This window comes from Staurois parvus, unplaced genomic scaffold (genome assembly GCF_062004578.1).
Source record: "Staurois parvus isolate SC_StPar_1 unplaced genomic scaffold, SC_StPar_1.0 ptg000087l, whole genome shotgun sequence".
NCBI classification, from domain to species: domain Eukaryota; kingdom Metazoa; phylum Chordata; class Amphibia; order Anura; family Ranidae; genus Staurois; species Staurois parvus.
The window spans coordinates 10,672,500-10,738,813 of NW_028317883.1; the positions used below are offsets into that span (position 1 = coordinate 10,672,500).

Below are 66,314 nucleotides of genomic sequence, written 5' to 3' on the forward strand. Positions count from 1 at the left end.
CCTGTTATTGCATTTGGATCGGGGAGCGATTCGCGAACCCGATGGTGTATCTTCTGCAGCTCCCGTTGCAGAGATTGCACATAACCTGTAAACTGTGAATGCAAAGACGACAACTGTTGAGGAAAGTACAACCCTGTTTTGGGAAGTCCCCCAAACAACACCTCGTAGGGTGACAGCCCATGTGGTTGCCGAGGGGCATTCCGGATGGAATAGGGGGCAATGGGGAGACACTCAGGCCAAGGTTTTTGGGTATCGGAAGACGTTCAACCTTACCGCTACTCTCGGGGTGATATGGGGTGTGTCGCCGCTGACTCCAGTTCCACCAAAGAAATGCAGTCGTGTCCTTTGGAAGAGAGATTAGTAGTGGACAAAGAAGACATGTTAGCAGAAGAGGTGTTAGTATTGTTAGTCGTGTTGCAAAATTCAGCACTGTCATTGCTGTCCTCCCCCCCCTTCTCATCTTCCGACACAGGAAGAAGAGAAGCTGGGTTAAGAATAGTGCATCGTTTGATAGTGAGGTTAGTAGGGGTTAGGAGGGCTTTCCCCTGAGAGGGGTACCTTGCCTTGGATGTCCTGTTTTCGCAGGACCGTTCTTGCTGCACCGGTGTCAGTGAGGCAAGGGAGGGGATATTTTAATTCCTCTAGAAAAAGATGGATCTGGGCCGACACCGATTTGTCAACTTCCTATGAGAATTCATAGGAGTTACTTACCATGGTGGTCATAGGGGCGGAGGACTCATCAGGAATGAACTGCCACTGACCTTTAGGTAATTGGGGACAGCTCCTCCTCATGTGCCCCGTTTGGTGGCACTGGAAGCACCTGGGTGGGGGCCTATCCTTCCTGTGACCCAGATCCCTTGGTTTTTCGTGTGGGGTCTGGGACATAAGAACTTTGGCCTTGTCTTGTTTTCTTCTATCCATTTCCCTCTCTATTGCCGCAAGAGTGGAAAGGATAGCAGGGATAGACATCTCATTATATTCGGGTCGGGCCAGAACCAGCCTTTCCCGAATTTTAGTATCGATGCCTTCCAAAAATTTGGCCCGCAACAGAATGTGCGTCGCGGTCACCTTTACCCCTTCAGTTGGAGCATCAGGTCCAACTTCCAGATCCGCATCCAGTGCCGTCTGCTTGAGACGGCGCCAGAAGCAGGCGCTTTCCTCATTAGGACCCTGGGTGAGCTTCATCATGTCCGTAGTAGAGGTAGCACCATACATTTCTGGAAGCTTTGCCTTTAGCTGTGTACAGAACTCTTTGCCCCCTGAAGTCATCTCCTCATGCGTGGTTATAGAGCACCCTGCAATCACTGTACTGGCCACTTCCATGCCCACCTTTGCCCGTAGGATCTGTGCACAATCTGACCCGCTCATACCATAGCTGAACTGGTTTTGTCCAAACATTCGAGCAAATCCTCTCGGATTGACTCGATAGTCCGGGAGCTCAGCCAGAATAGTGCGGATCTCTGCCGGGGTGAAGGGGACATGCCAAACTACCCGTTCCCCTAAAGTCCGTTCCCCCCGTGCATTGGGAGGACCTTCAAATTGCTGCACTCTGACTGGATAGGCCTCGGTCCGGGAAGAGTGCAAGGGCTGGCCCAGCTTCATCGGTGGGCTTAGATTAACCACCTCGCTTACTGCACCTTCAGGTTTGAGGTCCCTCAGATCAGGGTATAGCTGGGGGGCAGGGGTCTGATCAGTGGTTCGTAGCGCTTTGATGCAATCCGCCCTGTTTTTTAACCGGGTGTCTATTCCCCTTGATTCACAGATAGTCTGCAAATCGGTTGTTGAGTAGGCTTCATAGTTGGAAACAGAAGGAGCTGGGGTGAAGCAGGGAGAAAGGAGAGGTAGAGGCAGAGGCTGAGGCATAGAGACAGAAGACACAGAAGGTATGTCAAGAGTGACGTCACTAACAGAAGAGACAGGTGCAGTTATACTTATCTCAGCCACTGTTGGTTGTTGGGGGACCCCAGCAGACCCTGATCCTGCCTGCCTTAGTAGAGTCAGCCCTGAAAGAGCTTCCTCCACCTCTGACACCGGATCCTCCTGTTTTATTCCCTCTGGAGGCCAGGTATACATCACCTGGTTCTTCCGGACAGACACCAGTTTATGTATGCCCTGCTTCCCTAATCGGATTGACCTGTGAAGCCATAGCTGTGCGATCTCTAGTTCTGACGCCTGCATCCGTGGTTCAAATTCAGAGATGAATTTTTCCCACCTCCATGCGTCAAATGTACCTTCCCGGGGAATTTCCCATCTGGTACCCTTCGACCATTTATTCCACCTTTTGAGGGGTTCTGTAGACTTCCCCCCCAAACTCACCTTCATCAGTTGTGCAGCTGTCCTTACCCTGAAGAGGGCTGCTTCCCCCTCTCTCTTCATGGACTGACTACTGCCCATCGTGACTAGTCACTGGTATATATCCCACGTCCGGGTACCTGTTTACCCCCTGGAGCACTCGGTGGGATCCTACCGAGAGGCCTGATTCCACCACTTTCCCAGCACAGCGTAATTTATGTGATACTTATCGATCACCCGAAGCGCATCAAGTGGCGGTCAGACTGAGAGCACACCTCCCACTCCCACAGCGCAATTTGTGTGATCCTGACCACCCGAAGTGTTTGTGGTAACCAGGCTAAGTGTTACTTCCCTGGACCGCCCACTCCCACAGCGTAATTTATGTGGTTCTCATCACCCACTGTGTTTGGCAGGCCACACCGCACAATGATGAAAGTGGCTTTTCTCTCCCTGCACACAGTAGCTAACACAAGTCAAAACAAAAAGAGGGGTTCTTGGATGTTACTTAGGGGTCACTGGTTGGGCAGAAACCTGCTAACTGACCTTTAGGAAATTTGTGTAAAGAAAAAAACTTTCCTAATACACACAGAAAAATCCTTTTTCAACCTGAAAAACTGTTAAAAAGGACAAAGTGGATCCTTATGAAAAACACGGGACGTTTCACAGTAAAACAATTACACCGAGGTTATCCGAAAAACTGCGCCAAAAGTAACCTTGTTGCTGACGCAAAAATCACTCCTATCAGCACCGCTAAACGATCCGCGCTACACACGCAATCTTTACTGCAACCACCTAGAACCGTTTACACAAAAAGTCTGCTGGACGTGAAACACGCGACACAGCAGCTTAAAACAAACCCGCTTTACAATAAGGAACTACTTTTAACAGGAAAAACACAAGAAAAACATAATCACTATACAAGAAATCTATGTGCAAAAACCCAGACTACACCGCGCTCATTAAATGTGGAACACGTGAAGGGAAAACTCGCTTAACACACTTTAAATTGGCTGGCAATACGCAAATTTAAAGCTAAAAGCAAACAAATGAAACTGTAAAAAATTTGGATTAAAAACACAATATGGGTCAAATGCATATAGGAAACTTCATGCACATTGCATAGAGATTACTGCACATTTGGTAGCCAACAAAATGGCCACCAAACAAAAGGAGTCCATGTGGTTTAGTCAAGAAAATGACCCCCCACAGGGAAGCACATGGTAACACTAGAATGACCCCCCACAGGGAAGCACATGGTAACACTAGAATGACTCCCCACAGGGAAACACACCGCAGACTCTAGCCTCAAAATTGCCTCTTACATAAAACAGACTTTTAGACAGAACATACACTGGACAATTACACAACAATATGAAGTACACATACAACACAATTTGGGCACAATCACAGAACGGACATAAAACACCAACATATCACACTAACATGCACATGTAACAGAAAGGACCCCCTGCTGCATGCTTGCTGGGAGCAGTAGTACCACAAAACATTGTACAGACCACATAACACAGATCTTACAACAGTTAACAATTAACCTAAGCCTTTTAGCACTGTAATAATTACCTCACGTGGAGGGGGTAAAGCAATCACCACAGTACCTACAACCCACAAATACTTACCTAACACTATGCAACAACTTTTACCCACTAAAACATATACCCGTTTAATTTTTGGTTGGAAGATTTTTAAACTTGACCAAATCCAGCCAACCAAACCCACCCCCCCTGCTGCTCTCAGCAGAGACAAACCCTCGTCTTTTCACCCACAAATCAAGAGTTTAGGACAAAAAATGAGGTCCTTGCCAAGCGGTATTTCTTGTTAGCTAACAAAGAGCGAAATCAGCCACACGAACACGCAAAAAGCGATCCTCTTAATGGCAGCGAGACCTGAAATGTGCCGGCATACTTTTTGCTAGTTCATGATGGCCATTCCCCCCTCGTTCTAGGTTAGCTACGCAAGAATACGCGTTAGTATCCACCAGGCTCGCCAAACTGTCTTGGAAATTCGCTTTAACGAATTTCTCCTTACCGTGAGTACTCGCAGTTGGATGTGCAGAAATCCCCCATAAAGCTGTGCGAATCCCGCTTACCACGACTGCAGCTAAACTACACGATTCCTGCCCATCCAAATACTTTGGTTCTGTTGAATTGTGGGAGAATTGGAGCTCCGTTACCCTAGAATGATCACACGACACTCTAAGGCTGGTGTTGCAATCCACATAAGGGCTGATTTTAGACCCAGCTCTCTGTTTTATTAAAAATACACACATGCCCCCCACATGAATAAAGTCAATCCCTCCCACCGAACAATGCAATGGGGATTGCCTATACAGAGGATGTACATTCCAATTGGAGCATAGCCTTTGCTATTATCTATCACTGGTCCTCCCCCATGAGTCTTCTGAGGTCAGCAGACTTCCTCCCCTTCCCCCCTATGAGCCATCTGAGGTCATATTTCCTGTCCTACTAGCTTCTATTGGTATGCAAAATTCTCTGCACAAGCACTCCCTAAAAATATCAGTCTGTACCTGGATGGGCCCGATACGATCTTTATTAAAACACATCCATCCGAGATACAGTTCAGATTAGTAATGGGTTGTAAGATATGCATAAGCCTACACACGGAGTTCACACCGCTTGCGCATTGCGTTATGAAGCCCATGTGGTACCATGCTGCTGATATGTGGATACAGGCCCACGGTCTACTGACAGCAGCATTCGCATGGAATGCCGTGGTGGTATACACGCCGGTCTATAAGCGCAGATCTGCCATCTCATCCATTACCAAGCTGAGTACTGTAATACATACATTGTACATGTGCATGGCCCAATTGCAGCCTTCAGAGCTTTAATTAAGCCACACGAGAGACATATGAATAACACGAATATATGACACATTTAAAGTTCGACCAATAATACAAAATTTCCATGACATATTCCCCCGGAAAGCCATCTGGGCCTAGAGTCTTGTTACTCGGAAAGGAATGAATAGCAGCCTCAATTTCTTTTTTTAATCCAAACAACTATTATTGTCAAGATAATAGAGAAAATGGAACAGTGCTTACAGAATCTACAATTACATTTCTGCAACAGCAGGATTACACATAAATAGAACAACGTGGATACGCAGATCCCATAATAAACAGAATAACAGAAATGGTAATAAAACAAAACAGAGACCACAAGGATCCAAAACTTTCTTGACAATATCTTGCTTTTTCCTTTTTTACGTCTTATTCCTTCCCGATCAGATGTTAACAGAAATGGGGGAAATGAACAAAGCCCAAAATGTCTTCAAACAATAAAAAAAAAACACACATTAACAACCACCTCTGGTTCACCTGAGACATCTCATCAAAAAGAATGGGAGATGCACATGAACTCCCCTAGGGGGAGGAGTGGAGCCACACACCTGATATAAAATATTACACCTGCAAACCTCTGTCCACTATCAATTGAGGGGCGAGCCCAGGTGTATCCAGCCAACTCTGCCATACCTGCTGGAACTTACGATAAGAATTGTGATGTTGGTACGTGAGTTTCTCCCGTGGGAGTAAAGAATTAACATAATCTAGTCGGAGGAGCCGATGATAACCTGTACCTTGCTATCAACTTCCTAGCCAGATATAAAAGTCTAGATACCATAAAATACCCTCCTGGTTGGAACAGTTCTTGGTCCAGTGCCTCCAACAGACAATGCAAGGGATCCTGGAGAACAGTATATTGCGATACTAGGGAAATAAGTTGGAGAACCTCACTCCAATATCAATGTAACTTGGCGCAACGCCAGAACATATGAATTAAATCACCCTGTTGGACCCTACACCTTAAACAATCAGGTGAATCCTCATAAATAAAAAGTGCGGTGCTAGTAAATTAGAGATCTAAGAACACATATATATCTCAGATGATCTGAGAAACACACTGTGATATGTAGCACAAACAGAGGTGATGGCTGATACATCAGGTGATATTAATATTAATGTCCAGACAAGTTGTCGCAGGATCCTGCGTAAAAGCTTGATATACCAGGATCAAATAGTAAGAATGCGCACTCACCGGACGCGCTATAGATATGCGCATTTGATATATATCCACTGGAAATCCCTCATCTAGTGGGGAAGGTAGCTATCCGTCTGGGAGCAGATGATCCTGATGTTCCCTCTTATTGGTATGTGGTAGGCAGCTTGCAGGTCCAGAAATCACCTTAAGACTGGGTAGACTTTTCTTATGGATATAGAACTCCCTCCGGTGGCAATGGTGGGTAATAGGATATCCTGGAAGTTATTAGCTCCAATAGGAACCAAAAAAGTGTCTCATAGTGTAGTAGGTAAAATCAAGGAATTTATTTCAAAAATATTGCAGATAAAACAGGGTAGAAACACTCAAACAATAAAATGATATGCAAAGTGTAACTGACCCAAAAGTAAGATGGCCACCGGGCCTCCTCGTGGCTCCGGGCGGCTAAGACGTCACGCTCTGTTGGCTCCTCCTAGGCTGCGGGGGATGATCTGGTGGAGGTGATTGAAGTACAGTTCTTAGGTGGAGGTGGGGTAGGCTTCCCTGAAGAAGTGAGTTTTCAAAGATTGCCTAAAGGCAGACAGGGTGGGGGCTGACCGGACATGCTGTGGTAGGGAGTTCCAGAGGATGGGAGAGGCTCTGGAGAAGTTCTGGAGGTGAGCGTAGGAGGAGGTGATGAGGGAGCTAGAGAGGAAGATATCTTAGGAGGAGCGGAGTGGGCGATTTGGGCAGTATCTGTGGATGAGGTTGGCGATGTAACTAGGGGCAGTGTTGTGGATGGCTTTGTAAGCTGTAGTTAGTATTTTGAATGTTATACATTGGGTTAGTGGAAGCCAGTGAAGGGATTGGCAGAGAGGGGCAGCAGTCGCTGATCGGTTGGTAAGGTGTATGAGTCTAGCAGCAGCATTCATAATAGACTGAAGGGGGGATAACCTGTGTAACGGTAGACCAGTGAGGAGGGAGTTGCAGTAATCAAGGCGGGATATAACCAAGGCGTGGATAAGTTGTTTTGTGGTGTGCCAAGGTCCTACCTTTCCTCAGGGCTTGTGCTGCTCCATGTGCTGGCATGCAACTTAGGTGTCTGCAAAGCATTGTGGAATCCTTTATGCTTTCAGACCCATGCGGCTCCTCCCCCAGGAGGTGGTGGCTTATCACATATAAGTCTGCTGTTTGTAGCTGTCCATTGCATTTGTGTCCTGTCTGTTGCACAGCAGCAAGATCCTGTTTAGTTTCTCATTGCTCTCCTGGATACTGACTCGGCTTTGGCAAGACTCCTTCCTGGCTTCTGAACCCGGCTCTGGCGACCATCCTTCCTGGCTTCTGACCCCGGCTCTGGTGACCATCCTTCCTGGCTTCTGACCCCGGCTCTGGCAACCACCCTTCCTGGCTTCTGACCGCGGCTCTGGCGATCATCCTTCCTGGCTACTGTTCTACCAAGTCGTCCGCTGTTGCTGTTGGACTTGCATAGACTCTGTCTTGTTTTTGCATAATAAACCTACCTTTAATTGCACCTCCTTGTGTGTCTGGCTCCTCGCTCCCTGACATGGTGTGATTGGTTAGAAAGGAGCGGATTTTAGAAATGTTTCTGCGGTTGAGGTGGCAGGATTTAGCCAGTGAGTGGATGCTGGGCTCAAAGGAGAGGTCAGAGTCTAGGATTACGCCTAGCACCCTGGCATGAAGGGAAGGACCAATGGTTGTGCTGTTGATCTTAATGGTAAAGTCGTGAGTGGGGGATCGGCGAGGAGGAAATATTACAAGCTTGGTTTTTGAAAGATTGAGTTTAAAGTAGTGATGTGACATCCATGCTGATATGTCACTTAGTAGATTTGTGATACATGAGGAGATTGAGGGGGTGAGCTGGGGAGTGGAGAGATAGGTGGTATTGGAAGCCATGGGAGGTTATCAGTTGGCCCAGGGAGGTGGTATAGAGAGAGAAAAGGAGGGGCCCAAGGGCAGAACCTTGGGGTACCCCAACAGAAAGAGGAAGAGGAGTGGAGGAGGAGGAGTTGTATGTGACACTGAAAGTGCGCTGAGAAAGGTAAGAGGAGAACCAGGAGAGAGCAGAGTCACAGAGGCCCATGGAGTGGAGTTTACTGCAGAGGAATGGGTGGTTGACTGTGTCAAAGTTAGTGGAAAGGTCAAGGAGTATGAGTATGAAGTAGTGACCTTTTTAGCAGTTAGTAGGTCATTAGTGATTTTAGTAGGCCAGTTTCTACTTCTAAATGTAGACACTACTTGGATGTGTTGTGCACAGGCCAGTAGGGGGAGTTCTACAGGATCCACGGGCATCAACACCGATTTATGCCAATTAATTTTAAAGCCGGAAAATCCACCAAAGCATTCAATAAGGGACATAGCATCTAAGGATGCGAAAGTATCGCCCATATATAACGGTGTGTTATCCGCATAAAGGAATATCTTTTCCGAAAGATCACCCCTTGTAAAACTCACGATGTCCAGAGATTGTCGCAAAAAAATTGCTAAAGGTTCTAACACCAAAGTGAACAAAAGGGGTGAGAGAGGACAATCCTACCTCATTCCCCTCTGCAGCCTGAAAATCTGACAAATCCCCGTTAACCCGGATTCAGACACTAGGGGCCGCATAGCATACGTATATTCTGAGAGCAAGACCCTATTGCTGTCAGAATAAACAAGTTGGTGCTGCAGCTGAATGGCATTCCTGCAAAGAAAACAGCAATGGTTAGCAATAAAATAGTAACTCAATAAAAAACTTTTTTATTGATATATGTGCCAAAAAATATTATAAAATATATTTGCCGAAGCATAGGGGCTATCCACCCACAGGCCACCCAAAGTCCCCAAGCTTCCGCATATATGCTCTTTTTTTAATTGCGAATGAAAAATCTGATCCAACAGCGCTGCACACACTGATTTATTTTTATTCTGAGAGCAAGTACCTGTTGCTGTCAGAATAAACAGGTCGGTGCTGCAGCTGAATGGCATTACTGCAAAGAAAACAACAATGGTTAAAAATAAAACAGTAACAATAAAACAGTAAAATCATAACAATAGAACAGTAAGTTGACAACAACAAAAAAACTACAACTATTTTTGGTTTTTAACTGGTTGCTGACCAGCCACAGTGTTTTTACTGAGGCAGGGTGACACCGCTGCGCAGTGACATTTTTAAATGTCACTCGCGCTCCCGGTGCTTTCGTGGGCAGGGGGGGGCACGCGCGCACACCCGACGACTCGCGGGTGTCACCATTAGATCCCCGAGGGATCAATCATTCAATTTCAGCCAGTGATGTCCGGCTGAAATCGGGTGATCGGTCCCTGACCGATCCTGTCCTGTGTTGACAGTTACACAGGACAGGATTTGATGCAACTCTTCTCTGCCTGGGCACATTCCGTTCCAGACAGAGAAGAAGACATACAAATTGTGAGTACAAAGCACTACACTTTCAGTTAGAACACACCTAAGACACATTTAACCCCCTGATCACCCCCCCAGTTAACCCCTTCACTGCCCTGTCACCAGTGTCATTGATTACAGTGAACAGATTTTTACTCATCACTGTATTAGTGTCGCTGGCGACTTCCGATAGTGTTAGCGCCCCTCCCAGATAGCGCCAGTTTGCCCGCTAGTACACCAGTAATCCCATTTAACCCCTTGATCCCCCCCCCAGTTAACCCCTTCAATGCCCTGTCACCAGTTTCATTCATTACGGTGAATAGATTTTTACTGATCACTGTATTAGTGTCGCTGGTGACTTCCGATAGTGTTAGCGCCCCTCCCAGATAGCGCCAGTTTGCCCGCTAGTACACCAGTAATCTCATTTACCCCTTGATTGTCTCCCCCCCCCCCAGTTAATCCCTTCACTGCCCTGTCACCAGTGTCATTGATTACAGTGAACAGATTTTTACTCATCACTGTATTAGTGTCGCTGGCGACTTCCAATAGTGTTAGTGTCAGTTAGCGCCCCTCCCAGATAGCGTCAGATTGCCTGCTAGTACACCAGTAATCACATTTAACCCCTCGATTGCCAGAAACACGCTCACTTGCACACTAAGCCTCCATTGCTAGTATAGTGTCTGATTGGATCAATATCTTTGATCAGATCAGCGCTATACCAGCGTTCACATTAGTATAGTGTCCCCAAAAATGCAGCATTAGCGGGATCCCCCAGCAAGTGCAGTGTCAGTAGATAACTGTCACTTGATACATTATACACAAAACCACAGTGTTCATAGAATCAGGCCTGATCTCTGTTAGCACTTGTCGGTAAATTTTTTTGTAGCAGTTCAAGCAGTCTGTCAGAGCCTGGGATTGCACCTGGGCCTTCTGCGGTGAGAGGCAATGTTTCTTCTCACTGAGCCACCTGGAAAGCTGGACAGCTCCCTTGACAATTCTTTGGATGATCCTGCCTTGGCCCTGTTTGTCTTGAACCTTGAACTCCTTGCTCCTCCCATAAACTTCCTATAAAAGCCATATCCATGCACTTCCTCCTTGCCAGATTATTGTGCCTTCCCAGCCATTATCCTGCTTATCGTTCCTGCTGCTGTCTACATCTTCATTACCGACCTTTGGCTTGCTACTGACTATGATTTTGCCTCATGCTAATCTACTACCATTTGTGACCGACCCTTGGCTTGTGACTGACTCTGCTTCCATTTGATCTGGTGTACCTATCCTGCTGTTTTCAGGTAAGCCTTACACTGCTGTAGCAATTGGTCTCTGAAACTGACCCAGACCGTGACACAGTCCCTGACAGCCAGGCGCTCTTTTTCCCGTGAGTCGCACTAGGTACTGTGGCAGTGCGGTATCCTGCCACATTGAAAATCAGGGTGATAACCCAGGATTCTCAACCATACAGGTTGAGGGGCTCCAGGCAGTTCTCTTAATGCAGAGCAAACCATCTTAATGCCAGACCATTCGTATGGAAACCCATTACAGTTTCCGAATTTAAAGTTTTTTTGGGCCTAACCCTCAACATGGGCATTAATAAAAAAAATGAATTGCAGTTGTATTGGTCCACAGACCCAATTTATCATATGTCCGTGTTCTCTGCTGCCATGGCCAGGCAAAGATGTGAGATGATATTGCGTTTTATGCACTTCAACGACAACACACTCAGTTGTCCTCGGGGTGACCCTGAATTTGACCAGCTCCACAAAATTCGGCCCCTCGAAAATCACTTTAACCAAAAATTTGCAGATGTATATACTCCCCATAAAAACATCTGCGTTGATGAGTCCCTCATTCATTTTTCTGGCCACCTTGCATTCAAACAGTATATCCCCAGCAAGCGTGCCAGATATGGGGTCAAAATGTATAAGACCTGTGAGAGGGCAACAGGCTATACATGTAAGTTTCAGATTTACAAGGGAAAAGATAGTCATGTGGAGCCCCCCGGATGCCCAGAATGGGGAGCATTGGCAAGATAGTTTGGGACTTGGTGTCATCCTTTTTCCATATGGGGTACCATTTATACGTAGCCAATTTTTATTCAAGCGTGCCATTATTTAGACATTTGTACAATCTTGGCATTTGCACTTGTGGTACTGTGTGACCTAATCGCCGGGGCTTCCCCCAACGGCTTGTACATACCCGTCTATAGGGTACAGCACGGCACAGTTCAGAGCACATTTACACAGGGTCTCCAAAGATGTTAGGTAGTCAGGAAACTGGATATCGCATTTGGAGAGACCCTACCATCTGTTTTTAAAATGTTTAAAGTTTGAAAAAAAGAAGTTAAAAAAAAAAAATACAAATACAAATCCCAAAAAAATAACAAAATGTAAAAACCAAAAATAGTTATAGTTTTTTTTGTTGTCATTTTTGTTATTCTACTTTTACTGTTTTATTGTTACTGTTTTATTGTTAACCATTTCTGTTTGCAGGAATGCTTTCAGCTGCAGCACTGACCTGTTTATTCTGACAGCAACAGGAACTTGCTCTCAGAATATACATAAATCAGTGTGGGCAGCGCTGTCAGGGGCCTGGGGTAGCCAGTGGGTGGATGGCCCCTATGCTTCAGCATATATATTTTATATTTGTTGGCACATTTCATGTGTGCCCACCATTAGAAGTGGGTGGATGAAGGGAGGTTTTCTAAAGGTGGGCATACCACCACACACTTTTCCTTGCAGAGAAATTTTAATTATAAAGTTGTTTTATTGAGTTACTGTTTTATTGTTAACCATTGTTGATTTCTTTGCAGAAATGTCAAACTGTAGCACGCACTTGTTTATTCTGATAGCAACAGGGTCTTGCTCTCAAAATAGACATAAGTTGGTGTGTGCAGTGCTATCGGATGATATTTTTCATCCGCAGTTAAAAAAAAGAGCATATATGCCGAAGCATGGGGGCCTGGGATGGCCAGTGGGTGGATGGCCCCTATGCTTCGGCATATATATTTTATATTTATTGGCACATTTCATGTGTGCCCACCATTAGAAGTGGGTGGATGCAGGGATGTATTCTAATGGTGGGCATACCACACACTTTTTCTGGCAGAGATTTCTTCTCTTTTATTTCATTCAGCCCACAGGCTGCATAAAGAAAAAAAGAACATAGCATATACACCCAACAAGGACCAGCGACGTACTGGTACATTCCTGGACTCTGAATGGTTATACCAGGGTGATGCCTGCAGCTGCAGGCATCATCCTGGTATCGTTTTTTTTCAGCCAGCTATGGGCTTTCATGTAAAGGCAATCCTAGTGGCTAATTAGCTGCAGGATTGCTTTTACAAGCAGCAGGAGAAAATGCCCCCCCCCTCCTCCGCTGCATTCCACGGCCTTCTCGTGCAGTCCCGTGCCATCGGGGAAAACTGAGAATGCAGCCGGTGTTTCCGCCAACTGACCAGAGAGCTGATTGGAGACCAGACCAGACCAATCATCTCTATAGTCTAAGAAATCAGAAGCTATGAGCATTTCATCACTTCAAAAAATAATTAAATAAATAAAAAAAAAAAAGTACCCTCGCCCACCCGCGCACGCGCGCACCTGCAGTCGTGAGCGTTGACCCTGTGCCAGTATGGAAACAGCAATTGCACCATGCATGTGAGGTATCGCCACGAACGTCATATCAAGGGCAGTAATTATAGCTCTAGAACTCCTCTGTAAATCTAAAATGGTAGCTTGTAAAGGCTTTTAAAGCGTTGCTTGTAGATATTAAAATGTATGCAGTTTGTCGCCATTGCACAGGGCATGTGCAATTTTAAAGCATGTCATATTTGATATCTATTTACTCAGCATAGCATCATCTTTTATATTTTACCAAATAATTGGCCAATATATTGTGTTGTTGTGCATTAAAATTTAAAAAAGTGTATATTTTTTTTAAAAATTGTGTTTGAAAAATCGCTGTGTGAGTACTATGTGCGATAAAAAATTGCAGCACCCACCATTTTATTTACTAGGGTGTGTGATCTAAAAATATATAATGTTTGGGGGCTCATTTTAATTTCCTAGCAAAAATACTGATTTTTTTTTTATGTTAACAAAAAGTGTCAGAAAAGGCTTGGTCTTCAGGTGGTTAGAAGAGTGAGTGATGTGTGGCATTGTTACGGATCCACCAGGTGGTGCCTCTGGCAGCCCACTTGACAGAATTACCCGAAGCGTGGAGTCTAAGTCCCGGTCTGCGTTTTCACCAGGGCCCCTGATGGTGGGGATGGACTTGGAGCAGAACCAGGACGAGGTCACGACCTCCGAGCAATCCCACCAGTGGCAGAGGGAACCTCCGGGGATGTGTGTACACCAGAAGAGAGCCAGATGTGAGGAGGGCGGCAGGACCAGGCAGGATAAACAGGCGGTTGTCACCATGGGGGACGGCAAGATACAGAGTCGGCAGGCAGAGAGTTGTCAGGTCACACGCAGGGTCAGCAATGTAGTCAGTCCGCAGAATGGTCAAACAAGCCGGGGGTCAGGATAGGAGAAGGCAGCGTAGTCAGGGGCAATCCGGGTCAAACTCAGGAGAACGCAGCGTAGTCAAAACAATCCGGGTCAGAGCTGGAGCAGGCAGAGAGGTCAAACAATCCAGGTCAACAATACAGGGCACAGGAACTCAGGTTACAGATCAGATCTTGCGGCAACCTGTGACAGTTCAGGGCATCATTAAATATCGCTCCCTGCACTGTCATTGGCCGCCCAGGACGCGCCCCTGGCTGTCATTGGCCGCCCAGGGCACGCCTGCGGCTCCTACTGTGCATGCGCGGATTCCTGTCAGCCGCGGCCCGCCGGGACCTGGTGCTTGTATCCCGGCGCGAACCTTAAAGCTCAGCTTCCCCTTTTGGGTGGAGCTCCGCTTTAAGACATTATGATCTCTTTTTTGTATGTTTAGGGTTGACTTAAGATTTGTCCTATCTGAAGAGAGCAGCAAAGCTGTGTATAATTCCATTAAATCATCTGAACTGGATTTGTGAATAAGAAGATTATTTTTAGCTGAGTACTTGACTTACGGTGTGTCCTTTACACTCGAGTACTGACATGGTATTTGTTTTTCACCAATATGTGAGGTTTAATGAGGTTTACTTTATAAATCACTTTTGCATAGATTCGGGGGAAGGTGAAGGAAACCCCAAAGATGTTTCTGACCAGTTATGTCTTAAATCGGAAAAAATCATATAAGGATGGGCACGAGGTGATAATGCATCCAAATCAATTAATAGCATTGTTCTTTGCATCAGTTGTTACCAGTTAGAAAAATGAAAGATGGCTGTTGATTAGTTGCCCTTTTCTCTTCGAAGTGACAGAGGTTTGTGGAAACTATTCTCTGTTCTCAAATGATTTAAGACCCCAGAAACGCTATGCACCACGTGCATCAAGGAACCATAAATTAAAAAAAAAAAATTCTACCTTATTACTGTATCCTTGTACATTACATACATACAGTAGAGTGATATCACTTAAACCGTCCTCTCCGTTCCTCGCAAGACCTCCTGCTCTCTAGCTCCCTTGTCTCCTCCTCCCATGCTCGTCTCCAGGACTTTTCCAGAGCTTCCCCCATCCTCTGGAACTCTGTACCCCAATTTATCAGACTATCGCCTACTCTGCTCACCTTTAGGCGATCTCTGAAAACCTATCTCTTCAAGGAAGCCTATCCTGCCCTCAGCTAATAATGGAATCTTCTACTCTTCCAACCAATCCATCCCCCACAGTTACTACCTTTTGTACCACTAGCCCCTCCCTCCTAGATTGTAAGCTCCAAGGAGCAGGGCCCTCCTTTCCCTCTTGTATTGAACTGTATTGTTGCTGTATTGTCTCCCGTTATATTGTAAAGCGCTGAGCAAACTGTTGGCGCTATATAAATCCTGTGTAATAAGAGTGCACATTACATACAGTCATGGCCGAAATTGTTGGCACCCTTGATATTTTTCCTGAAAATCAAGTATTTCACACAAAAAAGGTATTGCATTAACACATGTTTTGCTATACACATGTTTATTCCCTTTGTATGTATTGGAACAAATATAAAACAGAGGCAGAAAAGCAAATATGACATAATGTCACACAAAACCCCAAAAATGGGCTGGACAAAAGTATTGGCACCCTTAACTTAATATTTGGTTGCACACCCTTTGGAAAACATAACTGAAATCAGTCGCTTCCTATAACCATCAATAAGCTTCTGACACCTCTCACCCGGAATTTTGGACCACTCTTCCTTTGCAAACAGCTCCAGGTCTCTCTTATTGGAAGGACACCTTTTCCCAACAGCAATTTTAAGATCTCTCCACAGGTGTTCAATGGGATTTAGATCTGGGCTCATTGCTGGCCACTTCAGAACTCTCCAGCGCTTCTTTGCCATCCATTTCTGAGTGCTTTTTGACGTATGTTTGGGGTCATTGTCCTGCTGGAAGACCCAGGATCTTGGACGCAAACCCAGCTTTCTGACACTGGGCCCTACAGTGCGACCCAAAATCCTTTGGTAATCCTCAGATTTCATGATGCCTTGCACACAGTCAAGGCACCCAGTGCCAGAGGCAGCAAAACAACCCCAAAACATCATTGAACCTCCACCATATTTTACCGTAGGTACTGTGTTTTGTTCTTTGTAGGCCTCATTCCGTTTTCGGTAAACAGTAGAATGATGTGCTTTACCGAAAAGCTCTATCTTGGTCTCATCTGTCCACAAGACGTTTTCCCAGAAGGCTTTTGGCTTACTCAAGTACATTTTGGCAAACTGTAGTCTTGCTTTTTTATGTCTCTGTGTCAGCAGTGGGGTCCTCCTGGGTCTCCTGCCATAGCGTTTCATTTCATTTAAATGTCGACGGATAGTTCGCGCTGACACTGATGCTCCCTGAGCCTGCAGGACAGCTTGAATGTCTTTGGAACATGTTTGGGGCTGCTTATCCACCATCCGGACTATTCTGCGTTGCAATCTTTCATCAATTTTCCTCATCCGTCCACGACCAGGGAGATTAGCTACAGTGCCATGGGTTGCAAACTTCTTGATAATGTTGCGCACTGTGGACAAAGGCAAATCTAGTTCTCTGGAGATGGACTTGTAACCTTGAGATTGTTGATATTTTGCCACAATTTTGGTTCTCAGGTCCTCAGACAGTTCTCGTCTCCTCTTTCTGTTGTCCATGCTTAGTGTGGCACAGACAGACACACAATGCAAAGGTTAAGTGAACGTCTCTCCTTTTTATCTGCTTTCAGGTGTGATTTCTATATTGCCCACACCTGTTACTTGCCCCAGGTGAGTTTACAGGAGCATCACATGCTTGTAACATTCTTATTTATCCGCAGTTGTGAAAGGGTGCCAATACTTTTGTCCAGCCCATTTTTGGAGGTTTGTGTGACATTATGTCGAATTTGCTTTCTTTCCTCCCTTTTTTTGTTTTGTCCCAATACACACAAAGGGAATAAACATGTGTATAGCAAAACATGTGTTAATGCAATACGTTTCGTGAGAAATACATGATTTCCTGGAGAAATATCAAGGGTGCCAACAATTTCGGCCATGACTGTAAATGTAGGGATGGGGATTAATTCAAGGGAAGTAATTCAAGGCAGGATAATATACGTTATTCTGAGTGGGACTTAGATATTTTTAACCCAAACTGAACTCATTTTTATATTATTGTTGTGTCCTACTGCTGCAGCCTTTGTTGAACATCCCTTAGTCGACAGCATGCTGGAGATCCAAAATTGCTACTGTCACACAAACTGCGGTGCTTCAGTGGTTTGCTATGCTCCCTGGACAGTTTTCCAATCAACAAAACTCACACTTCCTAAGCAGTGTTGTTGACTGGAACACTATGCAGATGATGCATCAGACTACTGCAAATCCAGGGCACTGCACTCAGTGTGAGAGCAAAGACTGCAGCTTTTAAACATAAAAAAGGCTAACATAGCCTTTACTTTTTATCCTGACTGTATAATAATAAAAATATGGCTTCAGCTGGGCTTTAACGTATCTAAATCACACTCAAATTAACTCAGATTAACTTGTTATGGATCCGTCTGGAAAAACAGAACACTATTTAAAACATATGGGTTCATTTGGATTTTAATAAGTATTGAAATAAGACGTTTAAGAAAACCAAATAAAGTTGATTATATATTTTATTAGGCAAGTAATCATTAACAAATCTAAACCAACAGGTAATCACTGCAATATGGAAATATAAATCAGACTTCATTTAATGAACAATAATAACTAAATTTTATTATAAAGATTTAAAATTTCTTTTGGATCACCCTGAGAGATAAATTTAACACTTCAATTTAAAGTGATTTAAATAGATCATTTTTGCAGAATATATTACTATGTTTCTTTAAAGTGATTATTTTCCATTAAAGGTGAAATTATCCACTCCCATCTTCTCAGTCTGCGATGCCCGGTTTCTTGACATTTTATACAACATGAAACCAGCCATCACTAAAGTAGCCACCAATATTACAGCAATAACTAGTCCAACGATGAGTCCAATCAAAGTTCCTTCAAGTTTCTGCACGTCTGACCCACCTAAAAAATACAGAATACCATAACAGTTTATCTTTTTACCTAAAACCAAAATAATAACTATGAATATGTAGTTACGTTGTATTGTACAGATGCAAAAAGCTTTGTGATCTGAAATGAATAACATTTTAGGTAATCATACATAAATAAGATCCTTTTTTTTCATGTAAACATCCACTTAATAATTTTAGGTTCTTTACAGAAAATTACATGTAGTGCTGAATTTTTTATGTTTATTTAGTGGCCATCATCAGGAATCATCTAAATGCTTGCTTCTATTATAGTTGGTGCCCTTCTGCTGCGGTTTTGTATTCCATTCCTAAAAGTGTGTAGCTTAGTGCTAAGCTTGTTGTATAGCAAATTTATCACTAAGTCCCCTGTCTTGTTTTTTTTGTTTTTTTTTTTTTAAGGCTGCCCACCTCTGAAATTTGTGACATTAAGGAATAACTATAATTAAATTATACTAAGTGTTTCATAATAGTGTATTTAAAGTGTATGTCTGGACAAAAAATATCTACATTCTCTAACCCAAGAAAACATCCCTACATATTTGACTGCTTTAAATATGTTTCAAGTACAGAAAAAAAGTCTGTTGATCTTGCCAGAAATCCAGCAAGATCCTAACTTCCTATGCACTCTGCACTAAAATCTCAAGTAGTTTTATCAGCCTTGCCAAATTCACCTCTGTGGACAACAGAACACCTCCCTCTGTGTTCTGTAGTCCAAATCAGAAGTGAATAGGCTAGAGTGACAATGTTACCCCACAACAAGAAGTATGTTACCAGCAGGATTGCCCCATGAAAACAAAGGGAAAAAATCCTTAAAAAAAGAGAAAAACTAATATTGTAACTACCCAGGTAAAATACTATATTTTGTTCTCAGTTGTAGATGCACTTTAGGTTTCCTCAGCTACAAGATTTCCATCTATTGCTGCCTCCATTATGCCATTCTTTGGCTGGACAATACTCACCTTCTTGAGCAAGTCTTTTCTGCCAAGGCAGGAAGGGTCAAAATGTTTCAGTTTCAGCAAAAATTTGTTGAATTGTATGGGTACCCTAAATGTATCGATCAAGTTTTATTTATTATGATAGCACCCTTTGACAAGTTCTGTGGCATCAAGGTTAGAGAGTTCCATGGGTGCCACCAAGCATCATATTTACAATCTGTGATATCTTTTTTTTTTTTTCATTTTTTAGCTACCCTTGGATATCTGTGGTTTTAAGTGCAGCAAAAAACTGTAGGTATAAGGGAGTATATGGAATGCTGAGAGGAGTCTTAATAATCTAAAGCAACTCCCAAATGATTACCAAAAAGTGTGAAGTATTTGTTAGTTTATGAATTTTAGACATTCTATATTTAATGATCTCCTGATATATTAAAAGTTATTATTCTTAAGTTCTAATTGACATATTAAAAATAAATTGGAATTCACTCTGCAAATAGTACTTATTTAAAATGTAAACAATGTACTGAATAAGGCCATGCAAGCATGTCTACAATAGGAGTTGGTATACAGTTAACCTCAATAAAAAAGCAAAAAAACAAATAAATGTACTCACTACTTGACTGACTTGAGATTAGGTCTGTTAATTCTAAAAGCAAACAAGAAAAAAATTGAATAAAAGTTTCTAAGCAATAAAATACTAATTATTATCTAACTATTAGAGCAATATAATAGCCAAACTTCAGATGAAATACAAATATATACATACAAACAGCTAAATACAAAGTTGAAATACATGCATTATATAAGGACTGTGTCACTATTAAAAGGGTTTGTTATCCAAGTATCCCTACCAGACAGCTTAGCCAAGTCAGTGACCCTACTTGCCTTTACTGCAATTGGACAATATACCTTAGTCACCTTCCTTCCCCAAGTCTGTGACTGGACAGTGAAAAAGGAACAGCACACTGTTAGGTTGTCACTCTGATTACTTCTCCTGCACACATTTGCAAGTTGTTGACTAACAGCAACAGAGCTTTCAATGGTTCCTTCCTTTCCCAGTTTGCAATAGTGATTACAAGAGGCTAATATCAAGACAGATTTAGGTACCTATGCTAATTAGAATTAATTATGCTAATTAATTTTTTTTTGTATAAACAGGTGACTGAATTAAATAGTTTTTTTTTTACATTTCTAAATATTCCTTGAGTTACAAACACTAAGGTCTACATTTGTTTGCATAGGCAGGGCACGGAAGAGATTATAACTCTAAAAGATTATTACTGTCTTTTTCCCATTAAGGAAGATTTCTTACATTCTGTCCCAATGATGCATGTTCACTTATAATTGGTGCAATGAATAAATTAAGAGTACCCAGAGCATAATGTACTAATTATGTAATTCATATATTCTAAAAATGAAAGACTTACCAGTCCTTTTTTACAATATAAAAGTTATGGATTTAATTACCCTTTGAAATTGTAGCAGTGAATGCATTGGGGGGGGATTTACTAAAACTGGAGCACTCAGAATCTGGTGCATAGTAACTTCAGCTGCTTCTATTAAGTATTGACAAATAAAGCCTGGAAGATGATTGGTATCTATGCAGACCTGCACCAGATTTTGCACTCTCCAGTTTCAGTAAATAACTCCACTTGTCTGGAACTGATACGACTTCTAGAAATATATAGAAATATATAGAGAATATTTTTAAACATTGATAAATATTTATTTGTCTTATCCAACCTGCATCACTTGTGGTGATAGGTCCAGATGACACAGTGACCTGTTCTGTGGTTCCTGCAGTTGTTGCCCTGGCTGCAGCTCTTCTCCTTCTTGCTACAGGGGTGGTTCCAGGGCTTACATTGCAAGACTGCATGTTTGGATTGAAATAATATAGTTATTTACTTCCAACTATATGAGTGTGCATTACGTTACCATATTGCACAGCGTTTACAGCAATTAGAAATAAAAACATTTCTTTTTACATAATAAGCATAATCCCAGAATATAGTGGTAGGTTTTTAAGTACAAAGGTGTCCGTTTATGAACCAGCAGTAATAGATCACTGCTCAGTTCTCCGGCATTCTCGGAGAACACAGTTCTCCTGTGAATGCCGTTTATGAAGCATATGTAGATCAGTTCTCCAAACGAAGGGAGAATGGTCTACAAATGCTGGAAAACTGCTGATTTTACTATAATCTCGCGAGATTACAGTAAAAGATCAGTTTACTAAACAGAGGTAAATTATCTCTGCTTAGTTTGCGGTTCCTCCGATTCTCCAGCTCTGGGTTCGAGAATCTGGAGGGAGAACACAGATCTCCAGTGAAGGGCTGAACATGTTCTCCTGGGTGTCATAAACTATGAATGACCAGAGAATAGCTGTGATCCTCTGAATCGCAGCTATTCTCTGTGTCATAAACGGACACCAAAGAGTACAAAGTTCAAGTATATATTGTAATGGAGAGGTAAAGCTCAAATTTAAAGTTTACATTTCAAAGTAAACAGCCTTGTTTTTTTTTAATGTTACCTGATGATGCACACAGGTAAAAATTATCTATTTATGTAAACTGATTATTGGTGCATCAGTAAGATACATAGAAAAGTTGGTATCTGACACTTTTTCTGCCATTTTCATTGAATGCGCTTATTTTACTTTTATGAATATACTGTATGTTATGGTAATCCATCCCTATGTATTATTCAGTTTCATTAAACTTTGCACATCTTAACTATGAAAATTTTTACAGCAAAACATCTGCTATAGGTCTTTGGTAGGTTTCAATGCCAAGTAGAGAGTGTATAGCATTTCTAAATATCTTAGTTGAAATATTTGGAGACTGGTAACAATTGTAGCTCAGCTGAAAACCTGTGCTTAGCCTATGAAAGCCATGCTGATGGTAAACAGAAATATAAACAGCACAGAGCACAGAAGACCCAGCTGTTATAGATTCTTACTGCACCCACACAAAATGTAGAAATCCATTTTGGATGTTTTTCACTTTTAAAAGGCCATGGCTGATTTTTATCAAATCTACCAGATAATGGGGGGAAATTCATTAAAACTGCTGTTTCTAGCTGTAATCCCTCTTTTTAATCTATTACACCAAATTTACGGTGTACACCAAATTCACGCATTTACAAAACTTTGCAGTGACTTGTGCACCAAATGCAGATAGTTCTAAAATGTGCCACTTTTACATTGCTCGCATTGAATGTGCCCAATGTATAAGTGGAGCTAATTAAAGAGTATGTAAACCCAACATTTCATATTCCTGATATGTGCCTGCTTTACCATTTATTTGATGAAAAAAAAATCCAGTTTTCTTTGTATTGCTTCCTTTGTGTGAAATACCTGGTGTTCCTGCCAGTCCCTCTGCTTCCGTATCAAAAACTGACTACACTAGACATGAAAGCAAAGCATGGTCAGGTCTCTAGCTGTGCTGGGAAATCAGTGTGCTATCTTCCAAAAATCAGACTTGTCTTGACACTCCCTCGCCTCCCCCCCAAATAGCCAATCACTGGAAAGATCAGTGTGTTGCTGTTTCTTCTCCCACAGCTCTAGGTTCTGAGCTGCATAAGGAGCTTACAGGGTATGTTTTTCACTTATAAATCAGGGGAAAAAAAGGTACTTATAATGTTTTTTAAACAAATGTTTTCTCTACAAAAATGTTTTGCCTTTCATTTCTATTCTACACTGAATAGGTTGTTATACAAGGTGAGGGTTTTCATATATGTTTAGGCCAACTCTCTTTTGGTGTACAGAGACAAAAACTAGCTCAGACAGATTTTGCAAAAGTGTCAAATTTTAGTAAATGTTCTAGCCAGTTACCTGAATTTGGCGTATTTCTGCACCACTAGAACTTATAAGTGATACTTTCACAAAATCTGCCTACACCAGGCTTTAAGAAATAAAAGGGAATGTGTTCAAACATTATTTCATTCAATACGTTAAATTCTCAGTTTGGGGTTAGTTGGGACTATTTTCTGGCTGTTGTAAATGAATAGACATACTTGCAAATAGCTTTGACAGGTCTGAGGTTGGCACAGTCTTGTTATGCAGTGAATGTAGATGGTTGATGTTGACAGACTGCTGTGCTCCAAGAATCGGAATGTCTGAAAACTGAATGTGGCTGATTTTTCGACACCATTTTTAATTACAATGGTCTTGTCCGCTGAAGTACATCTTAACAGAATACAGCCAATAAAAAAGGTTAAGAAGCTTATTATGCAAAAAAAATCTGATTTTAAACAAAAACAGGACATTCAAACTTCTGAACCTGGTGCATTTACAAAGGCAAAGTGTAGTAATCAATCAGAATCCATCTTTAAACCAGATGACTATTTAAATGAAGTCCTGTTGGTTTCTTATCCACTTTACATTTTAGCTTTGCACTTTGCATTATTAAATATGCCACTGTAAGTTATCAAAAAAACCTTTACTACTTAAGTTTGTGAATTTTTCTAATTCTTATAAGTATCAGTATAGCTAGTAGTACTTAGTCATATTTAATAGGACTTAAAATGTAGCTTTGAAGACATTTTGCATCCTATCCATGCAGCTTCTTCAGTTCTAATGCGTGCATTGGACTCAGAACATAGCATTTATAGCCATGTGGGTAACTCATTCATCTTTATTCAATCATGATGGGATATGTCAAAGCAGATGTTGATTGTTCAGAAACATTATGGAAGATGTACAGATTTGTGTGACCACCTTGGTATAATTATCCCTGGTGTCAGAAAGTGTGGATATGTGTTAATCCTTTAATTTACATGGCTGACACACATTCAAACTGAAAAAGAGGTTTGGTTAAGCTGTGAAATGTATTAAACATTACAGCCCAAGTCCATTTGAATGTGACTAACTACTGCTAGCTTTACTACTTAAGTAAAAACAAAACAGACGTATCAATCCAGAAAGCATGAAATCTTGAAGTGCTTATTACTGCACTACCATATATATCAGTGCACCAATTGATTCCCACATTTAGTAAGTGCCACAGCAAACCCCAAATCATCTGGTGGTGGGGGTATAAACCCATAAAGAAACAGTTATGATGGAAGCAATTATACTGTATGTCTATGTGCTGCCCTACTGCTGGAAATGACACCCATCATAGCAGTGAAAAGAACAATCAATGGCTAGAGACTCATGCCAGTCATTCAGTAAACTTAGCACACAGCATGGTGGAAAAAAAAAAACCAAACGTGCAAATGTTTTCAAATGAAGAACATTCATTAAGGGCCAGAAAGAGTGGGCAGACAAGGTATGTAGTACACAAATTACAGCTCAGGCTATTGCCAGCTCTTTTCTTCCTTTAAAGCTCCCAATTTGGTATAAATGGCGGAGTATATTCTCAAAATGTCTGGACTGAAATGATGGATAGGCAATGGACCATTTAAATGAGTCTTCAAACTCTCTTGCCTTATCAATGTATTTTCATACCTAGCCTGTGTATTGGGTTAACTTCAACTAAAAGGCAAAATTACAAATCACACGCCATGCCTGTTATAAAGTAATGGGTGATTTAGCGGCTGGATAATGGATGGCACCATCATGTACAATATGTTACTATCACAAGCCCCCTAAGATAATTCAAACAGGTATATTTTACAATCAGCATGTGCAATGACTCAGGGATTTGAAAGGACCCCTCTATGAAAGCCAACAAACAATAGAAAACTCATGTACATCACTTTACTGAATTAACCATTGCTTCTATACAGTTGAAGCTATAAGAAAGGCACCTGCTTATTTTGAACATAAATCTCTATAGCAGGCATTTTGGCTCAAGCCACTGAAGCACAACATACCCAGTCAATAGGTTATGTTTGGTAGCAGTTGTTGACAGTGGTGATGGAGTTGCAAAACACTCATCCAGGAGAACATTGAAGCTAGAAAAAAAAAAAGGAGGAAAAACGTAATTAGAACTTGATTTCAGTTATATGGTTAGTATGGAAGATATAAGTATGTAATTAACTTTATATAAAACGGTGCAGCGCTAAAGATAAATATATACCACAAATAAATACAACCCCCCCAATATATGTAAACCATATACTGCATGGGTATTCAATACAGGAGTTTCAAATATGGCTCCCATGCCGGAAGTGACGTGTTTCGTGACGCAACGTGTCGGTACGCGAGGAGGCATTTCCGGGTGCGCGGTGACATCACTTCCGGCGTGGGAGCCATATTTGAAACTCCTGTATTGAATACCCATGCAGTACATCTCTAGCATGAGGTAGAATAGCAGTGCCAAAGGCGAAGGAACATGTGAGTGGGCAATTTTGTTTACATACCCCATTAAGAAACGGTTTTACACTATGGAGGCTTTGTGTTTACATATGGTCCGGAGAGGAGATTGCTGACAGGGCTGTGTATGGAAGGATTGGAGTACGCGGCAGTGGACTTGACATCTATCCTGGTACCATTCAGAGGGGTTTACACTCAGAGCGAGCTGACCCTGTAGGGTCGATATAAGGAGGTGAGGGGGAACTTTGGACACTAAGGATTTGCACGGAGTGAACACATATCAGCACTTGCATGAGCATTTTAGATTGAGCACCAAGATTGGACATTTTATATTGCGCACTAAGATTGGACATTTTATATATATTTTTTTTTTCTCCTTTTTTTTGTGTGGATTTATTATATTGATATTATTAATGGTTTATATGAGTGGTTTTCATGAGTGTCGGATAGGACACTGGTCACATGTACACTAATTATTCCCGCAGGGAAGTCACGTGTTGCACTGTTTATATTGTACCCCCTGTGTGCACTGGGGTTTTTTGTATATATTTGTGGTATATATTTATCTTTAGCGCTGCACTGTTTTATATTTAGTCACTTCACTCATTTGGGTAAAGAGGTTAGTGCCAGCAGCTTGAGAGTTAGGACCACATTTTGAGCGCAGAAGGATTTTCTGTCATTTATGTATTTAACTTTGTTACTATAATTTTATAATTACTTTATACTATAATTATGATTTAGGCATTTTTAGCAGCTCCTGATCCTGGGTTTGGATCCTACTATGTCCTGCATGGAGTTTGCATGGGTGTGATTCAGTAACCTAATACAATACTAAAATATATAGGTAACTGAAGCTGAGTCTGTCACTATGAGGTCCAAATCAATAAACCCTTATAGCCCAGCACCCAAAAGGAGATACTTTGTACAGTGGGGAACAGAAGTATTTGAGCACCCTGCGATTTTGCAAGTTCTCCCACTTAGAAATCATGGAGGGGTCTGAAATTCACATTGTAGGTGCATTCCCACTCCGAGAGACAGAATTTAGAAAACAAAATTCAGGAAATCACATTGTATGATTTTTAAAGAATTTATTTGTCTTGCACTGCTGAACATAAGTATTTGAACACCTAAGAAACAGCAAGAATTCTGTCTCTCAAAGACCTGTTACTGTGCCTATAAAAAGTCCACCTCTACTCCACTCATTAATCTAACTTAGTAGCACCTGTCTGAGCTCTTTAAAGACACCTGTCCACCCCACAGTCAGTCAGACGCCAACTACTAGCCATCATGGTTTCAAATCATGCATTGCACGGAAGGTTCCCCTGCTCAAGTCATCACAGGCCCATCTGAAGTTTGCCAATGACCATCTGGATGATCCAGAGAAGGCATGGGAGAAAGTCACATGGTCAGATGAGTCCAAAGTAGAACTTTTTGGTCTAAACTTCACTCAACGTGTTTGGAGGAAAAAGAAGGAATAGTTGCATCCCAAGAACACCATCCCTACTATGAAAGCATGGGGGTGGTAAAATCATGCTTTGGGGGTGCTTTTCTGCGAAGGGGACAGGACGACTGCACTGTATTAAAGAGAGGATGAATGGGGCCATTTATTGTGAGATTTGGAGCAACAACCTCCTTCCCTCAGTCAGAGCATTGAAGATGGGTCGTGGCTGGGTCTTCCAACATGACAACGACCCGAAGCACACAGCCAGGATAACCAAGGAGTGGCTCCGTAAGAAGCATATCAAGGTTCTGGAGTGGCCTAGCCAGTCTCCAGACCTAAATCCAATAGAACATCTTTGGAGGGAGCTGAAACTCTGTGTTGCTCAGCGACAGCCCTGACAGATCTAGAGGAGATCTGCGTGGAGGAGTGGGCCAAAATCCCTGTTGCAGTGTGTGCAAACCTGGTCAAGAACTACAGGAAACGTTTGACCTCTGTAATTGCAAACAAAGGCTTCTGTACCAAATATTAACACTGATTTTCTCAGGTGTTCAAATACTTATGTTCAGCAGTGCAAGACAAATAAATTCTTTAAAAATCATACAATGTGATTTCCTAAATTTTTTTTTAAATTCTGTCTCTCAGAGTGCGAATGCACCTACAATGTGAATTTCAGACCCCTCCATGATTTCTAAGTGGGAGAACTTGAAAAATTGCAGGGCGTTCAAATACTTCTGTTCCTCACTGTACTTACTCTTCTGGTAGATTTTGTCTTAAAAACCCACCAGATAGCAGTTCCTTGGCCACTGTAAGTGGGTGTGTTGAATACCTGCTCCTCTGTGGTTACTCCTGCTGGCTCATATGTCCTGTAGCGATGTAGATAGTGGAAAGTGTATGGCGGGGGAGCAGATTGGACACATCCAGAAGTTTCAGATACCTGTACTGGCCAAGGATCTGCTACACAGTGGGTTTTAAAGGCATGGTCAATCAAGTACGTGTACAGCATGTTCTTATTCAGGGGGTTTAGTTAATTCAGTACTGTGGGGGTATTATATCCTAAGCACAATCAGGGTAAGCAGTGAAACAAAACCTTACTTTGCAGTTAAATTTGTGGCTGTTACTTTAACATATACATTCTTCTTCAGTGGAAGTGCTGTTCCATTAACTTGCAGTGGTATGGTCGAATTTTCATCCTGTAAAAAACATAATAATTTAAGCAACATGGAAATATATATTTGTATACAAATATATATATACAAACACAGCCAGGCAACCTGCATTTAAAATAAGTAGTCCAGAAATGGCAGCCTCCAAGTTTCTCTCATGAAGAATAGAAGTAGCTGCTTCAATTAAAAGCAACTATAGGGTTGATTTACTAAAGGAAAATAGGTTGTTCATGTTGCAAGGGAAGTTGCACTTTGCAAGGGAATTTGCCCCAGAGCTTAGTGAATGAGGTGAGGCTCTGTTTACTTCAAATCATGCACAAGCATGAATATTCTTTGCAAAGTGAAACCTCTTTTACTGAGCTCTGGGGCAAATTCCCCAGAAATGTCTGTTTGAAAAGTAAACAGCTTATTTGCCCCTATATTACTCTGATAAAGAGATAGGATTAGGAAAATTCCACTCTTGTGTGCCATGCGAAGCAGCAGTGGAAGAATGAGAATGAGAATTCCACAACCCAGCTCCTTATCTTCAGTGCACATGGTAACAGGAGGCACCCAAGAAGCCAACAGATGAGGAGCTGCTCACACCATTATCAGCTTTTAATATTAAACCAAAAAAAGGTAGAATAATAAATTATCCCAAAATTGCACACTGTTCTACAAACATAAAATACAGGTACAAAATATAGTGAAGGGTTTAAGTTGCACTGTTCTTAAGAATACTTACAGAGTATAGTTGAATACTTAAGGTGCTGATGAAGCTTCCATTATTTGTGTTGACAGCAACATTTGCTGAAGATCTGAAAGCAAATTCATGTTGGTATAAATAGTTAATAAAATTAACTTATATTTGAAATAACAACATAGTTTAATGTTAACATATTTTGTATACTAAGGGCAACCAAACTGATAAGAGGCACGGAGGAGATCAGCTATAAGGAAAGATTAGAGGAAGTGAATTTATTCTCTCCTGAGAAGAGGAGATTAAGGGGGATATGATCAACACATATCAACATATAGTGAACTCGGTGTAGAGCTATTCACCCTGAGGTCATCACAGAGGACAAGGGGGCACTCTTTACGTCTGTAGGAAAAGAAATTTAATCTCCAAACATGGAAAGGTTTCTTCACAGTGAGAGCTGTGAGAATGTGAAATAGACTCCCTCAAGGGTTGGTTCTGGCCAGATCAGTGGATTGCTTCAAAAAAGGCCTAGATTCTTTCTTAGATACACAGAATATAACTGGATACTAACATTTATAGGTAAACTTGATCCATCGAATATCCAATTGCCTCTCAGGGGATCAGGAAGGACATTTTTCCCTGCAGGAGTAAATTGCTTTGCTGTGTTTTTTTGCCTTCCTCTGGATCAACTGTGGGTATAGGATTATAACTTTTTTTTTCTTTCTATGGTTGAACTGGATGGGCTTTTGTCTTTTTTCAGCCAGACTAACTATGTAACTATATAAGAACAGATTCTGTCTGCTTTTCATTTATTTTCTAGGATCCTGTAAAATTTCTATATATCGGGAGTCTAAAACTATTTTTTGACAGATCTGCAAAGAATATTGTGAAATTTGATTTGCAGTCCAAGCACATATGATGTACAACCACAGCCTGGACAATGTGTGCTTCCAGGGCTGTATTTAAAAAGATAACTTTACTTTTAAAACATGTTACCTTTTAATGTATCCATTGAAACAATGCCATTTTGCAAATACAACTTTTTACGTCTTTTTTCACAGTTACAAAAAAGGCATTCACTGCATATGTTTATTTTGGTAATAGTATCCTTGTTCTTTTTTGATGTCTAAACTCATGCAGAGGCTGCCAGCTTCTACCAGTTTATGATCTCCTGTGATTACAGAAGTCCTTTGCAAAACAAAAATAATCATATATGGTTCCTGGCAGTAAAGGCTTTGAATCAAACAGGAATGTGGAGCAGACACCTCCCTTGTTCTTATTGCTTGTCTACAGGTACAGTGCATCCTGCAGGCAAGCTGAATGTAAACAAAAGAATGTTTACACTGGCCTGGGCATGTGATGAGCTGTCAAAGCATAAAATATCCACTTTAAGTCCACCCTATAGCAGATTTACTGCTACAGGTCAGGCATTCTGTGCAAAATCACATATATAAACGTGATTTTGCACTTCTGCCACAGGGAGGCGCATATGCGCCACCAGAGCTCTGCTTCTACTGTGATTGAACACAGCAGAAGCCAATAAATAGGTGCCGGCCAATGGATGAGCACCAGCACCTGTTGATTGCCAAGGAGACTAACAGAACACAGCTGCTATGTAAAGAAGGCAGAGCTGTGTTCTATCCCTGAAGAAATCTAGCAGATTGCCAAGTAAAAACAACACATAGTAAACACAAAAACACTGGCTAGGCACACAATTAACCCTTTGATCGCCCTAGATGGTTAATCCCTTCCCTGCTAGTGTCATTAATACACTGACAGTGTATATTTTTAGCACTAATCACTGTATTAGTGTTACTGGTTCCCACAAAGTGTCAGTTAGTGTCAGGCTGTCTGTGACAATGTCACAGTGCCACTATAAGTCGCTGATCATTACTAGCATTAAAAAAAATTTCCAGTACATATACCGCCATTTATAGATGCTATAAGTTTTGCGCACACCAATCAATATATGCTTATTGTGATTTTTTTCCCAAAAATATGTAGCACAATACATTATGGCCTGAATTTATGAACACATTTGATTTTTAAATGTTTTGATTGGATATGTTGTATAGCAAAATATATATATTTTTTTAATGTCAGTGCTTTTTTATTTATAGCACAAAGAACCCAGAGGTCACCAAATACCACCAAAAGAAAACTTTTCTATGGGGAAAAAATGACATAAATGTAATTTACATACAGCGTTGCATGACTGCGCAATTGCCAGTTAAAGTAACACAACACCGTATAGTAAAAAATGGCCTGGTCATGAAGGGGGGGGGGGTAAATATTCCGGAGGTCAAGTGGATAAGCAGGGACCAGAGGTATATAGAAACAGTATATATATATATATATATATATATATATATATATATATATAAATTTTTTTTATTATTTATTTTTTTAAATTATTATTTATTTAATCTATAATTTATATACTTACGTTAGCAGCTCAACATTGCTCAGTATGTACTGCAGGGGGTAGTAGCAGGAGAAATTATAGTTCAGGTTGGTACTGTAGGAAATGATATTTGTATTTGATATTGCTGGAGTGTTCACATATCCTGAGATGATCACTGTCTGTACATTTGAGAATTGTTGGAAGACGCCAGTTCCAACATTGCTGTCAACCTGTGAAAAAAAGTTTTTCTTTAGATGTTAAATGTTTTAGGCAGTTCTGGTAAACAGAAAAAAATGAATTTAATAACAGGAATTATGGAAATGTTAAAATATTTTAAAATAGTCTATTGTTTTCAGATATAAAAGCATGACTCAATGGTCCAAAAATCAAATCTTCAAATGATCTCTGTATTATTATGCATTCTTGTATAACCTGAAAATGCTTGATGATGTATTGAAGAAAAATGAGCTCAGTAGTATCCTTGTTACACATGAAAAAATAGTAAAATGCCAAAAACAAAACCTGGCTAATTTAATACCTCCTTGCAAAAATCAATCACATCAAAAATAAGTTTGATCACACATCAGTGGCATATCATCATGTGTGCAAATAATGCAATACCCAATAATCAAAAAATTTAGCAATCCAACCGATCCCCTGCAGCATTGATACCCTGTGGCCCTCCTACCGCTGCCAGCTTCTCATCCTCTTCCTTCCCAGCAGCTTTGGGTTATGCAGGGTAGCCACAGGGGGATTTAACTCTGCAAATAGACCCCCATGCTGCTCCACCCCCCCACCAGTACTGGCCCCTTCCCTCACCAATACCCTGGCATCCCCTTTCAAGCAGCTCTGCTGGTCGGTTTCCCCACTTCCCCCTTCTACCAGCTGCAACTGCTGCTGGGGAGGAAGATCAGTGTCAGAATGAAGAGCCAGGGGGAGAAGGGCTAATAAACATGTTGTGTTTATCAGTCCTTTGCTAAATGAACATAGTGAGTGATAAGCGCAGCTCGCTTCTGTGTTCATTTATCACTGAAGCACAGAGACTTCTATTCATTCATCTGCAGTGCAGATCAGGCTACAGGGAAAGGGAATGAGGACTATATGTCCTCAGTCCTTTTCTCTGTCTCAAAAAAGAGACATTAGGGGTCTGTTTTAGCCCCTGATGTTCACCAAAGCCCCCTCTCCCCTCAAAAAAAGTAATAACAAAATTAAGAGTAACATTTAAAAAAATACTAAAAATAAACATAGTAAGGCCTTGTTTACACATGGCATACTACAACGTACACCCGTGCAAAGCCATGTTTACCCACACAGTGATGCATGGGAATGCATGGAACACCTGTGCATCCCCATACGGGCAAACATAACCTTGCATGGGCATATGCTTTAGTATCCCACATATGAACGAGGCCTTAGTAGGAATTTAGCAGGAATTTTGTAAGTTAAGTTGTGTTTACATGTGCTAATAATGATTTTAGTGTATTTTTAGTGAAAATAGTGATTTGTTTTCAAACGTTTTTATTAGGAGATAGACAAAAAAAACAGCGCCACTTCTTGAAGTATAGCATACATCAAGAAAAAGGCCCATAAGTAAAAAAAACTGTTTTATAAAACAGAATCATAGAAAAAGAAAGTTTGAGTATATGAATGACGTAGGCAGTAAGATATACTGAACAACTTCACAACCAACAAAAATACAATGCCAATAAATCTATGATGAAAATAGTGATTTGATAAGCATTTGGTCAACTATTTTGATGACTAAGTCAGTAGCACAGGTCATGTGAAAAATTATCAACTTCAGATTTTTAGACAAAATTGCTTAGTTACAGTTTTGCGTACCTTTCACTTTCACCATTTTAACCATTTCACAAAAAGGGGCTATTAAAATTATACAAATATTTTATATGTATTAACTCAATATAGTTTTAGCTTTTATATTTAGTAGGAATTTAGGCAGAATTTTGTACGTTTTGCTGTCTTTGTATCTGCTAATAATGCTTTTAGTGTATTTTTGGTGAAAACATTGTTTTGATAACATCACGGGTCCTAAAAAGTCCAGACTCCTTCACTTTGTATATGTTGTGTGTTACATAATACTGACCAAAGTGTTCATTATCTCAACAGTTGCTGGTTTTAATGATCACTTCTTTAAGGTAGGCACGGTCAGGCAAAATTATATCATTTTGTGTGCAGAAAGGTATATCTAAATTAAAGTTTTAATTTTTTTTAAATGTTCCTTTGTCCTGAAGTTTATGTGTGTCTGGGGGACTTTCAGTTGTGGTCCAGTAAGTAAGAGTATTTTGTGGGTACAAGAACTGTGGCATATGTGTAGTGTATACAAGAACTAGGCTCAGGTTATTTTAAATTATTTCCCTTTAAGCCACTTACATGATACATGATCTTCATGATTAAGCCCCACAGGAGGGGTGAAATGTGTTGGGGGCATGGCTATGGATGAAGTTGAGGCTGCTTTAACCTGCTCACTCATAGCTTTGCTAGGTGTGCAGTGTTTGGGACCTTTATATGTAGGCACCATGTAAAGCCATTGAAGGCTACAGAAAACCACACCCAATTTCTATAATGAAAAGTATACCTTATGGCACCCCTTCAAGCAATGGATGGAAGGAAAAGGTTCACCTCACCGGCAAGTAAGAAGAGGGGAGCATGAGTAAGAGTGGCAGCCAATATAAGTGAAGGGATGGACGCTGCTCAACCAACCCCAGGAGTCCAATGTTAAGGAATGTTAAACAATGGCCTCAGCCGCTTTACTGACCTCTGTGACCAAGCCCCAGTGGGTGGGGCAAAATGCATCAGAGGGCGTGGCCAGCATGGCTGCTGAGGCCATTCCTTAACATTGGACTCCTGGGGTCATTTGAGCAGTGTACATCCCGTCACACACTCATGTAAAGCCACTGAAAGCTACAGAAAACCACACCCAATTTCTATAGTGAAAAGTATACCTTATGGCGCCACTCCAAGCTATGGATGGAAGGAAAAGGATCACCCCACCGGCAAGTGAGAAGAGGGGAGCATGAATCCTAGTGTCAGCCAATGTAATTGAAGGGATGGACGCTGCTCAACCAACCCCAGGAGTCCAGTGTTCAAGAAAGTTAAGGAATGGCCTCAGCCAATGTACTGACCTCTGTTACCCACCCAACGGGTGGGGCAAAATGCAACAGAGGGCGTTGCCAGCATGGTAGCTGAGGCCATTCCTTAACATTGGACTCCTGGGGTTGGTTGAGCAAAGTCCATCCCTTCACACACCCAATTTCTGCCACTGTGCACTGGGCGTGCCTCACTTTGTTTTTTCTCTGGCAGAAGGGCCCAAGGTATGATCTTGCACACAGGCCCACTGCTTTCATAAAATGTTCCTGTCAAGCATCAGTCATATTTGCCTTTGGGTACCTTTATCTCTTAGAGATTTCCATTAAACAGATTATGAAGAACTACACTTATGCACTTAAGGGCTAAGAGTAGTATGAAGAGTATACAACAGATCATAAAGATGATAGCAAAGACTAAGTTAAACAAATGGAGAATATAAACAGGTATATTATAGGGATTCCATAAAACATTATGAAAACCAGGAATTAGAGATTCTGTGAAGCAGATTATGGAGAAAATAAAGTCTGGCTTAATTTGGCCATACACTAGAATTTTGTTCAAAAACTTTCAATCAGGCTTGTGCATTCAATTTTCAAATCAGTCATGGGATCAAATCGATATTCCATTTTGATTGTAATTACAGACAACTCAAAGGAGCAGGGTGGGAAATTTTTCTGAAACAAAGGGAATGTGATTTTCCTTTAGGAAATTACATTTATTCCAAAATCAAATGTTAAAAGCAAACACATTTTTTAATACCTTCCCACCCGGCCTATAGCAGATTGATGGCAGGGTGAGACACTCATATGACGTCCTGTCAAAATGAGCCGCTCATGCAGCCGTGGGGCCGCGCAGCGGCACAATCTGTCACTCGCTGTGTCTACTACACCAGCCCATTGCCAGTGTCATGTGACTGCTATGACCAATCACAGCAGATCACATGTCAATTGTATACAATGGATGGCTTCCTGTCATGCCATCCATTGTATACAATTATGTTGTCAGCTGTGATTGGTCAAGGCAGTCACATGATACAGACAGGGCAAATCACAGCCCATCTGTATCATGTGAGGAGCTTTGCCCAATCACAGCTAATCTCAACAAAAGACTAAATTAATCAGTTGTATTCAGTAACAATGATTGCAAATATCAATGAAATACATTGGTATTAGCAATCATAATGTGTTAAAAAAAAAAATCCTGATCACTTGCCCAGAGTAGTTCAATGTTACTATGGTAACATTGTATCGCTTTGGTCACAGTGTGCTGAAAAATAGTAAAAAAAAGAGAAAATGTAACACAAAATAAAAAAAATAGAAACATTTGAAATCAAAATACAAATTAAATTATTAGTATTATTTTCACCAAGGAAATGTAGCAGAATACATTTTGACCTAAATTTATGAAGAAATGTTAATTATTTGCGAAATTTTATAACAAAAAAGTTAACAGAAAAGTTTTTTCAAAAGTGTCAGATGTATTTTTGGTGATTAAATACCACCAAAAGAAATCTCTATTTGTGTGAAAAAAAGATAAAAATTTCATATGGGTACAGTGTTGCATGACTGCACAATTGTCATTCAAAGTGCGATAGCTCTGAAAGCTGAAAATTGGCCTGGGCAGGAAGGGGGTAAAAGTGTCCATTATTGAAGTGGTTAACTACTACCGAAACAACATTGGTCAAGCCATGAAATGTACTGATTTGAGAATCTCAGAATTGTTTGTAAAAACGTTTGTTCATAAATCTACTGGTGTATGGCCAGCTTAAGATTGGGAAACATATAAAGCTTTAGGCCTCATGCACAATAACAATCATTTTAACTCCCCTAAAAGCCAGCAGAGTTTTGGTAAAATAAAAAACACTCTTGACTTGTAAAAGTGTATACTGCATTTACACACGTTTACCCATGTCAAGGGTTTGGGCATAAAATAATTTACTTGGCCAGAAAAAATAATTTATTCTGGGCATTGAAATGAATTACCACTCAAGTGTTAAATGCACCTAGCGTTTAGGTGGATTGAGGTGGCATTTCAGCCAAAATTCTGCTGCTCCAGGACGCCCTGGCAGTGTTTTTTTTTTTCTGCAACTAAACTCATCTGCCACAAAAAGCTGCTAAAATCCTATGTGTGCATGAAGACATAGGAGAACATGCGGGGGAGTTTAGGGGCAGTATAAAGTAAAAATGCCTGACGCCCCTAGAAGCAGTCGTGAAAAAAGTCCAGTGTGTAAGTGAACATAGGTAACAGTAAAGAAACTGCTAATGATTTTTTACATGGATAATGGTTATGCCAAAAAAGCTAATTTTGACTCTAGTTTAAATAAACAACAACACTGAACCAGCATAATTAATTTAAATCTTTCCATAGAAAGGTGTTTCATAAAGAATGTGTTATCATTGGGTATGTGCTCATACAGTATATTGTATGTTAAACGGGTATGAATATGCTGAATGGTAGCCAGTGCCAGTAAAGGCTTTTGATTGTGTATTTTTTGTGAAAATATTATCTAAGCCAGAACATTCGATACCCCAGTATATTAACTTCATGCAATAATATCAATTGTATTGAATGTGCTACCACTCTTGCATGCATATATCGGCATTTTAAAGTATAACTAAAGACAAAACATTCTTTTAGTTTTGGATAGAGGGAAGAGGAAAAAGAAACAACAAAAATCTGACAGGGGTTATAACCTTCCCTTACACTATTCAAAATGAAAAAAAAATTGCCTTTAAGATTTTAAAATCAGACATCCTGTCAAATAGCAGACACCATACAATACCTGAAATTACAATTGTTGGCCAGAAAAGCCATCCAATAGGAGTGTCTTTATTGGCCCCTGAGGTACTATTACTGGACAAGAGGATGGCAGTTGGTAGGACTTAGAATAACGTATAAGTAATAAAGAATTCTTCAGAGAAAAGGTAATCCTTGTGATGTCTACAATTGAGCAATATGTTACTTTTAAATGTTTAAAAACACTGATAGGTTGGTTTTAAACTAAGAAAAAATTAAAGATCATATTCAGTTTGCTTTTATTTCTTCGATGACAAATACCAACTTAATGTGTTCATATCAAACCTGTTATTAACTCTTACCGTAATAACATTTCCACATGAATTTAGTGTAGTATCATTGATTGGGAAGTTAAAAGTTACTACTGGAGGTTGAACAGAAGTGTCAAGAGTTCCATTACAATAGCCCAGACCATGGTTCCCATTGAGCGCAAGCGTCTCAGGGTCAAACACGGAGTACTGAATGGGGCAGGCATTAATAGACAGTACAATACTGGATGGACCACAACTGACCGTCATATCACTGTTTACTGATGAAGAAAGAACAAAAACATAAAATGCATTTGTATTGAAAATACAACATTCAAAATGTAGCTTGTAAATGTTACTGATCATCTCCCCTTTCCCAGGAAAGCTCATATTACAAAGATCATTAGGTTAGGTTAACACTATGTGTATTCCCCAATGCCTCATTTTGAATAGGCTGCTGTACCTGTAGAAACAGAAAAATGCACTCAAACCATGCAAATCACATCAGCGCTCAAATCAGGATGCTGGATACAAGTTCATGGCAAAAGTCTCTCTGGTCAGTGCAACCCTCCTCAGAAAATCTTCAAGCACTGAATAAACACACAAGAGGGCGAACACTCCTTGTGCATTTCCGTGATAGACAAATTTTAATATATACAAAAGGCAAATGGGTACTCACAAACCAACTGTGCAATCAGGCATGTAACAGTGTCAGATGATAGGGTCCCATCCTGGAACCTGCTATTGTAGACGCTGACATGTTTCAAGAGCTATGCCTGATTGCGCAGTTGGTTTGAGAGTACCCGTTTCTCTTTTGTATATAATAAAACTTGTCTATCACAGTAATGCACAAGGAGTGTGCTCCCTCTTGTGTGTTTTTACAGAAAAATGCACAGCCGCAAGGAAACCGCATGGTGCTCTGCATTTTCCAGCACAGTAAAATGCATTGTGGTTTGTAGTGCGTGGGGCTGCCATTAAGAATTAAAGTGATTGTAAACCTATTTTTTTTAAATAACAAACATGTCATACTTACCTGCTCTGTCTTATTGTAGACAGAATAAAGGTGAATAAAGCACCTGGACCGGATGGCATACACCACGGGTCCTTAAAGAATTGAGCTCTGTCATTTCAAAGCCATTGTTTCTAATTTTTAGGGACTCTTTAATGACTGGCATAGTACCATTGGATTGGATGTGGTGCCAATATTTAAAAAGGGATTAAAGTCTTTACCAAGTAATTATAGATCTGTTTAACTTCTATAGTTGGGAAGATACTGGAGAGTTTAATAAAAGACCACATAGATGAGTTCTTGCTGGAAGAAAATATTTTAAGTAACAGACAGCATGGATTTATGAAAGAAAGAAGTTGTAAAACAAATCTGATTTCTATTTATGTGGAGGTGAGCAAAACCTTGGACAGAGGGGTGGCGGTAGACGTGGTATACTTGGATTTTGCAAAAGCGTTTGACACAGTTCCCCACACACAGCTAATGTGTAAGGTAAAGTCTACAGGCTTGGAAAAATCTGTATGGAAATGGATAGAAAACTGGCTAAAATATCTTATTCAAAGAGTAGTGGTTAATGATTCATACTCTGAATGGTCTAGGGTTGTCAATGGTGTACCCCAAGGTTCAGTGTTGGGACCCTTACTTTTTAACATATTTATAATTGATATAGGGTCTGGAATTAAAAATCCCATTTCAGTCTTTGCAGATGACACCAAGCTGTGCAGTGGAATAACTTCCTTACAGGATGTCTTCAATTTACAAGCCGACCTCAATGCACTGTTTAATTGGGCAACTATGTGGCAAATGAGGTTTAATGTTGATAAATGTAAGGTTATGCACTTGGGGGCTAAGAATATGCATGCATCATACATACTAGGGGGAGTACAACTGGGGGAATCAATGGTGGAGAAGGATCTGGGGGTTCTGGTAGATCACAAGCTTAATAATGGCATGCAATGCCAAGCTGCGATTTCTAAAGAGAGCAAAATCCTCTCTTGTATTAAAAGAGGTATAGACTCCAGAGAGAGAGATATCATATTACCCCTGTACAAATCATTAGTAACATCTCATCTGGAATATGCAGTTCAGTTTTGGGCACCAACTCACAAAAAGAACATTGGGGAACTGGAGAAAGTACAGAGAAGGGCAACCAAACTGCTAAGAGGCATTGAGGAGCTCAGCTATGAGGAAAGATTAGAGGAACTGAATTTATTCTCTCTTGAGAAAAGGAGATTAAGGGGGGATATGATGAACATGTATAAATACATCAGTGGTTCATGTAGCGAACTCGGTGTAGAGTTATTCACCCTGAGGTCATCACAGTGGACAAGGGGGCAATCTTAAGTGTAGAGGAAAAGAGATTAAATCTCCAAATACAGAAAGGTTTCTTCACAGTAAGAGCTGTGAAAATGTGGAATAGACTCCCTCAAGAGTTGGTTCTGGCCAGCTTAGTGGATTGCTTTAAAAAAGGCCTGGATTATTTCCTAAATACCCATAATATAACTAGATACTAACATTTATAGGAGCAAATTGGATCATGATTTGCTGGGTTTTTTGCCTTCCTCTGGATCAACTGTGGGTATAGGATTATAACTTTTTTTATATATGCTTGAACTGGATGGACTTTTGTCTTTTTTCAGCCAGACTAACTATTTAACTATGTATAATGGTTTTTCACAAAACAGCCCCAATCCTCCTCTTATCGAGTCCCCCACCCATGCTTTTAGGCCCCCAAAGTGTCCACCATAGCAAACTGCTTGGTATGGTGGGCACGCGTGCGGGCTTGCATTCAAGCTGACTCTTTGGGGTTTATTTACTAAAGCTGGAGAGTCCAAAATCAGACTCCCTTCTGCATAGAAACCAATCAGCTTCTAACCTCAGCTTGTTCAATGAAGCTTTGGCAATGAAACCTGGAAGCTGATTGGTTTCTATGCAGAAGTGAGTCTGATTTTGGACTCTCCAGCTTTAGTAAATAAACCCCTTTGTGTCCATTGACACACAGATCACAGCTGGGCTCTCCCCCCCGATCCCTCTTCACTGGCCGTTGAGCATATGAGAAGAGAGAAAGCAGAAAGAGATGCTGCTCTCATGCATGGTGCTGGATCGAGATCAGGCTCAGGTTAACTATAAGGGGGGCTGCATTCAGAAGGTTTTTTACCTTAATGCAGAGAATGCCATCAGAAATCGGACAGTGTGAAACAGGGCCTAAGGTGTTTTCACATTTGGTTTATTAGTAGAGAGGACTTTAAATAGAGCTTTTAACTGTAGAATGTTTGTATCTTGGAACTTTGAAGGCACTTAGGGGACTATTACAGTGACACACATAACTACGTAGATAATTTAAAATGGGAGCAGTTTATATCTTTGGTTTAAGTCATTATGGTAAAAATGAAATTCAGAAGAAATAAAATAATAGTGAACTAGCCATAATAGCTTGCATGGGATATTATTAAATATATATTTGTGCAAATGTGGGCATACTAAAAGATATGTTTTAATTCAGTATGTACTTTTACACTACGCTGTATGTTGAATATGGAATATGACACGATTATGGTACACAACAAGATAAATGGAAGCAGGAATTATTCACAACTGGTGGGGTCAACAGAAGAGTTGGTAATTCCCACACAATAACTCAGACTGTTTCCTATGTAAACCCTAGAAATTAAAGTGGAATTAAAGCCTAAGACTAAATCTTCTTTTAAAAAACATTAATTTCCCCCTCCTACTACTTATCCCACCTACCCTTCATAAAAAAGATCTGTATACATATCTTTCTTTAGTCCGGTCTGGTCACATGGTCCTGCAGCTTCAACTCCCCGGTGTCAGTAAGTGGCTGCTGCTACAGGGGAAAGGAGGAAGTCTTGACAATGGCTGGGTTATGGGACTCTATGGATGACAACATAGCTCCCAGAATTCCTAGCTATTGTTAAGTGTTCAATGACACAGAAGAGCCAGAGTTGCAGGATCACGTGATCGGACTTAAAACAGACTTAAAAAGGTATCTGGATCTTGGATCTTTTTCCACATAGGGTAGGTAGGATAGGTAGAAGGAGCGGGGAGGGAATATTTTTAATAATAGTTAATGTTAGGCTGTTTTTGCACTGATCAGTTTTTCTTCCATTTTTGCCTTACCAAAAGTGGAGAATTATGTGTGACCACTAAATCCTATGGAGCTCTTCACACCAGTCAGTTATGGGTTAGTTGTGTTTTTAAAAGTCCTGCATGCTGTATTTTTGGCACATATTTGGTGCGGTTAAAAAAAGCACCATAAAAGCATCTCCCCATTGAAATGAATAGAAAATGAATCAAAAATGCGGCAGAAATGCACCCGCAATTGCATTTTTCATGTTTTTAGAGTCACGTATTCCTTTTTTTTCACAGGTGCAAAACATACTGGAAACACACCAAAAAGCATATACGTTTTTACTGTGTTTTCACAAAGAAACAGTGGGAAAGCAGCCTTGAGCTTTAATTGCACTTTAAGTTCTTTTATGGGTCGAATTTATAATTGAAAGTACATAATATCTGAAAATATACTTATCCTACATGCAAAACAAAACAAATACTTGTTGATTTCGTAAGAAATTCAGAGCTGTCCTGTGCAGACTTTTGAGTTAGGGGGTCTAATTGACCTTCCTAGTTCTTTTCTTGGACTACAGAAAAATTACTCTTTGTTTTGGAGATGAGTAGTGATGGAGGAATTTAGGGTCTGGCTTAAAAAACGCTGCTATTGCAGGAGTTTCATGTTTTGCCTGTAGAAACAGTTCAAAGTATTCGGGTGTGTCCATGCAAATTAGAACATTTAAAGGCATATTTTAAGCACAGCATTTAGAAACAGAAAAAGAAACACTTCTGGTTTGTGTTTTTGATTGGCATTTTCTGTCAGAAAAAACGCTAAACACACTTAAATGTGCCTAAATGTTGTACAAAAACACTCTATATGAGGGGGGGTTTTTCTTCTGCCAAGGAAAATGTTTTTTTTTATAAACCCAGTGTGCAAGGTGCCTTAGTAGTTTAGCAAAAAACAATGGAGTAGGGCTTGCTATGCCAAGCATTTTCAAACAAAACCAATAAAATATATAACATTTCAAAACTTACAAAAGTTACCTAAGCAAAATGTATCATCATTCAGAAATGCCAATGTCTGAGTCCACAGAAATGTACTCGGTTGCCCTTAGGCTACCAGGTGACAGCCACACTTCTAGCACAGTACAGTAAACCATGTAATTGCTGATGGCAGTCATGAACTTATACAAAGCCTAAAAGCCAGCACCACTAATTTAATGCAAGCATCTGTTGTTTTCAGCCGATAATGTTAATGATGTTGGCATGAATAGGGTTAATAGCTTTCCTCATCAATCATTTTCTTATCATTCTTACATAATTATATAGAAAGACAGACAAGATAGATAGCACATACCTGGATACCTGTCATAGAGGGATGAGCAATTTAATGTATTTACCAGACATTTTTGTGTCATTAAACCAAATAGAATTATAGCAGCTGTGTTAATTACACCTAAAAGAAAAAAAAAATTTTATTATTATTATTATATTATTATAATACAGGATTTATATAGCACCAACAGCAGATTGTGCAGCTCTTTACAACATGAGGGCAGACAGTACAGTTACAATACAATTCAATACAGAAGGACTCAGAGAGCCCTGCTCATTAGAGCCTGCAATCTAAAAAGAAGGGTCAAGTGATGCAAAAGGTAATAACTATGGGGAATGAGCTGATGGAGAAAATAAAAGTACAGTTGTTAGATGGAGGTGGAATAGGCTTCTCTGAAGAAAAGGGTTTTCAGAGATCACCTAAAAGTAGACAGAGTGAGAGATAGCAGGACAGATTGTGGTAGGGAGTTCCACAGAATGGGAGAGGCTTGGGAAACGTCCTGGAGGCAAACATGGGAGGAGGTGACTAGAGAGAGGTCTTGGGAGGAATGAAGAGAACTATCTGATCAATATTCTGAGACTAGGATAGTGATGTAGCTGAGGGCAGAGTTGTGGATGGCTTTGTAAGTTATTGCTAGTATTGTGAATTGAATTAATTGTGTGAGTGGCAGCCAATGGAGGGGCTGGCAGGAAGGGGTAGCAGACAATGAACTGGTAAGGTGGCCGAGTCTGGCAGCAGCATTCATGATGGAGGGGGGATAGCCTATGTAAAGGTAATCCAATGAGGAGGGAGTTGCAGTAGTCGAGACCAGCGATGACCAGAGAAGCATATTTTGGAAATGTTGTGGAGGTTGAGGTGGCAAGCTTTGGATAGTTATTGGATGTGGGGCCAAAAGGAGATTTCAGACACCAGGATTACACCTAGAACCTTGGCATTGGGGGACTAAATCATAATAAGTTTAAATTGTATAATTTATGTAAAACATAAAAATTCTATCAGAAGATTGTTGAGGGCTATCGTTAAAATAAGAGATGGGCACTTCACTCATTAGTGTCTTTCTTTCTACAAATGCCAATCGTGTTCAGTGCCTTGCCACATGGCAGAGTAGTAGGGGAATACAGATGAACAGGAGAGAACATTGCAGTTAGTGCAGAGAGGTAACACTTACAGAGCATAGCAGTGAATTCTATTTGAGTATATGAGGCTGCTCATTGTGCTGGGATTCTGTCTGTCTTCTGTCGTATGTCTATAGTTTCCAAGCAAACCTATAGAATTTTCCCAGCTTCTTAATATCATTTCCTCTAGTATGTCTGCAGTCTCTGACTGTCAGGCTCCGCCCAACGGGATCTCTAGTGGTCCACGGCACGGGGTTTCCCAGGACGCGGAGTCTAAGTCCCAGTCTGCCTTTTCACCAGGGCCCCTGATGGTGGGGATGGACTTGGTGCAAGACTGAAACCAGGTCGCGTCCCTGGGCACCCCCGGCGGTGGCAGAGGGGTCCCGCTGAGGGTATATGCCCGGGTTGAGCCTGCTGTGAAGGGGATGACAGATCCCGATCCGAGCTGGATGGATGGGATGACAGATCCCGATCCGAGCTGGATGGATGGGATGACAGATCCTGATCCGAGCGGGATGGATGGGCAACTATCAGGAGTAGGCGAGGTCAGACTAGCCGGGTCGGTATTGTGCGGGCAGCGTGGTACAGGGGGAGTAAGCGGAGAATGGTCGGGGTCACAAGCCAGGTTCAGCAGGTAGCGGGCAACGCGGTACAGAGGGTCAGGCAGAAGGATGGTCAGGGACGAGCCGGGGTCAGAGCAGGAGAGGGTCAGCATAAACAGAACAGGCAGAGTTTGGCAACAAGGAAGCGTACTTACAGGACAGGAACAAGACCTTGCGGCAACCTGGAGATGCACAGGGCAGCTTTAAATAGAGCGCCCTGTTCTCCCATTGGTGCGGCCGCGATCGCTACTGCGCATGTGCGGCCGCCGCCGCGATCGCCGGCTGGGTCGGATCGGCCGTCTGCGCATGCGCGCGCCGCCGAGGACCCGGGATCCCTGACATTGCCCCCCCCCTACGGGCAACCTCCGGATGCCCAACCGACCCCTACTGAACGGCTGGTTCTGAAAAAATTCCCGCACAAGTCTCGGGGCGTGCACATTTTGGGCTGGCTCCCATGAATTTTCCTCCACCCCATATCCTTTCCATTTAACCAGAAACTGAGTTCGGCCTCCCCTCTTCCTACAGTCTAAGATAGCTTCAACTTCAAACTCCTCCTCCCCATCCACGTCTACTGCCTCCGGTGGTTTAGACCTTCGATCTGGGAAGGGATCTGGAGTTGCTGGTTTCAACAGGGACACGTGGAAGACCGGATGAACCTTCATAGACTCGGGCAGTGCAAGCTCGTATGCCACCTCGTTGATCCTACGTTTTACATGAAAGGGCCCCAAGAATTTGGGAGCCAGTTTCTTTGAAGGGCAGGGCATTTTCAAATTTGCGGTGGACAACCAAACCTGGTCCTCTGGCTGCAAACTCAATTCCCCCCTTCTCTTCTTATCAAATGCCCTCTTATTGTCACCCTGGGCCTTTGCCATTGCTTCCTGCAATACCTTGCTATTGGTTGACAAAAAGTTCAACATATCCTGCGTGGCCGGGACTGCGACCTCCGGGATCAGATCGGGCAGGAATACAGGGTGGAACCCATAGTTTGCGAAAAACGGGGACTGTCTAGTAGCAGAGTGACTTGCATTATTATATGCGAATTCCGCAAGCGGCAGGAGAGTAACCCAGTCATTTTGGAGGAAGGTGGTATAGCACCTGAGGTACTGCTCTAGGGTCTGGTTTGTACGCTCCGTCTGGCCATTGGTCTGTGGGTGATAAGCTGAAGAGAACGATAACTTAATCCCCAGGGTTTCACATAGAGCTTTCCAGAACCTGGACGTAAACTGAACCCCTCTGTCAGATACAATGTCCCTGGGAATTCCGTGGAGTCTTACCACTTCCTTAATAAACACACGTGCTGTCTCAAGGGCCGTAGGTGTGTCCTTTAGAGGTACAAAATGGGCCATCTTGGACAGGCGGTCTACAATCACGAAGATTGCTGTGTGGTCCTGAGAGGGTGGAAGTTCCACGATAAAGTCAATGGAAATCATGGTCCATGACCTGTCGGGTATGGGTAATGGGCGCAAGAGACCCCAAGCTTTGTTCCTAGTGGGTTTGTTTCTCTGACAAACGGGACAGGTCTTTATGTAGGTTTCGCACTCCCTGGCCATATTAGGCCACCAGAAAGTACGCTGCAGCAGCTCCAAGGTCTTACGTACCCCAAAGTGCCCAGCCAGTGGGTGATCGTGGCAGTATCCTAATACCAATGTACGGGCCTCCTCAGGGACCACAATCCGATCCTCCTTCCAAAAAAGTCCTTCCCTATTTAGTAAGGGGACACCGGGTGGACCTTGCATTCCTACGGACGCGGTCTGCCGTTGAGAATGGAGCTCCGATTGGAGAACTAAGAAATTTCCTGGGGACAGGATAGTGTCTGGCTTGGGATTCTCTTCGGGATCCCCAAACATGCGGGAGAGCGCATCTGGTTTTGTGTTCTTAGACCCTGGCCTATAGGTTATATGGAAAAAGAACCGTGAAAAGAACAGCGCCCACCTGGCTTGACGTGGCCTCAGATGTTTAGCTGTCCTCAGATATTCTAGGTTCTTATGATCCGTAAAAATCAATATTGGGTGTACCGCCCCTTCTAACAAGTATCTCCATTCCTCTAGTGCCACCTTAATCGCCAAGAACTCCCGATCCCCGATATCATAATTCCTTTCCGCAGGAGTTAGTTTCCTGGAGAAGAAAGCCACTGGGTGCATGAGTTCTTTGATGCCCTTCCTCTGGGACAGGATCGCCCCGACCGCATTCTCGGATGCGTCCACCTCCAAGATATATGGCAAGGACGAATCAGGGTGGCTCAGAATAGAAGCTGCCGTAAACAATTCCTTTAAGGCTTCAAAAGCCCTCTGTGCCTCAGGTGTCCATTGGAAGCGAACCCCCTGCCTGGTCAGCTGGGTGATAGGGGACACTAGGCCCGAAAAGTTCTTAATGAACTTTCTGTAGAAGTTCGCAAAGCCGATGAAGCGTTGGACCGCTTTCTTATCGGTGGGGGCCGGCCAATCTAAAATGGCCGAAACCTTTTGGGGATCCATGGCTATTCCCGTGGGAGAGATGGTTAGACCCAAAAACGAAATGCTACCCTGTTCAAAGCAGCACTTGTCTGCCTTGGCATATAAGCTGTGTTGGCGGAGCCGTTCTAACACGCGCCTCACGTGACCTCTATGGTCCTCCAAGGTTGGGGAAAAGACAAGGATATCGTCCAGGTATACAATGACGAAGATATCTAGGTAGTCCCTGAACACATCGTTTATGAAATGTTGGAAGGTGGCAGGGGCGTTGCATAGGCCGAAGGGCATAACCAAATATTCAAAGTGTCCGAATCTGGTACGGAATGCTGTCTTCCACTCGTCCCCCTCTCTGATACGAACTAAATTATAGGCACCTCTCAAGTCTAGTTTAGTGAAGACAGATGCTGACTTCAGCCTCTGAAACAGCTCGGGGACTAGTGGTAGCGGGTAACGGTTCTTTACTGTGACCTTATTCAAGTCCCGGTAATCTACGCAGGGCCGGAGGGACTTGTCCTTTTTCTCCACAAAGAAAATGCCCGCCCCAGCTGGTGACGTGGAGGGTCTAATAAACCCCTTATGGAGGTTTTCATCTATATATTCTTTTAGTACCCCTAACTCCCGCTCGGATAAGGGGAATATCCGCCCAAATGGGATTTCCGACCCTGGGAGGAGATCAATTGGGCAGTCATAAGCTCGGTGCGGGGGGAGAGTGTCCGCCCCCCGCTTGCTAAATACATCTAGAAAACTATGGTAGACTGACGGAATGACTTGCGCCAGCTCCGCATCTGTCTCTAGACACAACAAAGTCGGTGGATTCGGGGAGAACTTAGGGAGGCAATGCTGCTGGCAGTATGGGGAGAGAAACTGCATAGAACCCGCCTTCCAGTCTACCTGGGGATTATTGGCTCGCAACCACGGGAGCCCCAAAATAACTGGAAATAGTGGGGATGCTATGCCGTCCAACCGAAGGAGTTCTTCATGATGGGTCGATACGGTAGTACGGATAGGTGGGGTCTCGTGGTCCACCACCCCTGACTTAATACGTGATCCATCTGCTAGAAAAATATTCAATCCCACCTCCTTGGTTTGTAGGGGAATTTGTTGCTGAACTGCAAAGTCTAAATCTATGAAGCAACTACACGCCCCAGAATCCACAATAGCCGTGGTCACCACTGTTCTCCCCGGCAGCTGAAGTGACACAGGTACCGCTAGATAACTAGTGTTGCCCACGCTGTTAGAAGTGACTGTAGAGAAAACAGTGGAACACTTACCCCCCTTGGCTGGACAGGTACGTACCACATGGCCTGCTCCCCCACAGTAGAGGCAGAGATGGTTGGTAAGACGCCTCTGGCGTTCCTCAGGCGTAAGTGTCGGCCGGGTCCTTCCCGATGGCCCGGTCTCGGGTGTATCCATGGCATCCTGGTTCTGGCTTGCTGGCTGTAACTGGGTTGAGGCCTGAGGGGGTGTTCCAGTTGATCCTTGTCCTTGGTTGCATCTTTCCTGCCTGCGCTCCCGCAACCGGCGGTCAATTCGAATAGTCAAAGCCATCAAGGCCTCCAAAGTGCTAGGTATGTCTATTCGGGCCAATTCGTCCTTCAGGGATTCAGCTAACCCGACGCGGAACTGGTGGTGCAGAGCCGCCTCGTTCCATTGGCAGTCACTATGCCAACGCCTGAATTCGGCGGCATAGTCCTCCACTGTCCGGTGACCCTGCCTGAGTGTATATAGGGCCCTCTCGGCCGTTGCGGTGCGCAGAGGGTCGTCATACAAGAGGGCCATAGCCTCAAAAAATACCGTCACTGACTGCAACAGTGGGTCTCGCTTCTCTCGGAGCCGGTGGGCCCAGTCTTGGGGTCCCCCCTGTAGTAGGGAAATAATGAACCCTACCCTCACCGATTCGGAGGAAAAGGTCTGAGGCTGGAGGTCAAAGTATAGCTGACAGGAGTTACGAAAGGCCCTGAATCTACTTCGGTCTCCGGAAAAACGTTCCGGTGTGGGGACACGGGGTTCTGGTGCGGGTAACAACCCCAGACCCCCTGGTAGAGGTAGCTAAGGTCTGCATGCATCTGTCCAATACCGTATAACCTTCCTGTAGGCCCCTAATTCCCAGTGTAAGGGTCTCCATCTGTTGGCAGATGTCGTCCAGAGGGGAAGCTCCCCTTCCAGGCTCAGTCATGGCCGCAAGGTACTGTCAGGCTCTGCCCAACGGGATCGCTAGTGGTCCACGGCACGGGGTTTCCCAGGACGCGGAGTCTAAGTCCCAGTCTGCCTTTTCACCAGGGCCCCTGATGGTGGGGATGGACTTGGTGCAAGACTGAAACCAGGTCGCGTCCCTGGGCACCCCCGGCGGTGGCAGAGGGGTCCCGCTGAGGGTATATGCCCGGGTTGAGCCTGCTGTGAAGGGGATGACAGATCCCGATCTGAGCTGGATGGATGGGATGACAGATCCCGATCCGAGCTGGATGGATGGGATGACAGATCCCGATCCGAGCGGGATGGATGGGCAACTATCAGGAGTAGGCGAGGTCAGACTAGCCGGGTCGGTATTGTGCGGGCAGCGTGGTACAGGGGGAGTAAGCGGAGAATGGTCGGGGTCACAAGCCAGGTTCAGCAGGTAGCGGGCAACGCGGTACAGAGGGTCAGGCAGAAGGATGGTCAGGGACGAGCCGGGGTCAGAGCAGGAGAGGGTCAGCATAAACAGAACAGGCAGAGTTTGGCAACAAGGAAGCGTACTTACAGGACAGGAACAAGACCTTGCGGCAACCTGGAGATGCACAGGGCAGCTTTAAATAGAGCGCCCTGTTCTCCCATTGGTGCGGCCGCGATCGCTACTGTGCATGCGCGGCCGCCACCGCGATCGCCGGCTGGGTCGGATCGGCCGTCTGCGCATGCGCGCGCCGCCGAGGACCTGGGATCCCTGACACTGACATTCCTCTCTAGCATTTACTATACTAAATATTATGTGCAGCCCTAATGATGTGTGTCCCAGTGGCTTCAGCTGAGGTCCCTTATGCCTCATAAGATGATCAACACTGCCATAGACAATAGAGATCACCTATATGTTCAGGCATAATCAAACTGCCCGTGGACACCAGAATCATCAAATCATGAATGCTTGACCACATTTATACCCCATAGGATGATCAACACTGCCATAGACAATTCAGATCACCTAGATGTTCAGGCATAATCAAACCACATTTGGACACCAGAATCACCAAACCATGAATGCTTGGCTTGACCATACTTACACCTCTGCAGATGAGTAAGACGGAAATACTCAGGCATTCTATAGTCAACCCTTTTAGAATGGAACAACTGTAATGATTATATCCTATATACTGTATATTGTTAACATTTTTCAAAAACTACGTCACAAGTTGCACATTTAAGAGTTGATTTGAAGGTAGATGTGGAGAATAATATACACTATATGGCCACCTTAATATTACATCTATATGAACTTGTTGGACATCCCATTCCAAAACCAAATGACAGTTGGGGAATTTCCATTGAAGGGGCCTGTTAAAGAGGGAGCAAACTCATGTAATTAAAAAAAAAATGTGGGCCCCCAGGTGGTTAAACCCATAATGCGCTAGTATGCACTGCACACTAGCACATTATGACAGACTTACCTTAAGCGAGCCCTCCAGCGCTGTTGGCGCTTCCATCTTCACCCGGTCTCTGGTCTTCCTTACAGGTTTGTGGTCTCTGGCCGTTTGAATGGCGGGGCCACGATGACATCACTCCCGCACAATGCTTATGGCTGCAGCACAGCACTCAAATTGAGAGCACAGTGTGCATGTGCTGGTGATGCAGGGCATCTTTAAGGTGGAGCAAAAGGGGCAGCTGCCCCAGGCCCTGTCATTGCTGTGGGGCCCAACATCCTAACAATCGCTCCCTGTCATGTAGTGCAGCTGCAGGAAAAGGGAAGTAGTAAGCCGCAGTGTCCACTCCTGACAGCAGCCCAAGCCACGTGGAGAAACACACTGACAAGTAGTGGCAGGGGCCAGTTGAGTGAGGGATGATCGCAGAGAGGAGTCAATGACATTCCTACAGTGGCATGGATGAGCGGAAAGCCAGTGGTGCAAGAGTTATGTACAATCTGAAGGAGCACATGTGCTGGGTTGAGCTGAACTTTTCTATTGTTTCAGCCCTTCTCTACCTCTCTGCATGCTATTAACATTACCAGCACTGTCTGTACATAACACTGGTTGGCATGATGAACAGACAGCTGCAATGTTTTGTGACTAACAATCTGAGCTAATTTGCCCTACTGAGTTGAACTTTCACTGTTTTAGCCACTAAACTATCACTCACCTCTGCCTCTCTGCTTTCTATTATCATTGACAGTACTGCTTTGAATGTAATCCTGGTCGGCTTCATTAACCCCATTTTTCTGCTACATGTTAAATTGTGCTGCAATGCAAGACAGCACTTCTACTTTGGCAAGGGGACTGTTGTGTGAGTTTGTAATCTATGCAGTAACCTCTAGCAACCAATGGGTGAGCAAAAAGGATATGCAGTAACCTTTAGCAACCAGTATGTGATAAGGATGTGCATAACCTCTATCAACCAATGGGTGAGTGTTAATGATATGCAGCAACCTCTAGCAACCAATCAGTGAGCGGTAATGATGTATAGCAACCTCCTAGCAACCAGTGAGTGGTAAAGATGTGCACTAACCTCTAGCAACCAATGGGTGAGCAGTAAATATGTACATTAACCTCTAGCAACCAATAGGTGAGCAGTAATGATGTGCAGTAACCTCTAGCAACCAATTAGTGAGCATGTGTATAATCTCTAGCAACCAATGGGTGAGTGTTAATGATGTGCAGTAACCTCTAGCAACCAGTGAGCAAGCAGAAATGTCGTGCTGTAACCTCTAGCAACTAATCAGTGAACCATAATGTGTAACCTCTGGCAATCAGTCAGTGAGTGGTAATTATATGTTGTAAATAATAATAATACTGTCTGCTGCAGTAAAATGATTTGAGTCTAGTTGCTATTTATAGTATGCCTCTGAGCAGATGGAGAGATAAATTGCATGGCAGGGGGCCAGGGGGGATGGTGTTGGGCCAGGGGGGCCCAAGAAAATGTTTGACTGGGATCCAATCAATATTAAAGACGGCCCTGTGGTGATGTGACCAGCTGCTTCAAGTGTGAATATCTCCTAAACACGGCAGGTTTATGAGACACTCACTGTACTTACAGGTAAGCCTTGGGCAAGGAAGGGGGGGGGCTCGTTCTTCTCTCCCCCTTCCTGCCCTGCCAGGCCTGTGCTCAGATCAAGGATTTGGTAGAAATTTAGGCCTAAAGAGCCTTGTATGGCTTTTATGGGGAACCCCACACACCTTTTTTTAACATTTTTTTCCTAAACGGTCTGGTATGGATTAGGGGGGACCCCACACTGTTTTGGTTTTATATATATACAAATGTAATTTTAAAAAAATGTCAGTCCTTTGCAGGTAGTTTAAGGGGACCCCCAGGCATGATATTTAAAGGATTTTTTTCTTTTTCTTTTTTTTTTTACTTTAAGCAATGAAAAATGACTGCCCCTTTAAAAACTGTACTTTTTGAGATTTTGTTTCCACTGATTCCTGATGGACTCAGGGCATTATAAATATAACCCGTTTATGGACAATAACTCGCATATAAGGCTTCAAAATGGGCACTTTTGAATTTACAAGTTCGATTCTTATAGACTTGCATTGAGTACGAAGTTTGCGGTTGAACATTCATTAGGTTCAAATTGTCGACCACAAACTGAACACGGGGCTGTTGGCCCATCACTACAGGTCATACACATGGCAGTGTCAAATAGTTCAAACAATTTCAATCACCTTTTAACTGCAAAGAAATTTAACATGTTAAAAGTGACCCGTAACCAATAGTTTTGACAGTTTTACGGTGTTCATAGAAATTGTTTGAAAATTGCTATGTGTATGACCAGCATAAGAATCTATTGTCAGACATCCAAATTCCACATCATTGCATCTTTTACCAAATCAGATAGACTCCCGTCTTGCTCTTAGGCCCCATTCACACTCCAAAACGCTTGAGGAGAAAAAAATCAATTATTCTATTATTATTATGGAGATGGTTCACATCCACACTCTAAGTCACCTGAAGTCAAATGCCTGAAGCTCAGTTAAATTCTGGAGTTTTTTTGTCACTCAAATTGGGCAGATTTGCACATTTGTCAGCATTTTTATTTCCATAGAAATGAATGGAAATGCACGATTCGTACATTTTTGCATGTACTCATGCATTTTGTCATGCGTTTTTCTGCTAAATTAAAAAAATGGGGAAAAAATTATAGTATATGAATAAATATATGTAAAATAAATACACACATAAATAAAAACAATCATAAATAAATAATAAATAAATAAAATACAATAATAATATGTCATAATAAATAAATGAATAATAATTAACCCCTAACCTTAACCCCAAACCCTAAAAATATATAAATATTAAATAAATTATGAATACTTAAAATAATAATAATAATATTATAATAATAAATAAACACCCAAACCCAAACAAATAATAATGATTAATATTTCTTTTTTTTTATGTACATTAATTTATTAATTTATTTACATTGTTTAAGGGATAGGAGGTTAAGGTTAGTGATTAATTATTATTATTATTTTATTATTATATATTATTAATTTATTTTATTTTAACGCACAAAACTCTCATGACAAAACGTGCAAGGATGCGCCGCTCAAGTGTGAATCCAGCCTAAAAATCCCTATAAGTGCCAATGTAGATAGACAAAGCTCCCATTTAATGATCTTGCTGTTGGAGTCTTAAAATTTACAATAGCCCTGCAGAAGATTCATCCCCTCAGATTTTGAAAAAAGCCTTAAGCTACCTGACTATTCAAAGTGAATTACTGATTAGCTCTTGATTTGCCACATTATTTGCAGTTGTGTATATATATATATATTGCATTTATATGCAAAAACATTACATATTTAACTGTTTATGGTATCTCCGAAGACTGTGCAAAATCCTACGAAGTAGAAATATTCCTTACCTGCCAATGACATTTTGGTGGCTGTGAATCTCTTGTTGAATATGAATGAGACCTTGTAGCTTTTTATACCATGAAGATGGGAATGTGATATTTTCAGGCATCAGCTCATATTCTAACTGGGGGGGCTGTACACATTCTGAGATTTCAGTTTCAACATCTTCCTCTTCAGAAGCACAATGGACAATAAGAAGAAAACAGATTAGTTTCCATAAAGGACCATCACAATAGGCATTGCTGCAATGTAATGTTAGTTAAATGGGAACATGGCTCTGAGCACTTGGATGGATTTCTTCTTGGACTAAGGAAACACAGATATCCCATGCTATACATTTGTTTTTATGCATTAGATATGTACATACATTGTTATGAACAAATAGTTGAAATGGCAAAGTACAAAAATGTTAATACTACCCTTAGGACAGTACCAAAAAAGACTACAGGACAACTGTACTTGTTTATAAAGACGTAATATAAGCATTTAATCAGAACATTAATAACAGAACAGAATCTCTAAAAAGTGATATATTTCAATGTGAATCTTTGTGGAGGTAGCTGAGAAGCACTGTGTGTGAATATAAAGTCTTGGAAGCTTAAGCCAGTTACAGAACAACAAATGCTTTATTAGTGTTTGACATAAGACCAATAAATGGTTGCAAAGTTGGTAAGGTTGAATAAAGACATTAGTCCATTCAGTGTTTGTTACTACTGATTTCCATACCCCTGTATATTGTGTACACTAAGAAATACATCTAAAAGTTTTTTTAACTTACCTACACTCTACGCTTATACCACCAAGTGTGGAAGAGAGTGCCACATCCTTACTGCCCAAACAGTAAAGAATCCCTTACGCAGATTGAACCGCTTGTCATCCGACTTCATTGTGTGGCTGCATACCTTTTTTAAAAACCTAAGATTAAAATGTTTCCTCCCAATGAGAGAGATCCACCACAAACTGAACCACCACAGACCTAATCACCACCAATAAAGTCCAGTACTAACCCATACATAGACAACAAAACTTTAATGTGAATTTGTCGCATCTGAAACAAGAAGATAGTGCTGTAGAGCAGAGTACGTCAATGCAAAAATCACTTCTTTCATGTTAAATGCATGCTGTCTTTGCTGAGTGATTAGTGGTGGAAATAGTGGTTTTGGCATCTTTTATGTTAATATCTCAGATATTTGTAGGCATCCATGTAAAAACTATATAGACATTGCTTAAATCAAATCTTTTCACACTGTTCTATGTATTGATAATGTGAAGATTTAAATTTTTAAAGCCTAGATGAAGTTTTTAAGCAAATTATGCAAACCCATTTAACATATGAAACTGTAACTGCATAAAGTATTTAGTAAAACAGCTCCAGATCCCTGGAATTAGGCCTGTCTCCCATCAGTATGCTTCAGGGACAGACCGCTGTGCTATGAGAGAGTGATGGTCTAAGTGCTGCTGTTCTATATGCCCTTCTATTGAGTCACAGCTCAATATTACAATATGTGACTCTGCAAACAGCAGGGAGTGTAAGTTTGCTGATTACAGAAAACTAACTGTCTCTTAAGGATTCTCATTTAGGAGAACCAGGGCTGCTTAAAAAAAACATAACGCCAAGACTTTTTGCGCTTACAGGTTTGCAACACAGAATAGGGTTTTTGTTGTGAAGGTTATTCTCAGATAGTTTACAAAATTCTGAATGCTTACAGACTCACGAAAAGTATGAAATAGTGATTAAAATAGAAAGAGAATGCACGGGATAGTGCAGATAAAACCATGGTTAAGGCTCATTCACGCTTTTACCACCCCCCAACAACTACTCCCGTTAGCTACAGAGGCAGTGGCGTGGGATGGGGGGGTTGCACACAAGCCACCACTGTGATGTTTTGCTTCATGGCCAAGGTAAGAATTATAGTCCCTGTCACTTTCATCGGGCATAACAATCATTCAAGTGAAGTCAAGGAAGGGCTGGAGGAGAATCTGCCCTGGGTGCAACGCCCTCATGCAGGAGCGATAGCGCCACTCAATGAACTCAGTGTTTCTTCATGGCAAGCATAGTCAAGATCAGTGCTTGCCAACCAGTGGACGGCATCTTCATGATTGCTTTGACACTTTTGGCAGCTACTATTGTCATACCATGTTCCAACACACCCACTCTCCACCCCTGCCACCACAGCTGACATGAAAAACACATAACACATGCACAACCACCTCGCAGCTGTTAGAAAGCAAGCAACTGGCTACACATGTGCAGTGCACACTTCATGCCAACAATGGGCAGCTGGAGTACCGGGTGCAGAGAATGGGTACAAACAATAAGTTCATTCTATGTCATGCATTAACAGTGGGAGAAAGGGGACCACAGTTCGGCATCCCTGTCCCAGTACTGGTGATAGGAAGAGGAGAAAGGACACAGCCCTGACCACCCATATAATCCTGTGTATAGGGGATGGCCTCAGCCGTCATGCCGGTCATGCCCTCTAACGCATTATATCCACATCATCGGCCATGAATCAAACAGATGTGTAGTGAAAGGATGTCATGGAAAAGAGTGTGGTAAAAATAAGAAAAGGAAAAGGTGAGAAACCAATGAAAGACTACTACAGAAAGTGAAAAATAAGGAATAAAGTAGAAAGAAAAAGGAATAAGAAAAATAAATGAATAAAAATGGAAATAAAAAATGATGATTCATAACAACTTTGCTTCAGTTCCTGGTGAGCTATGACCATCCCACATCTCTTACATGGTACATGGGCCAATCACAGCACCATGTACCATGTGATCAGCTCTTGCCAGTCACAGATCACTATTATTTTGACCTGTCATGAACTTAACACATACATGACAGCTCAAAGCAAGCTTTGCATTGCAGGAGCAATAATCTTTATTGCTCCTGCAAAGCACAGTGTAAAAAAAAATCCCTGATTACCCCCCCCCCCAATAAAATAAAAAAATTTTTAAGGGTTGCTTTTATGTTTTGTAACTATAAATATAAAGATAAACCACCCAAAAGCAGCCAGATTAAACTTGTTTGATCACCAAATATAAAATAGACTGTATATTGACAAGACTTGACAAAGCGCAACTGCGTGAAACGTGTCGTCTCGGTAACCTTACATATGCTCCCAGCTGAAGCCAACGCCGGACACTGCCTTCGCTTGCCATGGTGACACCACCCAGGACGCTGGTACGCTGACACCACGTGATTTGAAGCCGACAGGAGAATTCTCTGATCTCAGCTCCCCTCTGAGCGGACGGGCCGTTCATTGGAGTCGCACTGTCCACTTCAGGCTGGTCAATTTTATTATATTTGCTACTTTGTCTCACCCAATAAAGATGTACCTTCACTAAGGTATTTGTCTGAGAGCATTTTCCACAGCTCCTATTTTTTCCAGTTCTCTTCATCATGCAAATGATTAACAAGGCAGCAGTGGTGAGCTCATGATTAACTGTTCACATGTTTCCACCTGGAATGGCCTCTCTGCACTCATTTGTATGAGTTTCCCTAACTATTTACTCAGCATAACATCATATTTTATAATTCATCAAACAATTGGGCAATATATTGTGTTTTTTTGCATTAAGATGAAAAAAAAAGTGTATTTTTTCCAAAATATTAGCGTTTGAAAAATCGCCACACAAATATTGTGTGATATAAAAAATTGCAACACCCACCATTTTATTCTCTGGGGCCATTTCTTTAAAAAAATATATAATGTTTTGGGAGTTCAAAGTAATTTTCTAGCAAAAAATGTTTTTTCCAGAAAAGGCTTGTTCTTAAAGTGGTCAGAAGAGTGGGTGATGTGTGGCATAAGCTTCTAATGTTGGCCATGACATGCCAGGATAGTAGAAGCACCCCCCCCCCCCACACCATTCCTCAATGACTCCTTTTTGTAAAGTAAACACTCCAAGGTATTTGCTAAGGGGCATGGTAAATATTTTGCAGATCTCATTTGTTGCCACAAGTTTTTGGAAAATGAAGAAAGAAAACGAACATTTACTTTTTCTTTTCTTTTTTTTCTTTTTCAAAAACCCTGTGACAAAAAATGATATCTGCAAAATATTCACCATGTCTCTGATCATATTCCTTGGGGTGCTTACTTTACAAAAAGGTGTCATTTTGAGGGGGGGGGGGGTATTTGCACTACCTTGGCATTTTATGGCCCTCGAAACTGTGATAGTGAGGAAGTGAGATTAGGAAATATATCATTTGAGAGCCTGAATGTGGCCATTGGATTTTGAGGGCCTGTATGTCACTAGGCTGCCAAAAAGTCTCTCACATGTTGTATCCCCATACTTGGTAAAAGCAGCAGAATGTGTTTCTGTCACATACAGTATAGCCTTGGCATACGCAAGCGATATATCATTTAATTGAAAATTCTGTGTAAAAAAAAAAAAAATTTAGTGGCAAAAAAAATAAAATTTCCATGTACGCATCATGCCTCTCAGCAAATTCCTTTGGGTGTCTACTTTCCAAAAGGGGGTCATTTGGGGGGGGGGGTTGTACTGCCCTGGCATTTTAGCACCTCAAAAATGTTCTAGGCAGTCAGAAAGTAAAAGCTGCATAAATTCCAGTATATATACCATAGTTTGTAGACACTGTAAAATGGCACCTTAATATGAAAACTTATTTATGGCTGACTTGGAGGACAAATTCTAAACAGCATACAGCAAAAACATATAAATGATATATATTTGTGTGGTTTTTTCCCCCAGAGATTGTCTCATTACCATTCTGCAAAAACTTTGTGTTATAGAACTGCTTGGACCTCAAAGAAGGGATACACCCCAAAAGCTTGTTCTGAATATTTAGATGCTAGTGAAAATAAAAAAGGTATCACGGACTGTACTCAATTGTTTTTGTTATCAGAAGGTTGAGCTAAGTAATGTGAAATTTGCAAATATTTAAATTTTCTTTGTGTGGTAGGCCAAGTTAATTAGTGCAATGATACCTTTTTGATGCCAATTTTTAACAGACATATGAAGAATGAGGATTTCAAAAATAATGGAAGGTATGGGAACAAGATATTTTTGTAATGAATCTTTAGATAGAGAACAAGGAATTCTTCATGCTAATACAGATGTGTGGATAGAATGCAAGACATTATTTAGGGAGAGAAGTTGCCTTAATGTCAACTAGTAAATTGGTATGCAGGTCAGCTGCGGATATTAGTGCTCATTCAATTTCAGTCCATAGAATATGTTGAGATGGATGAAACCAATACTTGAGTTGCACTGCAGTATAGTAATAGTTAACATATATGTAAACCATTCCTCCTGAAGGTCTATGTTTAATTAATTGTGAGTGGGAGCCAGGGGCGGACTGACAACTCATGGGGCCCCCGGGCAAAAGGGGATCATGTGTCCTTGCCCAAACTCAAAAAAGCCTATGAAAAAGGTACCAGGGGCATCTCATGGGGCCCCCTACTGACCCCAGGCCCTCGGGCAGTGCCCGAGTTTCCAAATGGTCAGTCCGCCCCTGGTGGGAGCACCTTGCCTTCCCATTACTCCATATACATTTTTTAGGCACAGTGTTTAAGGCTCTAAAGTGATTAGGTCTGGGAGGGACAGTAAAAGTTTGGAATAAATAAAGGGTCTGAAGCATAAGTAGCATCTTGAAAGAGGCCAGGGGGCCTGATCAGGATAATTTAAAATTAGCCAAATGGGAATTTCTTTAGTTTATCTACAATCAGACTATAGTTATGGTCTATCATCATGGCTGTCTTAGACATTAAAATAATTCCTGAATAAGGAATTACAACCTTGCTTCAAGCATAAGGATAAGCCTTTTGAAGTAGCTGGATCAATCCCAAAATCTAACACAAGAGATATAGAAAGGTTCCCTTTATAATAAGACAGTTTACTAAATTCGGTCAGGACCTGATGTGCTGCAGCTAAGGAGTGAGCTGGTTTTGTAAGTAGAATGACATTGTCAGCAAAAAGATTAATCTTATGTGACTTTTGTTGAGACATAAAACCTGCAATCTTGGATTAGGAGTGAATAAATTAACAGGTTAAAAATAGAAGGAAAGAGCAGACAGCCCCATCAGGTATCATTAGTTATGGAGAACGTTTGAGGTAACATGTTAAAAATATAAAATTGAATGGACAAAAATTTCATGCCAAAATAGCAGTAAGAATTGGGTCAGTAAAATCAAATTGACTAAATACTTGAGTCATATAAGCCCAGTGGATCCTGTCATGCCTTCTCCGCGTCAAGAGAGAAAACAGAGAAGGGACTCGACCTATCTCTGCAAAGTGAATCTTCTTGACAATTCTCAGAGTAACATCAGAGACCTTATACCTATGTATATCAGTGCTAGTGTATAACTACAATCACATTCACCTAATTCCTGTGATCATGTGCTCAAATTATTGAATAAAAAAGTTTGTGATATATCAAAAAGTCTAAAGTGCACAGTTACCAGGACCAGAATCTGAACGTGCAACCTCTGCTGTATCTGGCAGTATCTCTTCTTGCTGAGCCACCTGAGATACTGGACAGCAGACTGGACAATTGCTTGGACAAGCTTGCCTTGTACCTTGTTTTTGGTGAACCTTGAACTCTTTGCTCCTCCCATGAACTTCCGATTTAGGCCATGCCTTTGCACTTCCTGTTTGCCAGATTATTATGCTCTCTCCAGCCAAAGTCTTGCTTGTGTCACTCCTGCCCATATGAAAGAAAAAATATTCTTCCCAAATATATTGACATATATTTGAAATGCTACAATTTTGGCCATATTCAATATATTTCAAAATATATTTCAATAAATATATATATTTATATACTGCATGTTGAAATGCATTTTTATTACAAAATAAATGAAAAATATTTTTAAAAATACATTTCAAATATAAAGTATGTCTTTAAAAATACAAATCTACATTTTGGAATGCAAATCTGAAGAATATGTTTTAAAAAAATATATTTTTAAAAATATATATTTTTTAAATATATATTGCTCAGTGTTATCTTGAAGCAGATTAAAGGCTCACCTGAATATACTGACTTCTTATCAGAAAGCAGGTCCTACAGCACTTTTCCCAGGGGGATTAATTGTACCAAATGTCAAATATTTCTCTTCTTCCTTTGTACAGATGCTACATTGATATATGTCTTTCTGGCTAAATTTGGTCTAATATGAATTTATGGACCTCATCTACGTACAATACTTGTGCACTGCTAAATTTTAGTGGGTTGGGAACGCATTGTCCTCATACTGACTGGAGTTATCAGAATTTAAAAAAAAACAGTTTGTATTAATTTTAGTGAATCAAATTAAAATGGCAATTTTATGATACTGTGGAGATGAATTTGCCTAATGCAGGACCAGAAAAAAAATTAATTATTTTCTATAATTACAGCAGAGTCTTTAGTGCAAATATTAATGAATTTGTGAAGGCTGATTGATGACAAGCCTTTCCCACCAAGCAAGAGTTTGTACATGTATAATATCATGGTCTCTGCACATACACATTGGTAATGTAGGCTCCATTCATAAGGTGGTATCTATTGCTTAGTGTTTTAAAAAAAAAAAATGTTTACATTTACTAAAAAACACTATTAAAATACCGCATGTGCAATTTTTGAAGTGATGCAGTATTTTAGTAGTGAAAGCTTGTGGTATTTATTTCATTAGTTGAATGTTAAGGAGTGGCTATCTGCCAGCATCCTTAACAACTATGACTCATCTGCTGTCAGCTGGGTTTCCCACTGACAGCAAAATGTAAACAAAAGAATTGCCAGCAATTAAAAATTGAGAAAAAAACAGCATGGGGTCCCTTCCAATCCATACCAGGCCCATTGGATTCTGGTGTGGAGTTTAAGGGAAACCACACACCAAAGTGTAAAAAAAAAACTGCATGGGCTCCCTCCCCCCTAAATACTTACAAGACCTAAGCCTCATGAACCATACCAGGCCACATGCCCTTAACATGGGGGAGTGCAGGAGGCTCCCCCCCAAAGTACAGTACCTTGTCCTCCCATGTTGAGGGCATGTGGCCTGGTATGGTTAGGGGGGGTGCTCTCGTCCTCCCCTTTTCTGATGTTCTGGGCTGCACGCTTGGACCCGAAAGGCCTGGATTGGGGGGAACCCCAAGCTGTTTTCTTTCTCAATTTTTTATTGCCGGAAATTTTTTTATTTCTATTCAGCTGTCAGTGGGGATGAGTTGTTGGTGGTTAAGGACGTGGCGGCCACCCGCTGCTCAACAACCAGACAGTAACTGGACACTGGAGGCTGCCAGCTCCTTAACTAGTTAAAATCAAACACATTCATTAACCACTTGCCCTCCAGAGGATTTACTGCCCTTCCTGAAAAGGCGGTGCATTACTTTAACTAACAATTGCGCAGTCATGCTACGCTGCACTCAAATGAAATGTATGTCCTTTTTTTCCCACAAATAGAGCTTTCTTTTGGTGGTATTTGTTCGCCTCTGTGTTTTTATTTTTTGCACTATAAAAAAAAAGGCCAACAATTTTGAAAAAAAAATATATATTTTTGACTTTTTGCTATTAAACATGTCCAGTAAAAAAATGTTTAAAATCAAATTTTGTCATAAATTTAGACCAAAATGTATTCTGCTACGTCTTTGCTAAAAAAAAAATTCCAATACATGTAAATGAATTAGGTTACGTAAGTTATAGAGTCTACAAATGGCGGCATATATACTGGATTTTTTTTTTATACTAGTAATGGCAGTGATCAGAGACTGACACTGACTAACTGTCACTGACATCCCCAGTGACACTAATACAGTGATCAGTGCTAAAAGAAAAAAGCACTGACACTGTACTAATGAAAGGGGTTAACATATGAGATGATCAAAGGGTTAACTGTGTGCCGTGTGCTGTTTAAGGCTCCATTCACACTTATGCGACTTGTCATGCAACTTTGGGGTCCAAAGTTGCATGACAAGTCACCCCCCATGTTTCCCAATGGGTACCATTCATATCTGTACGACTTCAAGTAGCAGTGACTTCAAAGTAATTCCTGCACTATTTTGGTCCGACTTTCATGCGACTTGAGGGCCATAAACTTCATGTAAACCCTCCAAAGTTGCATGAAAGTTGCACCTGAATGTTGTGCATGCAACTTGTGTGTAACATTGTACAGCAGAAACAATTATCCTTGGTCAAAGCCAAAGTTACACCAAAGTTGCACTCATCCAAAGTCATATCAAAGTTGTGCCACAGTCGCATCAAAGTTGCATTAAAGTCGCATCAAGTCGCACTGTAAAGTCGCAATGAAAATGGCGCTAGATCTGTAATCTGTTAGTGTTCTTTGGCCATCGCCGGGTGCCGGTGGGGAATCTCTGGCCAGGACCCGGTGATTGAAAGCTGTAGCCGCCAATAGCAGCATGGGTAGTGCAGTGCGCACGCCCCCTACCCAGTAATGCAAAATCACTTATATATTCACATGATTTTGCACAGCCCTGCAGCCCTGTAGCTGTATTTGTGCTATAGGGTGGAGGGAAAGTGGTTAACTACTGCATGCCTGGACTGCTACTTAATTACTGCATGCATTTATTTATTTATGTTGAGCGTTTGGAACGTTTTGAGGCAAATACTGCAAAATGGCATAGTAACACAATTACAGGATTACATGCGACATTTAGGGAAAATGTGGCCAGGCACCTAAATACCACATGCGATCTGTTTTAGTGAATGGAGACCATTATTATATACACAGCCTCTTTGCATATGTACTGCTAAGAGCATCATGTATTTTTAAAACATAGTCTTCGAGTTTTTTTTTTAAATGAACGTTTTGTGCACATTTGTTGCCAGCAGCAAAAGCATGTATTTACACACTTGTTGCCAATGCTATTGTATATATGTAAACCACAGAGGGACTTATGTTTGAACAAATGTCTTAACAGTAGATATCCTAATGTTTATTCTTCTGTTTCAGATACCACTTTATGTATATAGTTTGGCTGAAAAAAGACAAAAGTCCATCTAGTTCAACCATTAAAAAAAAAGGTTATAATCCCATACACACAATTGACACAGAGGAAGGCAAAAAACCAGCAAAGCACGATCCAATTTGCTTCTGCAGGGAAAGAAATTCCTTCCTGATCCCCTGAGAGGCAATCAGATATTCCCTGGATCAACTTTACCTATAAATGTTAGTATACAGTTATATTCTGTGTATCTAAGAAAGAATCCAGGCCTTTTTTGAAGTAATCCACTGAGCTGGCCAGAACTAACCCTTGAGGGAGTCTATTCCACATTTTCACAGCTCTCACTGTGAAGAAACCTTTCCGTGTTTGGAGATTAAATTTCTTTTCTTCCAGATGTAAAGAGTGCCTCCTTGTCCTCTGTGATGACCTCAGGGTGAATAGCTGTACACCGAGTTCACTATATAAACCACTGATGTATATATACATGTTGATCATATCCCCCTTAATCTCCTCTTCTCAAGAGAGAATAAATTCTGTTCCTCTAATCTTTCCTCATAGCTGAGCTCCTCCATGACTCTTATCAGTTTGGTTGCCCTTTTTTGTACTTTCTCCAGTTCCCCAATGTTATTTTTCTGAATCGGTGCCCAAAACTGAACTGCATATTCCTAATTACTAATGATTTGTACAGGGGTAATATGATATCTTTCTCTCTGGAGTCTATACCTCTCTTAATACAAGAGAGGATTTTGCTCACTTTAGAAACTGCAGCTTGGCATTGCATGCAATTATTAAGCTTGTGATCTACCAGAACCCCCAGATCCTTCTCCACCATTGATTCCCCCAGTTGTACCCCCCCCCCCCCAGTATGTATTATGCATGCATATTCTTAGCCCCCAAGTGCATAACCTTACATTTATCAACATTAAACCTCATTTGCCACATAGTTGCCCAATTAACCACTTCCCGTCCGGCCCATGTATATAAACGGCTGGACAGTGGCAGTGCAGGGGCGGGTGGCCATTTATAAATGGCCTCCCCGCCCCCTGCTTGTGCGCGCTCCCTAGGAGCTCGCAGCACCGCGATTCAGTTCCCGCTGTGTCCTCCGGACACAGTGGAACACCGATCGTTGTACAGGACCTCTGTGCGAGGTCTCGATCATGTGATCACTGATTGGCCAATCAGTGATCACATGAATAGGAGTAAGCAAGATGTCACTTCTGACATCATTGCTTACTATGTGTGAAATCTGTGAATGATCAGGCTATTCACAACAAGGCTGTTGTGAATAGCATTGTACCATGTGACAAGCTGTGACCAATCACAGCTCACACAGTAGTTCTCAATGGTTCAAGAATGCAGCCAGAGAGAAGGAGAAATTATTGCTTTTACAGCCTTTATGGATGTAAAAGCAATCAGTGTAAAAAAAAAAATCTTCATAACCTCCACAAGTAGTACAGTGTCACCATGGTGACACCCTACTGCTAGGGTGACAGTATGTAAAAATAAATAAATAATAACATAAAAAAATGAAATAAAAATGTACAAAAATGTTTTTTTAATTATAATTTTTGGTTATAAACTAATTTGGGTTATTTGTTTTTTTACTAAAAAGACAAGTGAATACATTTTGGCCAAGATTTATGAAGAAAGATTATTTATTTGCAAAATTTTATAAGAAAAACCCTTTTTTTCAAAATTTTGGGACTTTTTCATTTATATAGAAAAAAAAATAAAAATCCCAGTGGTGAATAAATATCACCAAAATAAAGCTTTATCTGTCTCAAAAAAATGCTAAAATATGCATATGGGTACAGTGTTGCTGTCAGGGACCATCGCGACGCATGGGTCTACACATGCGTAGGCGTCTGTCAAGACATACAGGTAGCAGGGCACTAGGACCCAGGCGCACCCATCGTCTTAACAGTACTAGGCAGGCACTGGGACCTAGGCGGCGACTGTCAGGTGCAGGGCGGGCTACTTAAGCCAGCCCTGCACAGACGCTTGTTGCCGAATGGTCTTTTGTATCCTGTTGCCTATGTAGTGAGTACTCTGATCTGGATTGTCTGACCTTGTTGCCTTCTCCTGTCCTGACCCCTTGGCTTGCCTGACTCTGCTCCTGGATGTTCCCTTATAGATCTTATCTTTTGGTATTGACCCTGCGTGTGACCCGACTATCCTTTGCCTATCGTCTTGTACCTCACCGACCCGCTAGTTACCGACCCAGCTTGTTTGACTCTGACTTTGCTCATCCGTCCATCCATCCCTCAGGGATCCCTGGGCTCCCTCACATCAGACTCTTAACCCGCTGGAGCCCTTGGCAGACTCCTCTACCTCTGGTAGAGATACCTAGCAGCTGCGACCTGGTCCCGGAGCGCTCCAAGTCCATCCCCACCATCAGGGGACCTGGTGAACAAGTGCTCCGGTACTTAGACTCCGCACTCTGGGGAGGCTCTATCAGGGGACTGATAGAGGTACTGTCAGG

The 66,314-nt window shown here is 41.6% G+C and overlaps 1 protein-coding gene across 1 annotated transcript; it reads right to left on the reverse strand.

Annotated features, from left to right (window-relative positions):
* Positions 1 to 17,849: 17,849 nt before the first annotated feature.
* On the reverse strand, positions 17,850 to 53,991 carry LOC149468423 (zona pellucida-like domain-containing protein 1). The gene is made up of 11 exons (XM_089670171.1): positions 53,938 to 53,991; positions 42,741 to 42,839; positions 37,363 to 37,589; positions 31,199 to 31,386; positions 28,798 to 28,870; positions 28,003 to 28,100; positions 25,028 to 25,108; positions 23,225 to 23,396; positions 20,957 to 21,083; positions 19,827 to 19,859; positions 17,850 to 18,270 (listed from the first exon to the last, which is right to left on the reverse strand). Exons 1-11 carry the CDS (start codon positions 53,948 to 53,950, stop codon positions 18,089 to 18,091), a joined length of 1,293 nt encoding a protein of 430 aa, XP_089526297.1. The 5' UTR covers positions 53,951 to 53,991; the 3' UTR covers positions 17,850 to 18,088.
* Positions 53,992 to 66,314: the final 12,323 nt, after the last annotated feature.

Coding starts and splice junctions, on each gene's coding strand:
- LOC149468423 (XM_089670171.1), bottom strand. Junction 28,101..28,797: donor TAAGTATTCAACTATACTCT/GTAAGTATTCTT, acceptor TGTTTTTTACAG/GATGAAAATTCGACCATACC. Junction 23,397..25,027: donor AAACATAACCTATTGACTGG/GTATGTTGTGCT, acceptor TATTCTGTTAAG/ATGTACTTCAGCGGACAAGA.